Source organism: Pleurodeles waltl, chromosome 4_2, assembly GCF_031143425.1.
Source record: "Pleurodeles waltl isolate 20211129_DDA chromosome 4_2, aPleWal1.hap1.20221129, whole genome shotgun sequence".
Classification (NCBI taxonomy): domain Eukaryota; kingdom Metazoa; phylum Chordata; class Amphibia; order Caudata; family Salamandridae; genus Pleurodeles; species Pleurodeles waltl.
This window is the reverse complement of record NC_090443.1, coordinates 633,859,113-633,931,201: the sequence shown is the minus strand read 5'-3', so window position 1 is coordinate 633,931,201 and position 72,089 is coordinate 633,859,113.

Genomic DNA, 72,089 nt, shown 5'->3' with positions numbered 1-72,089 from the left:
GGTGAATCTGGGAAGAAATTGATGACATCAGGAGATGCTGTCCGAGGTGCTGATATTGGGTTCATGCTCTGTGAGCCTGATCCATAGCTGACTAATTGATAACCTGAAGACGAAGACTGACTTGTTGCTGATCCATCCTGGATAGGTAGCTATGAAAATGTGACTGATGGTTTTGTGCCTTTTCTCCTAGGTACCAACTGCGCTGTTTTATAGATAATCTCACTTAGGTAGAATTTTTCTAAATTGATGTTTTCTCTAAATTGTTTTCGCATAACGATCCACATGCTAAGGCTAATCTTGGTTAGGTAGGCTGTCAGGGGTGACGTTGACGGTGACAAATGACTGACAAACTAAATTGCTGAATTACATTCTTAGTGATGATATTCATAGCTTATGGTATTGCATTGTCGCATATGTTTTCTTTGAGAATAATGTTCTTCTATTAACGGATTAATAAAGATTGATTAATAAAGATGAATTAACAGATGATTAGAATTGTAATCAATAGGAAATAAAAAATTGTTAACTCTTTCCTGAGTGGTGGTATTCTTGAGCATTATGGTTTAAAGTTGTTTTCTACAGAATGTTTCTTGATTATTGATGTCAGCTACCAATAGGGTAGTCGCTGCATGGCTAGGACACGCCCTGCGATTCAAAAGGTTCACCGGCCTATACTCGCCCCCTTGTAAGTATACTTACTAAGGACCAGGCGCGCTAACAATTTCAAAGGGTGCGTCCTTTTAACACCTGCTTTGAGCAGGCATTAAAAATTATGCCTAAAATGCTGCAATTAAATCTTGTAAATTTAGTTGCACCATTTTTGAGGACCTCCTAATGCTGGAACGCCCCCCTTGCATACATTATGTCTGGCGCAGGCATAATGTGGTGCAAGGGGTTCGGAAAGTGGCGCAATCAATGCATTGTGCCGTTTTGTAAATGTGGCACAGCAATGTTTGCCTCTTTGAGCCACATTAGTATAAATCTGACCCTTAGTGCCTCCCTTCCAAATAGCAATTATTTATGGTATGTATTTCTGTTTTAGGACCAAAGTGTTTTTTTCCAAAACTTTAATGTTTTACCAACACCTCTGAGGAGGTGGTAACCCATTCGCAAAGGGGAAAAAAGGGAAGATGTCTGGGAGGACACTTTCCATTTGTAAATGGTCCAAAAACAATTTTCTAGAAGTAGACAGGGTCCATGGGACCACTGGCTACTTTTAAAAACACAGTTTTATAAACTTCTCTCCTTTTATTTTTAAATACATCCTGTTTTTATTTAAACCAAATGGTCTGCACTTTAAAAAAATGTTTTATTTTAAAATATTCACAGACATGATAGTCTGCTTTGTGATGCAAAAACAACAATGTGATGGATGGAATTCTTAAATTAATCACAGCCACTGGGCCTAATTCCAATCCATCATTTTTTTTGCCCACCATGTCACCCCAGTTTGAATCTAGTCATCTGCAAATCAGTCTTGACCCTGTTCCTCATGGGAACAGTCCAGCCCGAACTTCCAGGCCAGGCCTTACCTGGACCAGAAACAAGCATCCTGAGACCGATTTTTGGGTATCAACCAGGCTAGCTTCAATTCAGTGGCACAGTAAGCCCAGGACCCATGACTGGGCATACCTGGTGCACTTAGAGTGGCAAATACAAAAACAAGATGATGGGTAAAATGCACTAATTAATCTCAGTCACCCCCAATTGCTCGGCCGCATCCCAATTCATCATCTTTTGCCCACCATGCCACCGAAGATTGGACCCACCCATATGCAAATAAATCTCGAACCTGCTCCCCATGAGGGCAGTACAGCCCTAACTGCCATGCCAGGTCCTCCTTGTTCTAGGAACAAGCATCCTGGGAGCTGTTTCAGAGTATCACCCCTCAGCCAGGCTAGCTTGATCAAGGGGTACAGTGAGCCTGTGACCCGCGTCTAGGCATACCAAATGCACATGCAGCAGCAAATGCAAAAACAACAAGGTGATGGATGGAAAGCTTGAATTAATCTCAGCCACTGGCAAATGCTCAGGGCCTCATTCCATTCCATCTTTTTTTGCCCACCATGCCACCTCAGTTTGGACATCGCCAAAAGCAAATCAGTCTTGACCCTGCTCCCCATGGGATCAGTCCAGCCTGTACTGCCAGGCCAGGGCCTCCCTAGGCTGGAAAGAAGAATCCTGGAACCGGTTTTAGGGTGTCATCCATCATCAGCCAGTCTAGCTTGAATCCAGAGGCGCAGTGAGCCCAGGACCAACATCTGGGCATACCTGGTGCACTTAGGGTGGCAAATGCAGAAACAGCAAGGTGATAGATGGAATGTTTGAATTAATCTCAGCCACTGGCAATCGCTCGGGCCGCATCCCACACCATAGTTTTTTTGCCCTTAATGCTGCCCCAGTTTCAGCCCAGCCATATGCACATCGGCCTCGAACTCCACACATCCCTGTGATGGCAGCAAAACTTTGCGGGTCTTAATTTGCAACCTACCTCATTAATATTTATGAGGTGGGTCGAAGGTGATACCCACTACAATTCGGTATTTTGTGAACCAGACTGTTGGACCTGCCTTTTTTTCAGTCTCCCCCAGAAGTTTGCCTTCTGTTGCTTAACCCGTTTTTGTTACCATTAGGACTCTGTGAACTTTTTTCCTGCTAACCAGTGGTATACTGCGTGTGCTCTCTCTCTAAAACATTGAGGTAAGATTGGCATACACCTAATTGTCACATTTAATTTATGGATGTTAGAACTGGCATCCTTGGTGTGGTCTCTCCTGTCTTTTTTGCCTCTGCTTCCCATGTTTTGACAGTGTGCTGGACTCTCCTTTTGCTGTTTTTGGTACTGCTGACCAGTGCTAAAGTGCAAGTGCTCTGGTGTAAATTGTAAGTGTAATTGACTTGTCCAGGATTGGCATATTTTATTTAGTAGACAGTCCCTAGTAAAGTGTACTAGAGGTGCCCAGGGCCTGCAAATCAAATGCTACCAGTGGGCCTGCAGCACTGGTTGTGTCACCCACATTAGAAGCCCTGTAAAATTGACTCAGATCTGCCACTGCAGTATCTGTGTGTGCATTTTTAAACTGCCAATTTGACTTGGCAATTGTACCTACTTGCCAGGCCTAAACCTTCCCTTTTTCGATAAGGTAGGCTATTGATAGCCCTATGGGCAGGATGCAGTGTATGTTAAAGTTAGGACATGTACCAGTGTGTTTTACATGTCCTGACACTGAAATGCTGCCAAATTTGTTTTTCACTATTGCAAGGCCTATCCCTCCCATAGGTTAACATGGGGACTGCCTTTAAATCATATTTAAGTGCAGATTCAATTTGGGTGCAGATGGAAATTTGGAGTTTGGTGTCTCTGAACTCACAATTTAAAAATACATATTTTGGTAAAGTTGGTTTTTAAATTGTCAGTTTGAAAATGTCACTTTTAGAAATTGGGCATTTTCTTGCCAAAACCATTCTGTGACTCAGCCTGTTTGTGGATTCCATGTCAGGGTCAGACTGACAGTTGGGCTGTTTGTGAATCTCGTCTAGACAGTGAGACAAAGGGAGCTGAGATATAGCCTTCATAACCTGATGAGCCATCTGAGCTAGAGTCGACGGAGGAGTGGTCACTTGCAACTAAATGGGCTGTGCCTACCCTAACACAATGCAGTCTCCAACCCCCTGGTGTGAGCATGGAGCATGGCCTGGACAAGGCAGGATCTTGTGACTAACAGATACTTTCCTTTGAAGTTTGCCAACTTCAAAGGCAGAAAGGGGTATTAGTAGTGGACCCAAAACCACACATTTTCAGATTACTTCTGGGATAAAGAGGAACCTTTGCCAAGGAGAAGAGCTGAAGAGCTGAGGAGAAATGCTGCCCCTACCGGTGACTGTGCATTTTTGGGCTATCCTGCAGTTGCTGCTTCTGCCTGTGAAAGGGGACAAAGACTGCACTTTGTTGTACATTCCTGCTTGAGAAGAATCACCAAGGGCTTGAACTGAGCTTGCGTCCTGTTCTGAAGTCTCAGGGCCATCAAAAACTTGCTCTGCCAGCACCTGGACTCTGCACTGAGACTCCTGCCCTGCCAAGTGGTGTACTATCTAGTCCCTGGTCCCTTGAGAGGTGAAGTTGGCAGAAGAAGGGCTGAAATCCATGCACAGAATGCTGTGCAGGGAAATGTTCCAACACACCACCTGCAATGGGGATTAAAAAAGACGCACCACCTGCTTTGAGGCAAAAATCAACGCTTCATCTGTATCACTGCTGGGAGATTAATGCATCACGGCAGGATAAATGAATTAACACCCACTTGCGGCTGCTGATAACGATGCAAACCCAATGCAGCACAGTTTTCTAACAATGTGCAGCTGGATTTCTTACACATCGTCCCTGGGCATCAAAGTCATCCCGACCCTGCACAGATCTAAGCTGCCCCTTCTGGAAATTGATGCACCGCTCTCTTGCAAGGGAGAAAAACAACGCATCGCCGATCTGACCGGAGAAGAAACGACTCAGGGCCTCACTTACGAGTAAGGAATCAACCCATCTTTGACTTTTCCGATGCATGTGCGGCTTTATTTTTGACGCAAACCAGGTACTTTCTGTAAAATCAACATTTCCATTGGTTTCTATGGAGCAAGACTCTTAGGCCCATATTTATTTTCTGTTTGCACCAGACTTGCATCATTTTCTTTGATACAATTTCAGCGCAAAGCTATCTCCATATTTACAGTTTTACGCTAGACCCATCTAACGTCAAAATATCAAAGTGTGTGTCATTTTCTAGATGCGTGAAACCGCCTAGCGTTAATGAGATGCCGAGTAGGCATTCCTGTCCAAAAATTGACTCAAACACCCGTGCGCCATATTTATCTAACCGCTCAAAAATGGCTCACAGCTGGGAGGCGGAGTCGGAAAACGACGCAAATCATGATCTGCGCCAAAATTTGATGCCTGGGTCAGGGCAGGTGTTCAAATGGGGCAAACACACCAGTACTTAAGGAAAACCCACAGAAGCTACATGAGAGCTCAAAAAGGAAGACATGGGGGTGCTATTCATCTAGCATACACGAAGACGCAGAGCACAGGAGCAACAGCAGCAGCTTCCACCACACCAACAGGGACCCCAAAGGTAATGTCGAAGACAGGCGAGGATATTCAGGACCAGAACAACCCTTCAGGGCCTCAGGGAACATGACATCTTCAAGCGGTACAGACTAAACTGGCAAGCCATTCAGCAGCTGCTGCGCCACATTGAGCCACAGTTGGCACACAGCTTGCAGACACCCCACATAATTTCACCAGAGACCAAGCTGCTAGCTGTCCTGCACATGTTGGCAAGTGGCTCTTTTCAAACCACTGGTGCCCTGGTTGCCGGGATCTCACAGCCCTCATTCTCTGCCTTCCTTCCCAAGGTACTTGATGCTATCATCTCCCTCACACCCCGCCACTTCAGCTTCCCCAACACACAGCAGAAGCAGCAGAAGAACAAACAGGGCTTCTATCAAATCAATGGCTTCCCGCACGTGCTTGGTGCCATTGAATGCACACATGTATGGATTGTGCCACCTGCTGCGATGGAGCATCTATACCGCAACAGGAAGCACACACAGACTCCATCAATGTGCAGGCCATTGTGGATCACAGTGGATTGATCACCAACATCGTGGCAAAGTATTCTGTGAGTGTAAACGATTCATTCAGAACTGGGTTCTAGCCAGGAGTCCACTTGGCTCCATCAGCCTGCCCCTTGCCCCTGATCCTGCCAACTGCCTCCTGGACAGCACTTCTAGGCCCTGCTCCACCCGCGGGCACCCACCTACACCTCATCCCTGGTGCATAGTGGTAGGCATTCCTTGGTTTTGTCGCATAAGTAATCCTTCTGTGTTTTTTACTTTTTGTAATTTGTATTGCCGTTGTATTGCAGTTTTTTGCATCCTTATTGTCATAGCCGTACTTTCCTGACCCATTGTGTTTTTCTGCACTGGTTCGCATAGCGCGTTCTACCCCCGTGCCCCCCCTTGTATTTCTTTTTTGCCTGTTTTTCACCACCCGTTTCTTCCGGCTCCGGCCGGTCACTGTTTCCCCTGCCGCTGCCTCCCCTGCGGCTCACCCCCCTCCCACACCCATTGGCCCTCCCTCCCCCCTCCCAGCTGCTCCACCCTCCCACCCCACCCTTTTAATGGTGCCTGCTGCACCCATCTGCACCTGGACCGCGCCCAGCACCAGTCCCCGTGGTCCTCCTAACCCAGACCCCCCCAGACAACACAACTCAACTACCACACTCCACTCCCTCAACCCAGGACCACTCCCCACCTGTACCCAAGCCAACCCCAAACACACAGGGACCTTTTTCTGCCACGCTTGCCGGTTCTCATGCTCCCCCACAAGCACCAGAAACACCCACACAACCCACACCAACCCCAACGCTCCCCACAACAAACACCACTACATCCTCACCCACCCCAACAGACCCTACCCCAAAACCAACAAGCCCCACAACCCTAACACACTCCACAACAACACCACCACAAACCACAGCAACACCAAAACCCCCACACCAACACACCCCACAACGCTACTAACACCCCCCACACCAACACTATTACACACCACAACAACAGCCACCACAACCACCTGAACTGCATACTCCTAAACACCCGCTCCAAACACAAACATGCCATTGAACTCTGGGACCTTGTCACATCAAACTCACCAGACATTGCCTTCCTCACCGAAACTTGGATGAACCCCTCATCTGAGCCTGACATAGCCACTGCCATCCTCATAAGGAAAAAAGAGTGTCTCATACATGAGGCAGTGGATGTGCTGTTGCATTGGTAACAGGAATGTATGACCAGACCCTTGACAGCAGTAAGTGTGACATCAGCCATCTCTGCAAGGAGCATGTGTGACAAGAAGTCCATCTAAGGTGAAAATGGATAGCATGAGTGCCCCAAGTATGACAAGCATTGCTCACAAAACATGACCTGCGCAGTCCATCCCAGGTAATACGTCCTGCCACTTCCATGTTTTAATTCTCTCCCCACACTTCTCTAGGGGGCCCTGTAAATTTACTATCTGTACCCTGAGATTCCTCAGCTACACACACCCAGACTCCCATTCTGACTCCTGTGTGCTTCCTACTTCAGGATGGCATGCCATAGTCATAGTTCATCAGTCTGCATGGGCTTCAGGTCAAATAGTAAACTGCCTGGTAGTCGGTAAGACCTGTAATTAGCTGTCCATTGCTTCCCATGTGAAATGTCCACTTGGCCCTTTGAACTTGATTCTCAACTCCACGACTTGTGAGATACTGAAGCTGCACTCACCTGTGAGCACTACCATGCAGACCAGCCATTTGAACCTGCCCTGCCCTTGCTGCTGCCTGGAGCTGCTTAGAAGCTGCCAGTTTCAGAAATTCCTTGTTGTGCATTGGCATACAAATCACTTGTGTACCAGAGCCCTTGGGGGATTGTGTTACATTGCAGACCACAGCACAAACTGATTTTAGTTCCCACAGTGTTCCTGCTTTTCCCAGTCAGAGTCGGTTCACTGTTTATTTGCCTTGTTCATGTTTGTTCCTGGCAGAGCCTGCATCCTGTTAGCCAGACTGGTTTCAGTCTTTGCGTTAACCATAGAGGTTCGCTGTGGCTACATTTGTGTCAAAGTTACTTTCCATGCCCCCTTTTGCCTCATGGGTTATTGTGTGTGGTCGGTCTACAATGAGTCCTCAAATAGATAGTATATTTTAATCCTATTATTCATTGTAATCAGTTCTAGGACATGTATTCAAATAGCCTAATCCAGCCCCCATCCCTTGTCTGTTATTGCCTGTAATTATGTTTGCTAAACAGTGACAGTGTGCTATGGCTGTATGCATGGATTCGGTGCGGTTCCTCCAGCACAACAAACAAGGCTTGCCAATGTGTATTTGAGGACAAAACATGTTTATTCCCTGACGGTCCACACACAGAATCACTTCTGCCGCCACCTTTTGATGGTGCTTGCGTGGTGACTAGCTGTGAGATTAATTAGCACAGAGGGACTGATGTTCTCTGTTGCAGTGGGAATTTTCAAGACCGCCCTGTGTACACATGTTGTGATGAAAGCTGCCTGTTACCTATTACTCATCCATTAAGTTTTTGAGCACACCAAGTTTTCCCTGTCGTCAGCCTTATTAAAGTCTGCAGTGCCATAGCTGGGCTATCACCATGTGTGTCATTATTTGATCTTTGGCTCTAGGGCAAATCTGCTTTGAATGATACTCTGATAATTTAGGGAAGTGCTCCACAGACTCTTGACTAGACCTGTACGTAACTATGACAACATGGAGGGCAATACTGACACAGGGTACACATGGACACACACTTGAACTGGACACCTTTGTGCAATGAACTACTGGAAATATGTGAACAAATGTAGCATGGCCTGCTGGTCCTCCACAGCCACAGGAGAAACATAGGTCATTTACACTAGTCCAACTGTGGTGTACCAAAACATTTTTGGATTGAATTTGGGACTCTGTGTCACAAACACTCTACTTACCTAGCATTTTCAAATGCCTGACTCATGGTTAGTATACACACAAGTGACCATGAAGTAGTATCCAACATTTCATTACATATGATGGGTTACATTTCTGACATTGCCATCATAAACCGTCCTCTATCTATCCTGTGTATAGTTTGTCATGGGAGATGTTTTGTCCCCAAAGTAAGGGAAGTTCACACAGCATAAGACGCAACAGACATAACAAACACATATCATGACTGATGTACCTCAATGATTGGCATCTGATGGTTATCCACAATTACACCACATTCATACAAGCACATTATGCAAAACAGTTCTTGTGACGTTCACTCAGAGGCACCACAACAATTGAAATAGCCAATTCACAGACATAAACTCACAGGCCATGAGTAAATCTTTTTAAGTTCCATAGCCTTGCTATCCTCTATTGATGCAACACCTGTTCAAACTAGGAAATACCAATTTTATTTCAAACGTTTGTGCTGCTGTTGTGTCAGTTAAGAGAGCTAATCCTGCACAGAAATTATGGTACGCAGTAGTGTGGTCTGCCACATGTGCCCAAACACTAGGACACACACTGCAGGTCATAACATCTTATCTTTGTATAGTTATAGCCTTCATACATGTTAAAAAAAGAAAAATGACACAAACCCAGTTATGGACAGATATTTTGACGCAAAAGTATCAAAAAAGATGACACATATGCGTTAAAAAAAAAAGACGCTCACACCCATTATACATCGATTGTTCCCAAGCGTTAATTCCAAAATTGCACCCCATGAAATCGGTTATCCATGAAAAAAATATTGATTCTTGAATGCGAGGGAATTTTTAAGGATATGTGTAAAAAAATATTGACGCAAATCCCGTAAGAGTCATAAAATTTCACGCATCATGAGACAGGAAGTGATGTAATAGGATATCCTGTTTACAGAAATGGTACAGTGTGTGTACTTTCACTTTCACTTTGCAGTCTGTGATTCTTCTAGACTGTGTGGCTGTGTATAGAGTTGTGTCTGTCAATATTGTGCTTTTGTCACCTGTGTGTCATTTTCATTGTCATCTGTTGTTTTTGTAAGTGTCTGTGTAATCAGTGTAAGTGTGTTTTTGTCATTTTTTGAGATTAGATTTGTCTTTGTACTGTAGGGAGTGTGTTAGTGGGTAGTGTTAGTTGGGGTATTGTTGGGTTGTTTGTCGGTTCTTTAAGGTTCCTTTCCATACCTCCTTTCCCTACATTTCCCTCTTTACCCTTTCCTATCCCTATTATTTTTGAGATGTTGGGAATACCACGTCTGAGGAGAATGGGTGAGGAAGAGCTGGGGGCTTTTATTTGGCTGGTGTGTCGCTTCCTCCCCCTGATGTTGGAGGCTGGTGGCAGGGTGATACAGGGGTATCACACCAAGGCTAGGAGGGTCAGGTCAAAGGTGCTGTTCCACCTAAAAAGACTGTTCAACAACCAGAGCAATGACCACCAACTGAAACATCGCTGGGCTGACCTTGTGGCCAGAGACCAAGACCTGCTGAACCACCTGGGTGTGGTGATTGGTTGCCCTGTTGGTGAGTACAAATTAGAGTAATGTGTACAGTTAAATGCTCTGTAGTGACAGTAGCAGATTTTGTGACATGCTGCATGCAATGTTTGTTGACATGTGGAATGCAAGTTGAACAAACTGTGGCCCTGAGGAATACTATTTTTGCTACGTATTACCCTCATTTGTTGATGCAAAAGCTGCACAGACTTACATAAGACAACTTTATCTTGTTAATAAGTGCTGCATTGACATCAATAGATGATAGTAATGCGGAACAAACACAAGTATTATTCAGGGCCTGTGAGTGTACCAGGAATGAGATGTATTTCACATGCTAATGCAAGTAACCAAAGTAGTCCCCAAGTTTTTTAATACATATCTGCACAGCATTCATGGCCCTACGTACAAATATCTTTCTAACCTCTGTTAATGTCTTAGGCTGATATCTCGACTTGGTTTGTGCAGCATTTAAATTAAATATGGATGCCAATGTAATGCACACTTGATAATATCTACATTTTTTGTGCTAGTTTCCATAGCTGCAGTATAAACAAATAAAGCAAATGCTACACATAAAAAAAATAACATCTGGCCCTAAGTTCATTGTTTCTGTGTGTTTACGTCTGGACAGATAATCTTTCAAATGGCCAAATGTAATTGTGCCTGGATTCTACCAGATTGTAGTAGCAGAACACAGGTTCCTCTTCTAGCTTTTCGGAGTAGGCATAGAATTCCTATCATTGAGTAGCATGGCCCAACAACATTTTTGCCTTGGGTAGAATTGCTGGTACAGAGCTGGTGCATATGCCATTTGTGTCACTTTATAGCCAGACAATTTTCTAAAGTTAATGGGTCATCCTGAGTTCCCTGAACTTTGTGAATGCATGGTCAGAAAATATTTATTTGCATGATATGTGGCAAAGGACGACTGACTGCTTCCATTCAAGTGACAAAATAGTTTGCTAGTTTACATTTGGTACACCCCTGCTGATCTAGTGCAGCATATTTACAATTGTTAACTTCTCAGTATGAAGGCTATCACAGACATGGTTGTATGCTAAGATCAGCAGACCAGCATTCCTGTGAGTGCCGCCATTCCCAAGGTGCTTACAAATAGAGACCTACGTCATCCAGATTGCAGAAGTAGGACATTTGCTAAACCATGTTTCAATTAGGGGACAGTGTCAGTTTGGCTGTATAACCACAGATCACCCAACCTGGCAAATGTAAGCTAATGAATGTGGCAAACTGTGATCTACAATACCTGATATAGGTACACAGGGCCGAGAGTAACACTTTTCAGGAGCAATGAATACACCTGTGCCCATGAATTCTGTCGCAGGTTATCAAATTAGACACTGTCAGCATATATTTCTTTGTTGTTTTGATTTAGATAAATGGTCAACCCATGTTTAGCGTAACATTGTCATCAAGTAACACACAGGATCCCTGCCATCATGGTGTCATGGGGGCATATACGGCTCTGGGTACACTGCCAATGTGGCATATGTAACTTACATACAACACAGGCACACATAATGGACCACTGAAAGAACAATAATTCCAGAACTAAACTCAACTCACATGAGCATCACACAGTAACTCATTGTCCCTTGATGCACAAGCCACAATACCTGAGTCACTGGTATAGCAGTGCACTAGGAGTGTGGCTTTGCATGTCTCTCATAATAACAAATTATGAAATGGAGTACCATTTAGAAATAATTCTGCACAAAATTGAGTAATCATGATTGGCACCACATGATTGTTAGGGTCAATGCATGTGTGCATATGTGTGTCTATCACTTACCGGAGTGACAGTGTCAATGCATGCTTGCAGTAGTAAGTCTGTTGGGGTGTCTACGTGCTGTAAAATAAAATGTCACACATAGTAATTTGTTGATCCACGTTCAGTACAGTGAGCAGACATTGAGCACATTTCACCCTTTTACAGGTGGACCAGCCCCCTACACAATTGGTGAAGTGGCTCACTTTGCAGACCCAGACATATTCAGTAAGTGTTGATATGTTTGTCCTGTGTTGTGTTTGCAGCTGTTTTATTGGACTCATTGCAAGGTATGATGTGCTGGCACATGATCTGATATGTGACTTGACTGGAGGTTGATATTTTGTTCCATGTTTGAGTTGGACATTCTGTGGTGGAATGTCATATATTGGGAGTCGAGTGTTGCGCTATAGGCATGGGCAGGTGAACAGCGTGATTTTTTGCTACATGTATACCAATGATTAATTTGGAGGTGGCCAGTTTCATGATTTAGTCAGCAAGTCATACCCTGATTCACACAGACCAGTGATGCCGAAGTATTACAGACAGACTTGAGCCTCCCTGTTAACTAATGAACATGTAGGACTGTATGTTTGACTTCCTAGCAGCATGTAGCACACATATTGTGCTCTGTTAATGTGGCACTTGAGTGAAATGTCATAGGTGTGCATGCAGCTCAAGCCCAAATGGGTGCTTGCATCTATGTGCTTGTTTTTGGAAAGGTATCAGTGAGATCCAATGATGTTGACAATTGTCCGCAATTAGAAACATAAATGTGGATGTGATTGTCCAATGTTTGAGTCAATCCTAGTTGGCAGCCCTCCTTACCTGTGGTAGACTGACTAAACCCGTGGACAGCTGTCCCAAGCTTCCTAGCTGTCCTTGATGTTTGAAAGTATGTGTTGCATGTCCATCCCCCCCCCGAGGCACAGGGTTAGGGTTAGGAAATATGTGTGCCTACGTGTGAGGATCCTAGTGCAGAATACTGACATGTAGATCAATCATTCATTTGTTCAAACCTAGGATGCCCCCTTATAATTAGCAACTGCATACTGTCCAGGCGATTCTATTTAAAAATCGCAGGTCTTGTAGGCCTTGATTTTCATCCAGAAGATAGTCATTAGTTGGCCTGACACATGTGGAGTACTTGAAGCATTTGTTTAGTGACTAATACCAGTACAATGATGCACAGATCATTTAATTAGGTACACACCTTTGTGTGCATTGCTGTGCTGTTAGATAGTAGATGTGTAGGATGCGTTGACCTGTCATTCCTCAGGGACATTCTGTGATCTGTAATGTGATTTAGACTGTATCAGCTATTTTTGAGGAAGTGTTACAATATCATCTCTAGATGTATCACATAATGATGTCACTAAAGTTTGGCTTTCTCTATTTTTACAGCTGCCAACATGAATGCCCATGAGATCAGGGAATTCCAGAGGCGGGCAATGCGTTACCGCCACATACTAGATGTGGAGTCTGGGTTCCGCAATATGGCATGCCGGTATTGCCATGAGAGAGCCACAGGGGTCTGGAGGACATTTGCCCAAGGGGGGCCAGCCTTTTCCACAACAGCCCCCACCACAAATACAGCTCAGACCACAGTCGCCCAAAGTATGACAGCAACTGTTGCAGATCCCTCAACCTCATCTGCTCCAGCCCCAGAGGCAGCAGCTCCTGCACCTCCCCCTCCAAGCACGGCACCGGCAACAGCAGTGGCATCAACAAGTGGAACACAGACAACCCCAGCTGCTGTGATAGATAATGTTGAATTTCAGACAATGAGACATGACATGCAGTGGATGTTGCGCAGGACGGACAGGCTGCAGCAGGAGGTGTCCCGCAATAGCAGGAGACTGCGGGGTATTAAGAAGATCCTGCGGAGGGTCAATTTGTGACTTTTGGATCCTCAGTCATGATTCCCTCCCCTCCCTCCTTTTTCCTGGTTCTTATCTTTAGTGGGTTTAGGGAGTTTAGTGTTAGGTTAGAGTAGGCTGTTAGTTTAGTTGGTATAAGTGGGTTGGGGGTCGAGGGGGTTATATTATTATCTTGTTTTTGTTTGTGGGTGGGTGGGTTTGGTAGATCATGTTGGGGTTTATATGTCTAAAAATATATATATATCTTTAAAAAAAAATTGTTTAGGTTAGTACATGTTGTCCTACATGTGTCCCGTCATATAAGGTGGTGTTGATGTTTAGAGTGTTTAGTTAAATGTGATAGGTAAGTTTTGTTTAGGGTCGTTAGGGCCAGTTGTGGGTAATGTGTGGTTAGGATAGGTTAGGTTAGTTAAGGTGTTTCCTCTAGTTTTAGTATCCTTTATAACTGTGAAATAAAGTTTGAGGTACTCCTTTAAAGTATGTGTCATATGCTTGAGGATCAGGGCCTTGGCATGGGTGAACAGTGTCAATTTAGTATTTGCATTTGTGTTCCATCCTGCATCAGAATCCTATTATTGACATGGTTATTCCCAATTCCTAATGTGCTGTCACTTTGGCAGCTACACCAAAACTACTTCTCTATGCATCTGACATCCATTGCACACACCACTTAAGGTTACTATGGTTCCCAATGTGTTGTGAAGTTTGGATGTGTTTTTAAATCTGTCATCGTTTAAGTCCTGAATTTGAATCTTGGGCACTGTGGTATATCTGTCTGCAGCCTGATGTTCATGTGAACCCTGATAAGCGGAGTGATGTTATAATCTTATGTAGTATTGTATACATAAATCACACCTATAATTTCTTACAATGTACTCCCAGGTTACATATTTGTCCATACACTCGTACACATCCATTCCTGCTGTATGTTGTGTGTGTGATAAAAGTTTATAGTCAGATGTCACATACATAAAGATTGGTGAATGTTGGCACATTGAATTTCAGCTTATACATACCTTGAAGCAGACTTTTTTTGTCCTACACAGCATTATACTTTTTGTTTTAATTTAACTTCAGAAATAAGCCTCAGGAGGCGCAGATGATGATACGATCCAGACCCCAGTCATAGTTATCAGCCCACATTTTTTCAACACAGTTGTACTGACATTCTATGGCCCATAACATGTGTCACATTGCACAGAGACAATGTGCTTACGTAAGTGCTATTTATTTTAAAGTCCTATAGTGCAATAATTACATAGTCCATTAGTTTGAAGCCTTCTATTGTGATGCAACACAAGTTCAATGGGACATGTCATTGGACATGCTGGGGTGAAGTGCCATACAGTGCAGAGGAACATGATTTGCCAATGAGGTAGTGAGAGACAATCGCAGAATAGGGTCAAGATAAACAGTGTGCTGGAGACCAGTGCATGTGACCAACTGTAGCAAGACTGGCATGTTAATAAGCACAGGACCTAGGAAATCAGTGCCCATGTGGCATGGACTGGTGCTACCGGCTACACCTACGGGTGAAGGTGATCTGTTCCACGTCTTCATCTTCTGAGGTGAGTGTCATCTCCTCTGGCCTTGGTGGTGGTGGGTTTGAAGAGGCAAAACACTCTTCAGTGTTTGAAGACGTGGAGTCAGACTTCCCAGTAGCTTCCAACTGTGGGGATATTAAGGGCATTACTGCAGCAAGGAGGAGCTGCTGGTTCTTGAGTATAGCAGCTACATCACTGTGGTAGGCAGCCAGGTCGGCTCTGAGGGGGTCATGATTGCATTTGTGCATGCAGTGAAAGGTTTGGGATGCCAGGTGTTGTGGCAACTCCTTTACTGCTGTGGTGAATTCCCTTACACATTGTTTTAGTCCTTGCAGGATGGATGGTAGCAGTTGCATGGCTGCTGCCTGTTCTGCAGATGACATCATGCATGAGCGCATCCCCTCAAGGCTGGCTTCCATAGTCTGCATCCCCACCTGGACCTCCTTGGCCAGCTCCCGCTGTACTCCCACTACTGTCCTCTCAAAGGTTGTACCAGTGTGCTCAGAGTCGTCAGCTGGGTTGGAGCTGGAAGGTAGTACTATTGGGGTGGTGGGTGGGTCCTCTGTGATAGCTGCTTCTTCTGTGCTCCTCCTTGCAACTGTAGGGGGGTCTGGAGGGTTCCAAGGATATCTTGGAGGGTCTGCTGCCTAATGTTTATCAGCTCGTCATCCATGTCATCACGGAAGTCCATGACAGGCATATCCCCAGGAGAGCCATCGTCCTCTGCAATGAGATATTGTACAATTAGTGTGTCTGTGTTGTGGCAGTTGTAATGTGATGTTACTGACTTCCTATTAGTGTAACATTGTAATCTTGGTTCCTGTTCATTGTTCCTGTCAGTAAGATTAGCATTCTCCCAGGCCTATGCCCCACTTGAATGTCACATGTAGTGTGGGAAGTTTGGGGACTTGTCTGCATCACATCCTCTAGGTGTAGGTTCTGTCCAAATTGTATGTTGCCCCCTTATTGTCCTATTCAACCCTCCGTCTACTTCCATTGTCATGGTGAGGCCTTGCAATGGCTGTGGGTGTCCTGATGCCACTTGCACCACACTTAACAATCTGGAACTGACTGAGTCTCAGATATTTCACATCCACCTATATGTTGCTGAGACCTAGCGTATACTATGCATAGCATTGGCATGGCACGATACAGGTGTCAGCATTGGTAGTGTGTAATGTTGGTGTTGGGGAATGTGTTGGGGAGGACCTGGCCGGGCAGTTCGGGCTGGACTGTTCCCATGAGGAACAGGGTCAAGACTGATTTGCATATGGCTGGGTCCAAACTGGTATGGCATGGTGAGCAAAAAAACGAAGGATTAATCCCAGATCTGTGACTGGGGATGAATGTTTGCATTGTCAGCTCTCCGTCCATCATCCTTTTGTGTTGCTAAAGTTGCCCTAAGTGGGAAGGGTATGCCCAGACGTGGGTCCCTTGCACACTGTGCCACTGGAATCAAGCTAGCCTGGCTGAAGAAGGGTGATACCCTGAAACTGGTCCCAGGATGCTTGTTTCTGGTCCAGGGAGGACCTGGCCTGGCAGTTCGGGCTGGACTGTTCCCATGAGGAACAGGGTCAAGACTGATTTGCATATGGCTGGGTCCAAACTGGGGTGGCATGGTAAGCAAAAGAACGATGGATTAAACCCAGATCTGTGACTTGGGGTGAGTGTTTGCATTTTCAGCACTCCGTCCATCATCCTTTTGTGTTGCTAAAGTTGCCCTAAGTGGGAAGGGTATGCCCAGACGTGGGTCCCTTGCTCACTGTGCCACTGGAATCAAGCTAGCCTGGCTGAAGAAGAGTGATACCCTTAAACCGGTCCCAGGATGCTTGTTTCCGGTCCAGGGAGGACCTGGCCTGGCAGTTTGGGCTGGACTGTTCCCATGAGGAACAGGGTCAAGACTGATTTGCATATGGCTGGGTCCAAACTGGGGTGGCATGGTGAGCAAAAGAACGATGGATTAACCCAGATCTGTGACTGGGGGTGAGTGTTTGCATTGTCAGCACTCCGTCCATCATCCTTTTGTGTTGCTAAAGTTGGGGAATGTGTGCTACATTGGATTGCAGTGATGGTCCTGGCAGTGTTCCATTTCCTCTTATAACTGTGCGGGTGTGTTTAACTAGCTAGACACATATGTCCACCCCCTCAATGCTGTTGTCTTAGCAGTATGACAGTTGGGATGTTGCAAGGTGGCATTGAAGCTATTGTAACACAAGCAAGCGGTAGACCCTGGAATGTGCAGCGTGGGTATGACATTATTGCTGTGTCCTTCATAATGTAATTAACAATACCTGTTGTTTATTGTGCCTATAGACATGAGCATTTGACAGCATTTGTACTTTGTTAGAAATTACAGGGGATTGATAACGACGTCATCCTGAACCCTCTATTTTAGGTGTGTTTGATCCATGGGCACGTAACTGCCATTAGCTACTTGACCTGCACACACAGCACAGGTGGTAGTGGCAACTGTTGTCAATGGTAAATACCACTTACGGATACGGCCTGAGACTGTAAATTGAGCCCTTGTTCATGTAGTGACAATACCAGCTGTTGTGTGACAGCAGGCCAGTTTTACGTTGTACCCTACACTCCTGGACTGCCTTTGCCTTTCCAACTGCCTTGGCATGGCAGAGTAACCCCATGCTAAGGTTGTTGGTGTAGTGTTGTGCTGTGCACCTGGTTTCTCCTGCACAGCACATGCACCCGTTCCAGGCCCCTTTGCCCTTTCCACTACCTGATTTTCATGGCTGACATGAATTGTGTAGTAGGTATGCTCCCCACTTAAAGTTAACACTTACTCATTTTTGTCCTCCATGCAACTTACCCTGCATCTGTGTTGTTTCCTGGTAGTCTGCACTGTCCTGTCCTTGAATCCCTGTGACGATCTCTTCTGAGATGACGGCTGCCACTATCTCCTTCATGTGGTCCAGGGCCTCCTGCGGTGCTGGACTCCCACCTCTAGTCTGCAGTGCTGCCTTCCTGTTCCTTGCCATTTTTTCCTTGTTCATGGGCTTGCAGTCATGCCAACATTTCTTGCACTCAGTGACTGTACGCCACACTTTTGCCACACTGTTTATCTTGTTGACAATTTGTTGCCAAATTGCCTCTCTCCTCCCAATTGGCAATTTTGAGTTGACAAAAAGTTGATGCTGGTGTTCTGTCACTTCTTTCACCAGTATTTCATGCACCTCTGCACTGAACCGACACTTCCTTTTCTTCTTCTCCCTCTCCTGGGTCTTGTCTGGGTCCTCCTGGCTGGTTCCTGGTCGGTTGGAGTCTTCCTAGGGTCTCCCATGGCTTCTGGGATCCATTTTAGGGCTCCTTTGCACATTTTGCTGTGTTTGTGCTGTTTTTTTACGCTATTGTGGGGAAAAAAGGCGCGTAGCCGCTTTGCAACGTCGTAAACCGGAATAAAGTAGTTTTTGCCACGTTAACATCGTTTTTCTTTACGACGTGGTGCAATGGTTTGAGTAAAAACAAAAAAAAGACTCTTAACCCGTGGTTTGAACCACGGAGCGCCAAAGTATAAATTTGACACCCTGGTGGCGCAAAGAAATGGCATTTACTGCGTTAAACTTTTTGACGCAAAACTGTGTCAGCGCAGTTTTGCATCAAAAAGTATAAATATGGCCCTTATTCTTTTGAAAATTCATATCTTGACTTTTGTATATGTTGGATTTTTGTTGTTTTGGTCTTGTTTGATTTAGATAAATATTGCCTATTTTTCTGAACTGATGAGGTGTTCATTTTGTAGTGTTTTTACTGTATTACTGTGTGTGCTGGTACAAATACTTTACACATTGTGTCTGAGTTAAGCCTGCCTGCTCATGCCAAGCTGCCAAGCTACCAAGTGGGTGAGTGGGGGTTAACTTGGTCTGTTTCTCCTTTGCCCTGATTAGAGTGAGGGTCCTTGCTTGGACAGGGGGTAACCTGACTGCCAACCAAAGGCCTCATTTACAACAACAGTAAAGATCCTAGTGAATGATACTAAATGGATCCAGGGCCTATCAATTAAACACTACTAAAGTCCTGCAGCACTCATTGTTTCACTACCCTAGAATAGCATTTTAAAACATGTCATTGAAGCCTCTAGTGCAGTTTTAAACTGCCATTTTGACCTGGAAAAAAATGCTCTGCTAGGCCTAAACCTTCCTTTTTAATATATATGGGTCACCCCTAAGGTAGGCCTTAAAGACCCATAAGGGAGGATGCTTTGTATGTAAAAAGTAGGACATTGGTACTTAAGTGGCAGTGAAAATCATTTCTCACTTCTGTAAGGCCTGTCTCTCCCTTTGTTTAATACTGGGTCACCTTCTTACATTTAACAGGTGAAAATGTTTTATTGAGAGTAGATAGAGCTATGATGTTCACACTCAAATTTTTTAATTTCAAGTCCTCTTTACAGGTAAAGTCAAAGTCTGAAAAAACACTTTTAGAAACTTGGGGGCATATTTATACTCCCTTTTGCCCCGGATTTGCGTCATTTTTTTTTACGCAAATCCGACGCAAAACTAACTCCATATTTATACTTTGGCGTTAGACCCGTCTAACGCCAAAGATCTTGGAGTTTGTGTAATTTTTTTGCGTGGACACCTTCCTTGCGTTAATGATATGCAAGGTAGGCGTTCCCGTCTAAAAAATGACTCTGAGGCATGTGCGCCATATTTACACTCCTGGGCAAAAATGACGCCCGGGAGTGGGCGGGTCAAAAAAAATGACGTCCAGCCGCTTTAGCGTCATTTTTTAACGCCTGGTCAGGGCAGGCGTTAAGGGACCTGTGGGCTCGGAAGGAGCCCAGAGGTGCCCTCCCATGCCCCCAGGGACACCCCCTGCCACCCTTGCCCACCCCAGGAGGACGCCCAAGGATGGAGGGACCCATCCCAGGGAACTTAAGGTAAGTTCAGGTAAGTATTTTTTTTTTTTTTTTTGTGGCATAGGGGGGCCTGATTTGTGCCCCCCTACATGCCACTATGCCCAATGACCATGCCCAGGGGACATAAGTCATTCAATGGGGGTTGGGAGTAAAAAAAAATGGCGCTAATCGGTTTGAGGCGAAAATTTTGCCTCAGCCTGACTTGCCCCATTTTTTGGCGCCCAAGCTCCATTTTCCCCTACGCCGGCGCTGCCTGGTGTAAGTCATTTTTTTTGACGCACACCAGGCAGCTCCGCCGGCTAACGTCATTCCATAAATAAGGCGCCCGCATGGCGCTTTGGAATGGCGTTAGCCGGTGTTAAATTTTTTGACGCACAACTGCGTTGGCGCAGTTGTGCGCCAAAAAGTATAAATACGGCCCTTGGCATTTTCTTGTCCTAACCTTTTGTGCCTTCTGCCAATGTCCTGGTTCACATTACTGTGACTGACTCGGCTGCTGTGGTATTTCTATTCATCTTAGACAGTGAGATAAAAGGGGATTAGATGTGGGCAGTATGTGCTATCCTGTCAGAGTCACTTGGGCCGGAGCTGTGTTCTGCCCCACTTACCCGTCAAGGTTTTGTCTCTAGCATGCACATAGGAACCTGACACTAGTCTTTTGTCACCCCAGAGTTTGTGGAGCCCTGAAAGGGCAAGATTAGTACTTCCCTGTCACAGCTGTAACGATTATCTAGTTCAATTTCCTCAGGAGCAGATGATTTGTCCTCAGTCCCCACCTAGGCTACCCACAACGGATATAGCCCTACATTTCGAGCACCCACAGGGGGGGAAAGGGGAATGGGTAAAAGAGAGACTGCCTCAGATGTATGGTTCTTCTTCGGCTTGAAACTGTCAGGCCCTTTCAAGTTTCCTTTGGAGTGGAACCTAAAAGGATTACAACAATAATTACCAGGAACAAACAACTTTCTTATTCCAACCCATATCCAACTAAATGATTACTATATTTACTTTTATTTATACCTGGAATCCTTTACCAGAGATTTAACTGAGGAATTGCCTCTCTCTTATTAGCTGCACTTCACTTATAGTATTAGGTAGTATAGATTCTCAGTAGCTTAACCTTGGGCATTTATGGATAAGTAGTTTGATTTTGGTTAGCTTCTTTTGACTCACTTCTTAATAGGGATTGCTGACATATTCAGCTGTGTGTTCATATTTAAATATCGGTGTTGCTCAATCCCTTGGCTTTTTCAGAAATAACAATTTAATTACAGTCTTTTTCTCTTTAGAAATCTCTTTTGATTTATATTGCTATTCTCCATTTCTTTGAGTATTTGGACTGCACTGAGGCTAAACACTATTCTCTGAGTCTATGAATATTTTCCCGGTGCTGAGGAAAGACACTATTCTCAGTTTTTCTAAATATTTGTTCTGTGCTGAAACAAGACACTATTCTCCGAGTCTCTGGGTTTTTCAGTGTGTGGAGGAAAGACACTGTTCTCCGGTTCTCTGAATAGTTGCCTTGAGTTGAAGCAGAACGCTGTTCTCTGAGTATCTTTTGCCTTCCAAACAATTGAAATTATTTTGTCTTACTTGAATTCTCCACTTGTGGTTCTCACATAGTTATGTTCTAATTAGACTTTCTGTTCAACAATCATGCACACCCTCAAAACACTACCCGTTTCTCGTCAGGACACAGTTTAAGTGCACAGCACATAATTTGTGCGTGCGCAACGTCAATTGACTTGGTTCTTGAAGATGCAAAACCAGACCAGGTGTCTAGCGTCTGCACATTCCGGCAGCCATCCTGGATCTCTCTCATAGTTTCTTCCTTGTAATCTCTGTAGTAAAACTTGAAGTACAATTTTCCAAGAAGGACACGGTTTTCTCTATTGTGGATACTTCTTGACCTTCAAGTACTTTGTCTTTCTTTTATGCTCTAACGAAGTCAGGACATTGAAACTCAGAGGGTTCTTAACATTTCCAGAACCAAATGTGTGGGTAATATAGAGTTTCCCCCTACTTCAAAGGCTGGCACCAGGTATTAACTTTGGACATACAGAGCCAGTCTTCATTGCAATCCTAGATCTGTGGACTTTATAGAATAAGGGCTACATTCCTCCCTAGAGGCCTGCCCTGCTGCTTGAGGATTACCCTACTATATTATAAGGAAGATTGGACCTGCTACCTTCATCCCAGGCTAAACGGAGTAATCAGTTGGCTGACCTTCTGTCTGAGCTACAGGACACATCATGCTCCAGAGGCCTTCCTGTAAATGCCCAGCTGGATTGTTAAACTGGGCCTTACTAGACCTGTAACTGGACCTTCTTGAACACTGCTGTACTCTGCTGGAGTGAGTTCCTGATCCCCAAGAGGTTCCTCCCCGGATCTTGGACCCTTGGCTGGCATCATTTGAGCCCCTGCTGAGAAATCTTGAAGTTTTGGGCTCTTTGCAACCAGATCCATTTACACCGAGACTGCTGCCCATGAAAACCACCAATAGGAAGCTCTGGTGAACCTGGCTCTTCAGGCTTCAGCAACCACCATTGATGACCAGCAACATAAGAATTGTAATTCATGCTACACAACAGCATGCAGAGACCACCAACGGTAAACTCCAGCAATGACTATCTACGATGGTCGACCAGACCTATGCACTACAGCAATGATCTTCAGTAACGCCAGTCCTTCTCTTCGTGATACAGTGAAGATCAGCAGCAACACTCTCCCTGCTCCTCACGCCCTCCTCCACTGCTAATGGAGCTCTTTCTACCTGACTTTAATAAGGTAACTTTTTCAACAGGGACTAACCTGGTCTCTACATCCAGCCTGCAGTCCATAGTGGTGCTGTGAACTTGTGTCTTTCCCTTAGTCTAGCATGTACAGATGACTGTGATTGACACTTTGTGCGGTTGGACTCTATGTTTAGTAAACATTTTCAAACTGCATATCTCTGGTTCTAATGCTTGATTTTTTTCATACTGGTATCATTTTGTTTATCGAAATGTGCATGGTTTTTATTCTAAATTGGTGTGGGATTTTCTGTGTGTTGTGTTTTCACTTTGTTTCTGTTTGTACACTGCATAAATATTTTAACTTTGCCTCTAAGTTATGCCCAAATTATTGGTGCCAAGCTACTAGCGAGTAAAGCACAGATTAATAGTCACTTTTGTGGGTCACTCCCGATCCTAATTATCATGGTGGACTAAGTGCCTGATTGCGATCTTGCAGTCGGGGTTACTCAGTCATAGGCATGACATATATCCCGCCCTCAGTATTACAATTCCATTATATGCTACGGAGATCGCAATACAGGGGACGGAATATCTGTCTCATTTGTGACAGAGTATTCCACCCGCTGGGATTGTAATCAAGCCCTAAGTGTCCCATTCTCACTGGCACCAAATAGAATGTGGCATACTCAATATTTCTTCTGAGGGAGAAATAGCAACACTATTTTCTATATGCTACCTAAATTCCTCTTATATGTGCGGCATTCAGGAGCAGTCCATATCCACTTATCACGTGCTCCCAGTGCAGGTTATGCAACGTTCAGCAGACGTCCATTATCTAGAGCATAACTTGCTCCACCTGCTTGCAAATGAGGTGTCCACAAAAGGTAAGCGTGTTTGAAAATAATAGAAAATACAGGGCCAAATGTATCAAAGGGTTTTACCCATTCTGTGTCTATGGGAAAATGCGTTGGTACATATGGCCCATAATGTAATATAATATAATATAATATATAATATTTTTAAATTTCATGTCATTATTCTTCTTTGGGTTACGCTTTCTATTTGTGAGGTAACATCTTACCTCCATGATGCCGAAAAGAAATGCAAATTCCAGTAGTTTCAATGCTCATTGTATATATATATATATATATATATATTTATATATACATATATATATGTGTGTGTGAATGTGGCCCTTCCTTTTCCTTTATTGTATCCCTAAAGTGGTCAACAGTAATACAATATACAGTGAAGAAAGACTAAGGGCTCGATTAGGGCTGTTGATCCACCACAACTCCAATACAGCGGTGGTGAGGTGGGTGTCAAGCAGGCAGCCTCACCATCGCCATATTGCAATGTTTCCACTGGGCTGACCAGTGGAAACCATCATATTAGCATAGCAGAAAGTGACATTCTGAGGTTGCTGACAGGGAGGCCCCTACACTGCCTCCAACATGGACGTGGGCAAGCAGGGGCCCACCTGTGGCCCCCAGCACTGCCTTTCCGCCAGCCTTTTGATGGTGGGGATCCTGCTATGAAAAGAAAATCGCTGGCAGAAAGGGAAGTCGTGATCAGCACGGTGGTGCCAAAATCAGCACAGGCTGGGGCTGACCATGACTTTGACCGCTGGCAACATGTCAGGGTCCCTGATCCTGGCAGAGGCAACGGTCTCTGCTAGGATCATAATCTGGCAGTCGGACCACCAGGAGTGCGGCAGTCTGACCATCACCGCGAGTTTGGCAGCATCAAGACCGCCAAACTCCTAACTAGGCCCTAAGTCAAATCTCTTACTGTCTTTTTACCTCCTCTCTTTTCTGTGACCACATTACAATAGCCTATAGCATTTAAACTTAAACCTCATAATGTTGTTCACAGTTTCAATTTCATGTTGGGCTGAATCAGTTTCAATCATTTCACCCGATAGTGAATTAACCATTCCTCAACTTCTCCTTTGCACTGTTATACTTTTCGTCATACTAGGGCACAGTGTCTGTTTCATTCTTCTTATTTATAGCAATCCACTATTATGGTAAAATGGCAAGACACTTAAAAAAAGGATTATATTTTTTGAGTTTTCAGTTTTTTTTTTTTAAATAGCAAAATTGGAACTGCAACAATACAAAAGGAACTTTGATAAAAAAATTGAAAAGTTATTTGCACATCTGCTGGTGTTACAGGATTTGATATTCCTATACCCATGCACTACACAATCCAAAAGCAGGGTAGTGCAAGACAAAAATGAGTCATTTATCATCCTTCATAAGGACAGCATGCTGTAAAGCAGGGGCAAATGTAGACAGTACCTCTGGAGCCCCTCTTTCTTTTCTCATCATTAAAATGAAATTGATGGCAAACATAAAAATGCCTGCACACTGGCGAAGTTCTAAACAAAATGTTTCCACATCTTTCCAAACTGAGATGTTTGTCATATAATATGTGCAACATAGTTAAATGCCCGCTTTTTCTCTCCAGCAGGGATTGAAAATCATTTACACACAACAGACCTCCTTGGAGAGACAGATCATTGTGCCTGATCTAGAGAGCTCTCCTGAGCAGATTCCTCTTAATTTCCTCCATGCTTGTCATCCTGCCCTGAAGTCATGCCTGCAGTTGAGAAAAGTTCATCCCTGTAAAAAGGGTGAACACTAAAAAACAAACGTTCGCCTCCTTTGCAGTTATTCTCTGGTATAGCCAGTACTGCACTGATTTGTGCAAACGTATGAGAACCACTTGAATGTGCAATGATACAGAACCAAAATATCCAATAAAGTATTTTCAATGGTGTGCAAGGATTTGAGTCCAATATTGTACTAAAAACACACCTTGAAGTTGTGGCACCTGTGCCCTATAGTAAAGTTTCAAAAAAGATTAAACATGAACATTCAGAAATCTATCAATACATACTTGAGTTTCAAGTTGTTTTTAGAAAATCCCTGGTTTCAAACAGTAAAAATTAATAGTTTTCTTACCTAAATCAATTTTATACAAAGATATTCGCACTTCAGTTTGTGTGACTCAGTTCCAGGAAAGAAGTTCCACCCTCATGTGATTACAATAACATCATAGCATTGTTTCTATCAGAGCCTCCAATAATGAGTGGATAAAAGAAAAAATGAAAGGAGCCCTCTAATTGGTTAACCAATCCCCATTAACTAAAAGTAAACAATCACACATCCTCAGCCTTAGAAGGACACCGATTTACGTTTGTTTCATCAAAGTGAGAGAGAGACAGACAGACAGAAAGAGAGAGATAGATATAAAGGCCCGCATTTATACTTTTTTTGCGCCGCATTTGCGCCACTTTTTGACGCAAAACGGCGCAAACATACAAAATACAATGGTATTTTGCACGTTTGCGCCGTTTTTGCGTCAAAAAACGACGCAAATGCGGCGCAAAAAATGTATAAATACGGGCCAAAGTCTATTTCTTTTCATCAGTTCACTAAGGACAGTAAAGGAAGCCAGGCAGCTTCTAGGGCATAAATAGGACAACCTTCTGCACACCAGATGAAAAATGAGGTTGTGGTGATATCTAAAACAGCAAAGACTCATCAGGAAAGAGAAAGTTTGGTGCAGCATTTTTTCACACGTTTAGCTGACAATAAAAAAGTTAACGTCTGCAGATTCACATTCAATGGATATGACTAGGTTCTACATTGTGGGCATCACTGGATAGAAAAATAAAATAAAAGGAGCAATCTAATTAGATAAACAATCCACAGTATCTGAAAAATAAGCTCACAGCCTCTAGAGACAAACAGCCAACCTTTTTGAAGGACACCATTTTTCCTGCATGTCATCATAGAAAGAGAGAGAGGGAGAAGGAGAGAACGATAGAGAGAGAGAGGAAGAAAGTTAATCTGTCGACATTGCTGCATTGCTCACCCTGGTGGAAGCCAGGAAGCACCCAAGGCACTGGAAGAACAGTCTTCTGAATACTAGGATGAAGATGATGTTTTGCTGGTGCATACAAGATCAATGGCTCTTGTTGCACTTCATTTGAAAAGAAAGAGTTTGGTGTGGAAGATTTTCATATACGGACAGCCGGTGAAAAAGGTACGTCTGCAGATTGACCTGTACTCTATGTAACCAAGTGCTACAACATGGACATCCAGTAATGTACTCATTCGGAATCGGAGGCAGTGGCATGAAAAGCACATCGGAGCTGTGCATCTGAGTGAGTAATTTCAAGAGGAAATCTATCCACTTGAGAGGGGAGAAGAAGGAACTCTGCTCCAGAAGTATAGCAACAAGTGGAAGATGAAAAAGTTCACCAGTTGACCTATTTCTCTACCTACTGCAATTAGTTAGGGACGGTGACCCGATTCCAAGAGTTGCACGTCTGTTAGCTCAAGGCAATCTTTAAAAAAATACAGGAACATTTCTTTTCGAGTTAAAGTGTATATACAACATTGGTTCACCAAACAATACCAAAATATGAAAAGAGTTTATTAAAATAAAAAAGATTCCTTAATAACCACCTTTAAAAACAGCAATCAAAAACTAAAAGTAAAATAATTGTCTGCTGTTAGACTTGGCATCTTTAGCATGTTTTCCCCATAAGTTTTTCAATTTAGACCTCTCGTTTTCACTTCATAGGTTGTATGACCCTAGGAATCTGCATACTTTACCACTACTAACCAGTGTTAAAGTGCTTCTGCCCTCTCCCTAAAACATGGTAACATTGGCATATACCAAATTGGCATAATACATTTACTTGTAAGTCCCTGGTAAAGTGCACTGCCTGTGCCCAGTACCTGCAAATTAAAAGCTAATAGTGGACCTGAATCCCTAATTATTCTGCCCACCTAAGTAGCCCTTTAAACATATCTCATGCCTGCCATTGCAGAGCCTGTTTGAGCAGTTTTGAACTTCCATTTCGGCTTGGCAAAATAAACCTTTTGCCAGGCCCAAACCTTCCTTTTCAATAAAATAAGTCATCTTTAGGTGGGCCCGGAAACAGGCCCAGAGAGCTTTAGGTAGGCCCGGAAACAGGCCCAGAGAGCTGGGTGCAATGTATTTGAAAAGTAGGGCATATATGTTTTAGTTTTACATGTCCATGAAAAACTCTTAAATTAGTTGTTACCACTGCAAGGGCTATCCCTCCCATAAGTTAACATTAGAATCGCCGTATTATACTTAATACTCATAATTTCCAAATGGGAAGATATAACCCCTTCAAGTTCAGTGACTCTGGAATCAAAATTGAAAATTCTAACTTATGGTGAAGTAAAATTTTCAATTGTAATTCTAAAAATGACACTTTAAGAAATTTGGTATTTTGCTACCTTAGCCATTTGGTGCCTGTAGTCTGTTGCTAGTCCCATGACTGGGTGTCGTTGTCATTTGTGATGTGTGTATTCCTCCTAGACAGCCACACACCCTGAGAGCGTAGGTGTGACTTGATAGACCATCCTGAGCAGGAAGGGAGGGAAGAGCTGGGCACAGCCTAACGTACAACTGAACAGGCTGTGTCCTATCTCCACACAAGGGGCTGCACACCCCCTGTGGTTAGTCAGGAGCAGGGCGAGCAGGACAACTGTGCACTTCAAAGGTATGTCTTTGAAGTCTCAACCACATCAAAGACCCTACTGGGTATAAGAACTGGACATCATAAACCACCACCTCTGTACACTTCTGGACCTGTGGATACTCTAACACGAAGAAGGACTGCTGTGCTGCGGAAAGACTACCACTATAATCGACTGCACTTTGCTGGACTCCTGCTATGCTGACCTGTGGCCTGTTGCCTTCTTGCCTGGACTGGATCTGCATCTGTCCAACCCAAAACCCAGAGTGACTCCAAGGGCTCATTGGCTGGTCTCCTGATCTGAAGTCTTAGGGACATTAAGGTCGCCCAACCACCCTGCTTCTGCATATGGATTCTGCCATCCAGGAATATTCGAAGCCAAGTGGGGCCATCAGAGTCCTGGCCTCTTGTAAGTGGGCCTAAAGTGCTTCTCAGAAAAACTGAAACCTCTCCATGGATGAGTGACGCATCCTCGAGCAGATCCAATGCATCACCTCTGTGCCATGGACTGAACTCAGGGCACAAGACGCATCACTGTTGAATCCCACATCTGAGATTCAACGCATTGTCTTTGGAACTGCCATTGAGTGATGCTTCCCTGGAACAGATCCTCATATCCCTTGTTGACACCAGCCTCGACGACAACCCCAAAGCTCAGCATCACAGCTTTACTTCTCATCAGAACCAACGCATTGCCTCTGCTATGGAATGCATTCCTGACACTGCCCTTCTCATCACAAGCCCAGACAACAGGATCCTCTACATTGATGTAACAGGACCTCGCACCACAGTTTTGCCACATCTCAAAACCCATGGATCACATGCATGATATATCTTTGCTTCGGATCCAAGTGACGCTTCACAACCAGTATTAAGGTACTTTGTTCAGCAGGCCTAACTGGGACCCTGTAGCTTGCCCACACTACATCATAGTTGGCCTGGAATTGTGACTTTGTCCTAGTGCTGCATGATGAGATATTCCAGATTGGTGCTGTTTGCCTTCAGTTTAAGCCTGATTGCTCTGTACCAAGCTACCAAAGGGTGAGCAAAGGTGGATTTGGGGTTTGCTTGTGTTTTACCCTGAAAACAATGGTGTTTGCTGCCTAACCAGGGTTAACGCCCCACTCAACCAATAACCCAGTTTCTCACAGCTGCCTATAGTGGGATTTCTGCAGGAAAAAAGTAAAACAAATGTCTGCTCATAATGCTTTGTGTGCAGGACCTAGTTGCAGGGTCACTCTTGTAGCATTACTCCACTGTGCCAAGGCCAGTGTCTGTGGTGTGCAGCAATGGGTTTCCTGTCTGGAGAGGAAGAGTTGTAGATTTATTCCAGGTTCTTAGATTTGTGCCCCACCCTCCGCTTTGAATGCTTGAAGGCCATGTGTTGCAGGGGTCAGCCACCACTGGATAGTGAGTTGAAGTGCTTGGTCAAACATCAGGCTCTGTTGTTGATCCCTGATGCATCCTGACATAGGCCATGTGCAACTGAAGTCAGACACCTGCAGATGGTGAGGCAGATGGCCTGGTCATTTAAGAGGTCATCAGTGATGTCATCAATTAATTTTTTCACAGGCTGTGAATAACGTAACATCTGAAGCATTAAGGGCTGCATGCCAGGATGCAAGTTACAATCAGTTCACAAAACTATAACTGAGAACTTTCAGTGTTTTTTTATTATTTACATGTTAGTTCTTATCTTATTTCAAATGTTAGTTCCTATATCATCTCAATCAATATCACTTTAATCTTTGTTTTTCCCGTTGAATTTTCATTTTGTTTCAAATAAACTAATATCGTATTCTAACGCCCTAATTATAAAATTACTTTGACCTGTGTTTTTTTCAGTGAATGTCTGTTTCCAAGATACGAATGCACCCAACCACCTTCGAGCAGGCAACAACCACGGAGTCCCTGAGTGCTTCAGTGGTGGATACAACATTTCTGATTTTGCAGTCAGCCTTTCAGATTGTTTCGGTACTGTGGGACAGGCACTGCAGTACCAATGTGACAGATTAAATAAAATATCTCAGTTGACCAATAAGAAGCAGCTACCTTTCAAATTTTGGGGTACCACAGGAGTACTGCAGAAATACTGCAGAAACAACTGTCAAGCTATCTCTAGCCTTTTCTGTGTGTATAGCACGTCATAGCCTACTGACCTCCTTTTTACAAGTTCAAAAACACCTGAATGGATTTACACCAAAATCATGCTTTTTTAGCTCTACTTTTGTGCCAAATGCAGTGCAATTTTGTGGTGAATGAAACAAGGATTCAAACTTTATATGACAGAGTCAAATTTGAAGAACTTTTGTGGGAAGTTTTGTGCAGATTTTTCAAGAAGTGCCAAAGATATTAGCCAAACAGAACAAAATAACCCCTGTCTAAATATGAATACATACATATTTATGTGAATACATTTGTACACTTTGATTATATATCAGATATATCTTTATATATAATCACCAAAAAACAAAACAAAAGTAAAATGACATGAATTTCACCATTATACTTTAAGGAGCTAACTAGGACTTGTGTCCCCACCATGCCCAGTGCTGTCATCAGTTATGTCATTTGAGATGTTCTCAGTGGTGTCATCAATTATGTCATTGATGCCATATGTGAGGTCATAAGGGGAGCATGGAGAACACCTATCAACATCCTTTGTATGGTAATGTTGTAGGTTCATTTCAGTACCTTGTACGGGCACATATATATTAGCGTAGCAAAGGAATGCAGCCTGTGCCCTCTTATCCAGATAATATGATCTGTTATCATTTATTCATTTTGTCCATTTTAGAATAGCTTGTTTTTCAGTGGGAATGTTGATATTCTGTGAGAGCATTGTTATTATTATTATGCACAACATTTCTCATCATGTTCCTGACCCAAGGTTAACAAGGAACAGTATCAGACCAACACAGGATAATGATTGGCATTTCCGCCGCAAGAGCATTGACACATCAGGCCTGTTTCTCAGAATGAAAACATGGTTTTATAAAACACCATGAGGCCAAAAGGGGGTTTAGAGGGGTGATTCCAACCAAGATTTCCATCCAAGCTGCATGCCATTTTTATCAAGACCTCAGCCTTGTGTTTGCAAGCCAGCTAAGGAGATGAAGAGCAGACCTTCATTATAAGGTAATGGGGCTTGGTGCTCCTGTCATGTACAGTGTTTGGACAGATTGGGTATCACTGCTGGTCTCTCGCTAGAAGCTATACTCTAGGCATTAGGTAGCTGCTAAATGGTGCTGGAATGACTCAACCACCCCACAAGCGGTGGTGCTGATGCCCCGAATCTAGCAGTCTAATTTGAAGAACAAGAACCTATGACAGTAGAACCCTGCCAAGCCTGCACTTGTTACACTGGTGCCAGTTACAGGTACAGCCCCGCATTTACTTAAAAAACTTATATCACCTTTCAGGCAACACACCAGTGCTCCAGACACTTAATTCCAACAATTCATTGGGTTAAGAGTCTTGGTGTCAGCCTTTCTCGAACAATGCATAACCCAAAAAATTGCTGGAACTAAGATCCTGACATTTGTAGTGAAATATGTGTTTTTGACCACTGACTTTGCGTTGCACCACTTTTCACCTGGATTAGTTATTCAGTGTTCACCAGTTGCAGATTACATTTTGCATTTAGTTTAGCTGCCTATTGACTTTATCATAGCGTTAGACATTGCTATGTTAAAGCCGTCAGTGTTTTTCCACATTGTAAACTGTGCTTATTTTCATATTCTTTCTCACTGAAGAGCTAGAACATATTATCACGGAACAGTTAGTCAGTCAGCATGAAAAGAATGTACCAGACTGATTTTTTTTAGTGCAAGCAGGGAACGGTTTGGCCTTGAGAGAGACAATTTGGGAGACTGGCCAGTTCCAAACTGTTTCTTTCGACTCTGACCAACATGAGCCAGCATGTTTGAATATTTCTGTTTTATGGGAGGGTTTTTTCCAGAAAGCCCTTCTCCAGTTCTTTACGATATAGAAAGGTGGCCCTGCTCATTAGCGGTGGAATTTCCGAGACCTCGGTCCGGATAAGACATTGAATGCCTGACATATCAGTCCCATGAGGATGGAGATCTCTTTCTCACATTTGAACGGGGTCATCTTCTTGCTGGCAAGAGAAAGATGAAGAGCTTGGCAGGCCCTCCGGTGATGAATTTTTACTTCATTCTTTGCTTTGCATAATCATAACTACATATATTTGCTGTGTACATTGCAGTTGAGAATAATTTTGGTATTTTTTCCTTTCATTGCTGTGACTATTTTTAAACATGTGCTTTCAATCTACTAAACTCCTTTTTTAGAAACCTTGTGGTGAAATAATAATAAATGTCTTCTTTGAACTGAGAAATGCATTCCAGAGATTTTTGTTAGCTCGGTCATTAGTGAAAGCAAAACAGCATGCCAGTGAATTTCCTGGATAGGAATACACTTTTTATATATCTTTATATGTGTATATATCTATGTATTTTTATCTATGTTTCGGTTGCTGCTGTATAGAAATAATCAGTTCAGTGTTTGTCAAAAGATTGCTTATTCTGTGTATTAGGCCTGGGCAGAATTTCGATTACATCGGATTAATCAGAGTAATTTCAGCAATTCTGTGTTACTATTTGATAATTGTGTGATTACTCCTGTTAACATAAATAAGAGAAATTTAGAGGACAAATCATGCTGCAAGAGCACATTTGGGGTGTCATTATGAGTTTGGCAGACGCAAAAGGCGTTCTACAATGCTCCCTGTGTCAGGTTACCACCAGTATGGTCACCTTCCCATGCGCCCCGATAAAAGAATGGGAAACAGCAGACAACATTAATGCCAGCTCATAATAGAGCCAGCGGCAATACTGGTGTGTATAGGGGGCACCAGCACCCGTCACAATTTTTACTGTCCGCAAAAGCAGACACTGAAAATCGCAATGAGGCTGTCCAGGAGGGCCCCTGCACTGTCCAGTCATGGGCAGTGCAGGTGCCCCCCTGGAGTACCTTGCACCCCATCTATGCCAGCCTTTACATGGCGGGGCTACGGTCATATAATCGCCAGTGGAAAAGGAACCGTAATCCCAAGTGCAGCGCTTCTTGCAGTTCTGCCCTGACGGATTAGGACCGACAGCATCGACAGCCCCTCCAGTGGAGGGAAACTGGTGGTGCTGGTGGTCCAAACATTGCGCAACTGCCACAGTTGTAATGTAGCTGACGGACAGCCATATTTCCAATGGTCCGGCTGCCACTGTGGTCCTGGCAGTCTTACAACCGCCAGGGTCATTATGAGGCCCTTAGTGATCCCAAGCTGGCGCTCTATTCACTTAACATTATTTCTCTTTTGGACATGAGGGTGCATTTTACAGTTAAGAATGTAGCACTAAATGCCAGAGCTGAGTTGGGGGAAAATCTTTCCACAACATCACATTTAGCACGCATGAGTGGATGCTCGTACTGACTATTCATGTTCTGCTGCATGTAGCATAATTTGTTAGCACAAAATGCATCCGTGCGTCAATTTTGGATGTGTTGAACTATTTTTACATTAAGATATTGATCTAAAAGTAATTGCGTAATCCAAATGCAATCTTGCAGGAATTGCTATGTAATTCTGCTTGATAATGCTACACGTATGTACATGAGTTACAACTACCCCTAGTGGAAATCCATTCAGTCATATTAAGAAATGTGCATTTATATAGGTGTATAAGGTGAAGGATTTAAAAAATAGGTGTATCTAGATGGTTGGTTTAGAGGCAGTCCTATGGTACCTTCATTTTTAAAAAGGGGCCATCTGATTAGCTCGGCAAGCTTTTTATCCCTCCGATCTTTTTAGTCAACAGTATCTATACTGGAATGGCAATACTTAGGGATTGGATTGTATGGCCACAGCATGAAACAAAATGTTGTAGCAATATAAGGCTGAGGGACTCAGTCCTGTGCCCTTAAAAAGAATTGTAAATAGCCTATAATGGGGAAGGGTGGGTACTAGTGCTATGGGGGGGGGGGGTCTAATGGGACCCCACATAGTTAAAAACAAAATCTGAGTACAGTTCCACAATACCAGCTCCTGGTACTCCTGTGGATCTTTGATGAGCTCTTTAGTACCACAGGACCAATAAAATCAATAAAAAAGAAAATTATGATTTCTTTGACCAGACAAGGAAATGTGGTGGAGTAAATGGACAATGTAGGGAGGTGTTTGCTGAGTGCCCATACAACAGTGGGCAGGTAGGTGAGGCTGCAACCTGACAATTGATGGTAGATGGGAGGGCAGCAATCTACCACAGAGGGCAGGTGAGACAGACGTTGGCAGCACCACGGACAACGGATAGTAGGCCAAAGAGGGTGTGGTAACAATCTGACAATGGAGGGCAAGCAGAAGGGTCATGGGCAGCAAGCTGACCATGGAATAAGGAGTGAAGGGTAGGGTCATCACGCTGACTACTGGAGGGAAGACAGGAAGGTAAAGGGGCAGCAAGATGATGACAGAGGTCATGAAGGAGGGACAGGTGATGCATAACAGATCATTGAGGGCAGGAGAGAAGGAAAAGGGGCAACAAGCTGACCATAGATGGCAGGTCAGAGGGGCAGGAGCAGAACAATGGACTTTTAAGGTTAGGCAGGAAGATCAGTGGCAGCAAGCTGTACAAGGAGGGCAGGATGAGGGGCAGCACAACTTAATATGGAGGGCAGAAGGCACGGGCAGCAAACTGACCACAAAGGTTAGGTGCGGATGGTAGAGGCAACACAACTGACCAAGGAGTACGGGAAGAAAGGGCTGTAACACCAAGATGACCATTAAGGGCCGGCGTGAGGGGCAGGGACAGTACAGCATACCAAAAAGGCCTTTAGGAAAGGGACAGCTAGCTGACCATGGATGGACCCAGTAGGGCCAGGGGTAGACAGTTGAGAATGGGGGGCAGGCAAAAAGTGGCAGGGGAAATACATGGACAACAGAAGCATGAGTGAGGGACAGGGACAGCAAGCTACCACCATCAACAGTAGAGAATGGCAGGGACAGCAAGCTGATCATGGAGGCCAGGAGTCATAGGGGCAGGCCAGTGGTCCAAGCAGTGCAAGAAGGAAAACAGGGGTAGCAAGTTAGACATGGAAGGTAGGTAGTATGGACCAGAGGCAGCTATCTTAGCATAGAAGGTTGGTGAGTGGGCCAGTGGCAGCCCAACATACCACAGAATGAAGGAAAGAGGGACACGGGTGGGAGCAGCAAACTAACAATGGAAGGTATGAGCAAAGGACATGAACAGTACCATGGACTACAGAGGGCAGGTGAGAGGGGCGGGGCAAGAACAGTACAAAATACCAAGGAGGAGGGACAGCAGGCTTACCATGGAGGGCAGGTGGTAGGGGCCGGAGAGCAAGCTAAAAACCAAGGACTAGCCGGAGGGGCAGTATCAGCACAATGGACCAATGACGGCAGGAAGAAGAGGCAAGAACAGCAAGCTGATCCTGGAAGGCAGGACAGAGAGTCAGGGGAAGCAAGTTGATTACTGAGGGCAGCTGGCAGTGCAGCAGATGGTGTACAGAAGATGGTGGAGGGCAGGAGGGAGGGACAGAAGCAACGAGCTAAACTTGGAGGACATAAGGGGGATAGGGGCAGCACAATGGTCCCCATAAGACAGGAGGTATGGGGCACCAAGCTGACCACAAAGGGCAGGCATGATGGGGCAGTCACAGCTAGCTGTACATTGAGGGCAGGTGTGTGGGGCAAGGATGCACCAAAAAGGGAAAGAGAGAGGGGTAGGGTATGGACATCAAGCTTACCCTGGGGAGTAGGAATTAGCGGCAGCTAGCCAATCCTGGAGGGCATGATGGAGGGATGGGGACAGCACAGTGGACCACAAGGGAAAGGTGGGAGGGGCAAGAGCAGCACGACATACCAAGAAGGGCAGGACATACGGGCAGAGACAGCAATCCAACCACAGAGATCAGGCAGGAGGGGCAGGGTCACAACAGCCAACTACAGAGAGCCAAAGGTAAGGCCACAAGCGTGGGTGGGTGGGTCCAGCATATGATGGGCCTAAGAGGGCTAGAGGAAAAAGCCAGAGCTGTAAAATGACCATGGAGAGAGACAGGGAGGAGCTGGGCAGTGGAAGCTAGCAGAACATGGAGGGCAAGCAGATGGGGCAGGGTGAGCAAAACTGACCATGGAGAGCTGCATGAGGGGCAGGCAGCAAGCTGATCATGGAGGACAAGAGGGAGGGGCATGGGCAATAAGCTGACCACATAGAGCACGAGGGAGGGACAGAAGCAGCACAATGAACCACAGATAATGTGGGAAGGGGCAGTGACAGCACAACAGACCATGGGGACACGGAAAGGGGCAGTAACAGTATGCTGACTATGAAGGGTGAGTGGTGGGGCAAGGGCAGAAAGCAGACCATGGAGAGCTGACAGGATGGGCAGCACACACCATGAAGGGCAAAAAGGAGGAGCAGGGATAACAAGCAGGAGATGGAAAGAAGGACAGAGTGGCATGGAGAACAAGCTGACCACTGAGGTCACATGAGAATGACAGGGACAGGTCACACTAGACCATGGTGAGCTGGAGGGAAGGGCAGAGTCAGCAAAATGACAATGGAGGGTAGGCATTGAATGGCAGCTAGCTGAGCATGGAGGGAAGGTAGGTGGGGAACAGGCAATACAACAGACCACAGAGTACAGGAGGGAGGGGCAGCATGACAAACCGTACAGGACAGAAGGTTGGCTTGGGTAGCAAGTGGACCACACATGGCAGGAAGAAGGGATAGGAGCAGCAAGCTGACCATGGAGCTCCGGCAGGCGAGGCAGTATCATCACACTGGACCAGTTTGGACAGGAGGGAGAAACCAAGACAGTAGGCTGAACATGGATAGCAGGTGGCACAGGCAGGGGCAACATGCTGACCACAGAGAGCTGCTGGGAGGGACAGGGGCACACAGCTAGCACCAGAAGGCAGGATGGTTAAAGGCAGCAATTGGACCACAGAGGGAAGGGCAGGGACTGGAGCAGAAAGTTGTACAGAGGGCAGACAGGAGGGTCAGGGTCACCACAACAGACTATAGAAGGAAGGAGAGAGGAACAGGGAGAGCAAGCTGAACATGGAGGACAGGGCAGTGTGGCACAGGGAGCAAGCTGACCAATGAGGGCTGCGGGTAGGGGCAAGGGCAGCACATGGACAACATAGGTCTGAAGGAAGTCAGGGTCAGCAAGTTGACCATGGAGGATAGCCTGCAGCTATCTGAGCATTAAGAGCAAGTTAGGATGGTAATAGAAGCTAGCTGACCACAAATGGATGCAGGGAGGGGCAAGGGCAGCAAGCTGATTATGGAGTGCATGACTGAGGGACAAAGGCAGGACTGGAGAGATGGGCAGGGACAGCAAGCTGACAGTGGAGGGCATGTAGGATTGGGTAGTGGCAGATAGTTGAGCATGGAAGGAAGGAGTGTGGGATAGGAACAGCACAACAGACCATAGAGGGAAGTATGGAGGGGCAGGGGCAGTAAGTTGAGTGTAGAGCGAATGATGGAGGGACAGGGGCAGCCAGCGGATAATGGAGGGCATAAGGGAGGCCCATGTGCATCACAACGGACCACAAAATTTAAACCAGAAGGAATAGAAGAAGCAAAACAGACCAAGAAGGGGCACGGACAGCGAGCTGACTATGGAACGAAGACAGGAGGTGCAGCACTACTCATACTGAAGAGCAGAAAGGATTGGCAGGGGTAGGAAGTGAACTGAAGAGTGCACAAGGCTGGAACTATAAGCTGATTTAAAAAAAAGCCTTGATGGAGAGGCAGCACAACACAGCATGAAGAACAGAAGGGACAGCCAGGTGCAGCAAGCTGGCTATTGATAGTATACACATGTGTGAACTAAGACAGTAGTTAGAAAAAAAGAATGAAAAGCTGATATTACATCAATTTAAAAAAAATATTTTTTAGTACTAACAAAGCCTCGATGATTCTAACATTTAATACAATATTTCTGAGTCAAAAACCACTGCAATAAAACTCAGAAGAGCCTATGTTAAAGAGAAAGAGATAATATATGGTGTCTCAGTAGGGCCCACAGGACCCAAATCAGAGCTAGAAGATAGCTTGGAAAATATTTTAGAATAATTTCCTATTTATTAAGCATAGCCCAGTGGGCCAGTCACCATGCAGAAAAATCTAACACATTTCTAAACAATGAGAAATAACATATGGTGTCCTTCCAGGACTGATGAAGCCCTTTGGAAGCCAGAGACATGCTAGGAAAATAATTTAAATAAATAATATAATAAACAGGGAATACAGTGGGCCGAATAAACAAAGAATGAAGTGTCTAAAACATGAGAATAATGATATGTAGTGCCCCAAAGGGCCCACATAACACCTATAAATGCCACAGGTAGAGTGGGAATGTAATTAAAGTAATTAAAAACAAAAACATGGATTACACAGACTACAAGGCCCACAAGCAAAGTACCAGGAAATATATAGAAAAAAATAAAGAATGATCAGAAATATCTGGAGAGGCTCCTAATTATGCTGTAACAAATAACGATCCCAGCAGACACTAATTACATTTGTGATAAAATGCTTTCTTATCCACCATCAGACACTGGATTTAAAAAAAATGGCTGAGCACACTGCTGGACAAAGTAGAAATCATAGAGAACACAGATTAAATTCCATCCTATAAAACATGCTTTGCTTACACAATGATAAGTACAAGTAGAGAGGAGGCATAGATGGCATAGAAAAAAATCTGTTTGCCCTGGATCCCTACTCCATCCTCCTCCACCCATTAACAACTAACAAATACAGCATTGAAGGGCACAAATATATAGTCAGTATGTTCCATAACCCACCCATAGCCAATGCAACCTCTAGAACAGCCTAGAGAATGTAAAAAATAAATATAAAATGTGATATCAGCACAGAAGCATGGAAAAGGCTCTATATAATGATTCCAGGAGAAGATATTTAAAATTTTCAAAAAATGCTTGCTTATTCACCATCATACACATGCACACTGGAATTGGAAATTGGTTGAGCACATTGCTTGACACAGTGGATATAATGGAGAACAAAGATATGGGCGAATTAGTTTTCGGCAGACAGGATATACGTCACTGTTGTAGCAGAATAGCTCATATACCAATATCTAAACCAGGCCCTAAATGTTCAGAGATATAAAATCACAAATAAGTGGACAATCATTCATGTAGCACTGTGTCATATGTTTTATCTAATTTTAGCTAGTTTCAAGAGAAATTAATCTCACCCCCTAACTGCCCTTCCTCTTCATTGGTTTACTTCTACCTAGTGCGTTGCTCAAGCCAGAGTTATCTCTGTGCTGCATTTTCATTCTTTTAGGATATTGACAGCTTTTGTTTAGTCTATTTCAGGGTTAGGTCAGTAAGAAGATATCCAGTTTTATTTTGTTTTTTGGTCTCTTTAGCAGTCCCAGCAGTCGCCTACTTTGATTTTGGTCAATTGTGATGTTTGTGAACTGTTTTGTATTTGATAGTATACATGTATACTATGTGTATAAAGCAGGTGCAGAAAGTCACCATCTCCAGCTCGGCACCAGGGGTAAACATAAGAACATGTGTTGGAAGCACCACTCATGATTATCTGGTCATACAAGGGTGGGTGAAACTCACAAGTTTAAGCTGACCGCGATGGAACGAAGGCTGGATATGTGGACTAGGTTAGTTCCACTGAAAAAGTGGAGAAGAAAGCGAGGAACAGGGATATTCATGGATGGTCATCGCTGTGGTGCAAACAGCAGACTGGGCATCTCAGGAATCTCAGACAGTAATTGCCGGAGCTTCGCAATGGCAGTTAACATAGGCTGTTGAAGCTGTTGCGTGAAATGGAGATCTTGCATTGCTGTTCATCGCTGGTGGCCGTGTCAGGGCAAAGAGTCAGGTTCATTGAAGCCTCACATTGGCAGTAGGCCCTGGTGGAAAACTCTGCTCTGCTCATGGAGATTTCAGAATTTTGATTTTTTTTTCCATTTGCCAGTGCCAGAATAGTTTTTGGAACTCACTCGCACATTACTCTTAGGCCACAAGTGAGCTTACTCGGGACTTCATGTACCCTCACACTGCTTCCAACCATGATGGTGCCGATATAGAGCTGCTCGTGAGCGTGAGTGTACCTCAAAAAGATTTTCAAATCGAGAAGCAGCTATATCTACTCACAAATAGGTTTCAAAGTGGGATTTCTACTCCAACAGACCGTTCAAGCTGTTTTGTAGTGTGAGAAGCATGCACCAGTATTTCTTTGTACTTTTAAAAAATATTTAAATGTCATTGTTGTGGGTGGCCCGGAGTTTAAGTAGGGTGCTAGTTATTTTTTTTTTCATTCTATTGATTTTTCATCTTTTGTAAAGGATAATGGTTGCACAGATCAATACTTTTTCTCCATGGTTTCTACATTTGAAATGTTCATTTATTTTATTATGTGGCCTAAACATCAAGTGGGCCATCTAGCCAGTAGGCCCAGTAATAGTCATCTGTGCATGAAAGAAATGTTCCAATGGGACATGGTTTTGAAACTTCATTTATGGCAAGGATGGAATTGAATAAAATACAAAATGTTGGCTATTTTTTTCATATCATTTTTTTCCTGCAAAAATTGTATATGTGGGGTTATGCTTTTTAGCATAGGAGGATGAGTGTTGTGGTAAAATGTTTATAGCTCTGTTACTTTTCATGTTTTGCATTGCTGAATTAATGTTAGTGTTTTCTTCAGTGTTACTACCATGCCATCTTGTTCTGGCCAGTGTGCACATGCACAGCCACCATTTGTCTTTGTTCCCCATGCCATGTGGCCAGGGGCCATTTTGTGTAGTCTATTTCCATAGGCCTGCGTGAGTTTTTTGTTCTCCATATCTCCTTGCTCGCTGTTGTTGTTTGATCCTGTGGCTGCCAGCCATTTCGTACATCCAGACAGTGTGTTTTTCCTATAGGCTTGCACGTGTTCTTTGTTCCCCATTCCTCATTGCTTGCTGTTGTTATTTGACCATGTGGCCAGCAGCCATTTTGTGCATCCAGCCAGGGTGTTTATCCCACGGGCTTGAATGTGTTCTTTGTTCCTCATGCCCCCTTGCTTGCTGTTCTAGTTTGACCATGTTTCTGGCAACCATTTTGTGTATCCAGCCAGTGTGCTTTTGTCAAAGGCTTGAATGTGTTCTTTGTTCTCTATGCCTCCTTGCTTGCTGTTGTTGTTTGACCACAAGGCTGGCAGCCATTCTGTGTATCCTGCCAGTGTGTGTTTTGCCTTCAGGCTTGAATGCGTTATTTGTTCCCCATACCTCCTTTCTCACTGTTGCTGTTTGACGATGAGGCTGGTGGCCATTTTTGTGCACCCCGCCAGTTTCCTTTTGTCGTAGACTTGTATGGATGGAAGTGATGCCGGTTTAAATAATATGCCTGGGGATCGCTGTAGTATATGTATACTAAGAATATGATTTTGATTAACAGTGATTCTATTATTGCATACTTTTTTTTGCATTTTTTTATTTTGCACCTCCTTGCCTTTCAATAGGTGTCTTTCCTCTGCTCCTTCAATACAAACATCCGCAATCATTGATCAACATTTTAATTATTTTTTTATTTTAGATGTATTATTTTAATTTATTTTAATTGTATTTCAATTTTTTATAATTTTAATTTCATATTTATATTTCATTTCTTTACTTATTTTAGATTTATTATTTTGTTTAACAAAATAATTTAATTTTATGTTTTTGCTTTTTATATTGCCTCCGTCTGTACTAATTCAAACGGCAACATTGCCATATTTCACCAAAGTTTTTCTTACTTGTTTGGTTTTAGGCGCACAACAGAAGAAGAGACATCACCCTCAGTGCTGCCAAACAGAAGTCCAGTACAATGACATCATTCCTCCAATCTCTTCAACTTCTGGTTGTTTAGTGCCACTGCCAAATGAGATCTTTAAGACAGCCCCAAAGAAAGTTGCTCCCAAGAAAGTGCCCACTGAGAAGGAGCAGCTTTCCACCAGTGGTGTACCGATCACAACCTTTTTTGGGAGATGTGTGCATGCTGCACCGGCCTCCAGAGAGAAACCTTGGAGCATCACTCACGCACCATCAACAGCACCACCCCAACCTAAGCTCAAGACCATGTTTGTTAGTAAAGCAGCCATTGCAATCATAGTGACATTGACAAGCAGTGACAGTGCATTTGATGTGTCCCTTTTGCAAAGTATTACCCAATTGTTTCAGGAAACAAGGCAAAGTGGACGGCAGCTAGCAATAGTAGATCTTCCTGAAGTTGGTGCAGAACATGAGGTTCAGCCTCCTGACGAGCTTCCTCTTTTTGAATCATTGGCTCCTAGATCTCCAGCAAGGAAAAGAAGGATACTATTCCACCATCTTCTCCAAGTACCACTTCTGAGGTCAAGGATAGATACATGAAGTAGACCCCAGCTGAGTCAGGGAGATGCCAGGAGAGACAAGGGAAAGCAAAAGTTCCTGAAAGCCTTAAAATCATGGAAGGGTATGATAAGGAGGGTGATAATGATGAGCCAGTCATTGTTGGTGCTGGCACAGAGGAGTACAATATTACTATTCAAACTGCTCCAAGGGATATGGCACAGGCAACACTACCAGCTCCCATATTTGTAAGGCCCCAGCTGAGACCTTCACCAACCCCTACATAAGTAGAAGTATGCACCGCAGAGAGGCAACCAACTACAGACCCACCTACCTTCAGTTCTTCTTCGAGCATTGGCAGTGGCCCACTAAGAAAGTACTTCTCCCAGTTTGTGACTTCTTTACAAATAGCAAACAGGAGGAGAACATTGTAATATGCTCTGTTTGCCACACAAGTGTTTGTCAAGGTAAGCCTGGTTCACATTATAGCACTGGAGGCCAAACGACCTATATGAAGAAAAAAAATCATGCAATCTAATGAGAGGAGCATCTTTAAAAAATGCTGAATGTGGTCATGGTGGTGAAGGTGAGGAGAGCCAGGAAGCATCAGCTACATGTCCAATCACGGTGGGAGTTGCTGGAGAAGAGGATGACATCCTCACACCAAAGTAGTCCTGTCTCTAGCAGTGCACCAGAATCACCTGCCTCAGCCACTTCTCAATGGCACAAGAAGACTCAGATTCAGATGGAACCAGCATGGAATACAGTGACTGTCCCATGACACACATTAATTCTACCACCACATACTGCTCGTAAGTTACCTACATCAGTGGCTCCAGAAAAGAAGAATATTGAGGCTTCCATTTTGGGCATGTTTAAGCAAGAAGGGCCCTATGACAGCACCCACTCAATGGCATGTTTGTAAATGGGAATTTGGGAAAGATATTAGTGCTGGACCTCCTACCTTTTTCTTTTGTGGAAGGAGTGGAATTCTTAGAATTTGTGGCAGCTATCTGCTTGAAATAGGAGGTTTCAAGTCAGACCTATTTTGCCAGAGTTGCAGTTCCAGCACTGCATCGATCTAGTGGGTTGTGCGTCGAAGTTCTGGTCACAAAGTTGGCGCTGTGTGGCTCTCCACTCAGGAAGCTGGGGTGCGTTGTTCCGGTTCAGCGTGCTGTGATTTTCTCACCAAGATGCAGGCTGTGCGTTGTTTCTGGCAGGCTGTGCATCAAATTTTCATCACACAAGAAGTTTCATGCAGGAGGAACTCTTTTTGGCTCTGAGACTTCAAGGAACATGAGGCAAGCTCTATCCAAGCCCTTAGAGAGCACCTCTCAGCAGGACCAGAGGGCAGCAAGGCAGCAGGGCAGCAGTCCTTTGCAGAAAAGACGTCAGGTTAGTCCTTTGGGCAGCCAGACAGGTCCTCTTGGCAGGTTGCAGGTTCTGGTTCAGAGTTTCTTCACCAGGGGTATTTTGTCCAGAAGTGTCTGAGTTGGTAGGGTCAGAGGCCCTGTTTAAATACCAAAATGTGGCTTTGAAATGGTGGAGACTTCAAAGAGTGGCTTAGAAGTGCACCAGGTCCCCTTTCAGTTCCATCCTGTCTGCCAGGGTCCCAGTAGGGGGTTTGGCAGTCCTTTGTGTGAGGTCAGGATACTGTCCTTTCAAATGTTAGTGTCAGACCCACCACCCTGCCAGCCCAGGAAGACCCATTCAGTATGCAGATGTGTGCAGGTGTGACTGAGCATCCTGTGTCTGGGGTTGTCTGAGTAAAATGCACAAGGGAGCTGTCAAGTAACCTAGCCAGACGTGGATTGTAAGGCACAAAGGGATTAAAGTGCAGAGAAATGTGCACTCTCTAAAAGGGGCTTTTCTAAAATAATAATAATAAATCTAACGGCACCAGTATTTTGTATTACCATTCTGGCCATACTAAATATGACCTTGATACTCCTTTCAGATCAGAATCTACCACTCAAACAGCGTATGAGGGTACCCCTAATGTTAGCCTATGAAAGGAGCAGGCCTCACACCAGTGTAAAACAAATTTAGGAGTTCTACACAACCAGGACATATAAAATACACAGGTATATGCCCTGCCTTTTATCTACATAGCACCCTGCCCTATGGTTTACCTAGGGCCTACCTTAGATGTGGCTTACATGCAGAAAAAGGGAAGTTTAAGGATTTGAAAGTACTTTTAAATGCCATGTCAAATTGGCAGTGAAACTGTACACACAGGCCTTGCAATGGCAGGCCTGAGTCATGGTTAAGGGGCTACTTATGTGGGTGGCACAATCAGTGCTTCAGGCCCACTAGTAGCATTTAATATACAGGCCCTGAGCATGTGTAGTGCACTTTACTGGGGACTTACAAGTAGATTGAATAAGCCAATTGGGTATGAACCAATGCCACCATGTTTTAAGGGAGAGAGAATATGCACTTTAGCACTGGTTAGCAGTGGTAAAGTGCACAGAGTCCTAAAACCAGCAAAAACAGTGTCCAAAAAATGGAGGGAGGCAGGCAAAAAGTTAGGGGTGACTACCCTAAAGCTATCAGGTCTAACAGTGTCTGAATGGCTGTGACCCAGAGGTCTCCAAATTAGATTTGTTGCCGCAGACAATGGCACTGGCATAGTCAAGGCCATGGCCGTCGGTGGCTATTTCAGGGTAAAAAAGAAGACATAGGCCCTAATTATAGCGTTGGCGTTAAAGCGCCGCCTACCGCCGCGGTGATAGCCGCAAAAATGCCTTCGCGGCGGCTAACATCTGTCCACCATAATATGACCACAGAAGGATTTCTGCCACAAAAAGAGCAGACATCTGGCTGTGGCCATGCTGGCGGACGGTGTTAAGGTTGCACTGCTACCACCAGCAGTGCCACGCCAGTAGACCGCCACCAGCTGTATTATGAAAAATTATATGGACTGGTGGTGTTCTGCTGGGGGCGGTGTTCTGCTGGCGGGTGCTGCTGGCAGTAGCAGCACTTCGTCCCATCCCCTGCTGGAAGACCCCTGGATGAAGGTAAGTCAGGTGTCTCACAGGGGAGGGATGTGGGAGATGTTGTGATTGTGTGTGGGAGGGGTGTGCATGAAAATGTGAGTGTGTGTGTGAACGCAAATGTGTGTGTAGTGTTGTTTGCGTGTGTGTGCATGAGTGAGAATGCATGTATGAATGGAAATGTGAATCTGTGTCTACGTGTCAGTATGAATGGGTGTACGGATGCGTGTTTGAATGAAGTAAACTACTTTATTTAGTAAATAACTAACGTACTATAGATAAGTTAAATGCTCTATGTTTCAGTAGGCAATATAGGGGATGGCAGCATACCCTCCTAACTGACTTACACTTAGAGAACTAGATTAAAAAGACAGTCTGCATGAAAAGACATCAGTGCAAACTTAAAGTAACACAAAAAAGTCAGACGTAGAGTGGATTATAACATTTTCCCCTTTACTAACATATAAAATACAAATAATAACATATAAAACCCACCTTCTCCACCCACAATAGAACCACCCTCTCCCACATCTTTCCCATCGCCAACCAATGTCCAAAACAACATCTCTAAGTACAAAGTATGTGTCCAATGTCCATAACAAAAATTCCCTTCCCACATTCCTACCCTCTCCACCCACAACAGCTCCTTCCCACCAAAAATAAAATAAAAAAAGGGCAAAAAGGATCTCCAGATGTTCAATATAGGCCTCGAGGTGTGCCTTCCAATGGCCCAATTGTACCCTCTTGCTCAGCATACAGATATGGTAGAGCCCGTCTGAAAGGGGGGACTGCATGGTAACAGGCAGCACCAAGCTGTTGATTGCACTGATATGGCCTGGAGACTGGAGGTGAAGCTGGTTGTCTGGTGGAACTGGGCTCAGGCCGAGGAGCAGGAGCATGTGCCAGGCCCCCCTCATCCACCAGCCACAGGAAATGTCCCCTGGTGGACTCCAGGCTCTGCTGATGGCCACAATCTCTTGCTACGTCAGTGGTAGACCAGCTGCAGTAGTTTTATTAAGGAATAAACAAAAAATATATTTAAATTGTAAAGATTGTTTTGTGCAAACACATTTTGTGTTTTTTATTACATAGTGGCACAGTATACGTGCATTGCTGCTGGTCCCATAGGGTCATTGGAATTTTTGATGTGATGATTAGGAAAGTCATTCTGAGGGAGGAATATGATTACAACACATGCCTCAGAAAACGACTGACCTGTAAATGATTTCCTAAAAATTCAACCACTCGGACACTTTGGGGGTCATTACAATTTTGGTGGTATTAGGACCTCCTTGTTGGTGGGTGCCGCCGCACCACCGCACCGCTGACGTTCCGGTGGCAAAGACCGCAAATTTTGACCATGGCTGTCATGCTGCCACGGGTGATGGTAGCCACCTTCAGGCCGGCAGACACTATGGCCCATATTTATACTTTTTGACGCACAACTGCGCCAATGCAGTTGTGCGTCAAAAATTTTACCGCCGGCTAACGCCATTCCAACGCGCCATGCGGGCGCCTTATTAATGGAATGACGTTAGCCGGCGCTGCGGACTGGTGTGCGTAAAAAAAAATGACTCACACCAGGCAGTGCCGGCGTACGGGAAAATGGGGGTTGTGCGTCAAGAAATGGTGCAAGTCAGGTCTGAGGCAAAATTCAGGCATCAAACCAGATTTGCGCCATTTTTTTTGACGCCCAACCTCCATTGACATAGACTTAGCAAAGACAGGAGTCATGCCCCCTTGCCCAATGGCCATACCCAGGGGACTTCTGTGGGCATGATGGCATGTAGGGGGGCCCAAATCAGGTCCCCCTATGCCACAAAAAAAATCGGAAAAAAATACTTACCCGAACTTACCTTTACTTCCCTGGGATGGGTCCCTCCATCCTTGGGTGTCCTCCTGGGGTGGGCAAGGGTGGCAGGGGGTGTCCCTGGGGGCAGGGGAGGGCACCTCTGGGCTCCTTCCGAGCCCACAGGTCCCTTAACGCCTGCCCTGACCCAGGCGTTAAAAAACGGCGCACATCAGGCTGTGCGCCGTTTTTTAAGGCCCACCCCCTCCCTCCTGTGCGTCAAAATGACGCCAGAGTATAAATAAGGGGCACAGGCCTTAAAGTCATTTTTTTGGAAGGGAACGCCTACCTTGCATATAATTAACGCAAGGCTGGTTCCCCCTTCCAAAAAATGACGCACATGGTGGAATTTTGACGCCCGCACATATGTGAGACTACGTATCCTGGCTAGGCTATCTCAGGTGCCAATACACATTTCCTACATCATGTCACAACATGTTACTACTACCTACCCCTGTATGCCAACCCTCACACCTACATCTATATCCAAGTAGGTCAACACGACTGGAGACACCACAAAAGCCATGTTGCATGCACATAATGCCCTGTATGAAGTACAGATGACTCCCTGGTTTCATATCATACATCTCCATACCCCTATCACCCATTGGAAGTATTGCCTGATCAGTCCATGTCCTCTGGTAAATATCCATGACAGTGTAGACTACTTCACTCACACACCACATAGCTTCTGCCTGTCACATTACATGCCAGACCTAACACTCTGGACGGTAATGCCAACATAGATCTAATAACTGATTTAGCATGTACAAGTTAGACACCCATACAGGTGACATCTAATGTGTACAATACAAGTCTGGGGTATAGCTATGTGAACAGTCTGAGCCAATCACAGAGGGAGATCTGCACACACCAAACACATATATCACAACTAATCCTACAGCTAAGTGCATCTACAATGGGACATAATGCACATATAACACATCAATGCTCAATCACTGAGTGCAGTGTCACAACTAATGTACTTCAGGAACACACATATTACAACATGGTCCACATACTGCACCACCACACATGCCATTTCACCAGTAGGACGTCACAACATGATAACACCACCCTCACACACACCATTCCAAATTTGTGAATACCTGTATCTGAGTCCATACAACGTACATCTCAGATGGTGAATACATGTAAGCATTATGTACACGCGGACCAACACAACTGCCTTTGCATTGATAACACATCCCACTACTCCATAGGGCAGCCTCAGGAGAGGAAATACCACATTTGAATCACATCAACATCCCATAATTCTAGCAATACCCAATCCTACCCTATTTGTTCACTTGAGGTAGGCCAATGGTAGCAGACATTGTCCCACTCCATCAGATGTGCCCCCAAGTAATGATTGAGACATGATGTAGGCAGAAAGTAAGCTATGTTGCACTGTAATTGCTAGGGCATTGGCATTCATGGCATATACATAATATATTGACAATGGCAAGGTCTGGCTAGGAACTTACCACCTCTTGGACCATCCCATTGGGTTTAAGGTTTCATCCTCACAAGTCTAGCACTTAGCCATGCATGATGCATGCAATCAGACATAATCAAATGTACATGTATCAGTATCCTCCTTTAGCAACCTTCACCACCCTATAGTCAGCAGATGACCAATATATGGTTATACAACTATCAAGCAATTAGTACAGTCCTATACAGGCCATATCTGTGGTGGAAATGTAATAGCTACCTCACATTCAGTGAATACTATTGCCAGTACTTGATGTATATAGTCTGTGTGATAATTCGAGAGTCACACCGTTGCATATACAGGTATGCTACACAATGAGGTTGGACTGACACCTTAGAGCCACAAATGCAGATGGATGGAGCAGCTCATACTCAGTGGTTACGGTGATCCACAATCTCACATCCATTGAATAGGCAGGATGGAGTCACACGTGTGCCAATGTCATTGGACCATCTCCACAATCCAGACATGGACATGTCTTGATATGGGAGATTGACATCCACTGACAGTAAACCATGAAAACACATCTACAACTTATACTTATCCTGGGTGGTTACTACCCATTCCAAATAGTCTACATACGTGTTACGTAGACTACATGTCACAAAAGCTACAGTGAGGAAACCTATAGTGAGGAATCTAATCCCATACAACCTGAACCAAGTGTCAGGATACAGTCAATACTCACCCCCTTGTGGTTGCTGTGCTGCCCTCAAATGCCCATCCACCTCAGGGAAGGCTGCTGCCAAAATGCCGGGCATTAGTAGGGTCAGAGTCCGACGGGAAGCCCTCCCTCGTTGGGAGAACATCCCCAGCTGGGACTCCACTGTCTTCTGATCCAGCGTCTCAAGTCCTCCTACCGCTTGCGACAATGGGTGCTCCGCCAGCTATGAATCCCCAGGGTCCGGACTTGCTTGCCAATGGCACGCCAGACCCCTTTCTTCTGATGATTGTTTACCTGCATAGATGACACAGACAAAAGGAGAAAGTCACGTACACTGGCACCATGCCAACAGCAGTGGACTATACACATCTGACTCGCAAGTACCCACACATACACATCCTCTCCACTCACATGTCTTCACTTCATGCCGTCTGCATACATGTACTCCCTAATTAATAAACTTACCCCATTCACTGTCACAGGCATTCCTATCACACATGGATATGGCATTGGGCTCACCTGTTCCTTTGGTGCCCCATACAGCTGTTCATGCAGGAGTAGGACCCCGTCCACAAGCTTCTGCAGGTCTCCTGGGCTGAAGGTTGGGGCCTTATCATCATCAGGACGTGGCATGATGGCTCCCAGAGACAGAACACAGCAGCTCAGGTAGTGGAGATCTTGCTAGTATCAGGAGTCAAGTGAGCAAGTCTGCAGAAAATGGTGGTCACAGCCACAACATACAGGACCGTCACTTCCTGCAGTCATTGCCATTGGCCCCAGTCCAGCAGAGACAGCAATGTTAACCCAGACAAAGTTGCACTGTGGTTGCGATAGCCTACCACCATGATGACATACGGCGGTGGACTTAGGTCACTTCCAACTGTCCAGTGCGGCAGGACAGGTGGCTGCCATTTTATGCACATATCATGCCTTGATATGTCTAAATAAGTGCACATACACATAGTCAGCAAAATGGCGGAGTAAGCATATGTTGTGCCATCATGGTAGTGCAAAGACATGTGACATGCATGACACAGTGACATGATGTGGCAGTATGTCTGATGATGGGCATGTTTAGATTCTTGGAGGCACATAGGCAGTGGCCCTATATTGGTGTATCCTTTTACTATTCTATTGACAGCTCAGTGTGCCATATATGGTAGATTATACATGTGATATGTGTCCCACACAACTTAAAGGTTCTGCAATGTGCTGCAAGAATGGTGTCCAAGCTGTTTCAGCAGTCCCATATTAGTATTTATCCAAGTGCCAACGAAAAGGTTTATAGGAACAGGAAGAACTACCACGCCATAGTTGTTCAAGTGGTGTGTTTGGCAGACCAATAAATCACACACGTCACAGCCAAGTTTCCTGGATCTGTGCATGGCTCTCACATTTTGAGGAACAGCAATGTCCCATACATGATGGAATGGCTACACACAGAGTGGGTCTTGCTCCTTGGTATATAAACGTATGATGGTGTTTCACTGTTATGGCACCTGTCTTCACATTTTTCCCTGTCGCTGTACCTGCATATTCAGTAGTCCTGCATTTTGAAACATAGGTGACTCTAGCTATCCTAACCTTCCCTGGCTGTTGAAACCAGTGAGGTACCCTGCCATGGATGGGGAACTCCATTTCAGTGAGGCCTACGGGAGGATGAGGCGTATGATTAAAGGGCATTTGGCCTCCTGAAGACCAGATTCAGGTCCCCGGACCCATCTGGACGTGCCCTCATCTATTCGCCCCAAAAGGTATGCCAGATATTTGTAGCCTGCTCCACAATCTAGCCCTGAGACATCAGATACAATTGCTAGCTGATGAGGATGAGGCCGCTGTACCAGTGGCTGGTAATGCTGACATGGCAAGTGATGAGGAGGCTGAAGAGGAAAGTGCAGCTGACTCTAGTACTGAGCCCATCAATCAGTACTTCTAGTGACGTACAGGTATGGTGATTGTGGGTGTTCCGGTCTTGTATATCCACATCAATTGCAATGAGTACTCCTGAGTTGACTCATCAGTTGGGGTGGAATCTGATCCTGTCATTAGGTGTATTGGGGAAGCTGACTGATTATATGTAAGTTGCACAGTAAAAGTGTTTCAACTCTTTCAAGTGAACTTAACTGCAGTTTCCTACATTCACATCTTCACTGTACATACGACTATTGAGTTATGTTTGCTGCAATGTCCTGTTCTCATTTCATTCTACCCACTGACTGTGGTATTGAAATATCTGCTACCTATGGCTTGAGGCATTCATAGTCATTAGTCATTTCTACATGACTTCAGGATTGAGGGTTGTACAAGACAGATGGCAGCGAAAGTGATGATTGATGATCATCCTGTGACTCAGTATATACAGGTAATCCCTGGGAGTCCCTGCTTAGGAGGTATTCTACACTGGGCACAACATCTGTGAGCTGCATATATGCTTTGTGCACTAACTATCATTGTCATTTTGCACGTTGGAATACTGACTTTACTCTAGTGTGGCCCTGTATTTTTGACTCTGTGACATCTATACTGGAACATTTATGTTGTACTGTGTCTCCTGCTAAGGGTGCCTCCCTCTGCTGTCCTTTACACTGCCTGTTGGATGTAGTGGGCCATGACCACATCACAATTTGCAATCATCACATTTGTTGATGTTTTAATGAAGACACATATACAGTTGCTGTGTTCCAGTGGTGTTTATTGTGCATATAATGAATTTGTGACTACAAAACGCATGATGCATGCATTGTCCATCAGGTGATGAGTGAGGTCATGGTAGATGGAATTTTCAGAGTTGGTGGTGCAGAAGTTGGTTGCACAAGTCCTGTGTCCATGTGCCAATGGGAAGATGGAGTTATGCCACTGAACAGCCAACAGGGTGTCTCAGTGACCCACAAGGGAAACAAATCAGGTCAGGTTCACTTCCTAGCAGTGGGTTTGGTTTTGGCATCTTCTCCAGCCGGATGTCTGGCTGGACGACCATGTTGCAGTGGGGGGGGCTCTTCTACAGAGGGAGCGGTTTCTATGGGCTGTGGTTCTCCTGGCAGGGCCTCCATTCCATGAATTGACCCTGATATGGATGGCTCTGATGTCATGTTGCTAGAGGAAGGGGCCAGCTGCTGGGTGGTGGAAACATGCAGGGTGGTGTTGATATCCCTTAGCACCCCTGCAATGGAGTCTATGGTGGCATTGTGTGCCTGCCACTTCTGCATGACCTCCTGGTGTTATTCCCTCTGCAGCCTTTGGTTTTCCCCCAACATGGTGATGATCTTGTCTATCTTGTCCTGGGATTGTTGGTATGATCCCAAGACTTGGGAGATGGATTACTGATCTGTAGGGTTCCTTGGGGGCCCCATCCTCTGGCCCACACCTTCCCTCCCATGTCCGTTGCCCCTATGTGCCTGTGCCCCTTGTACAGTGTGCCCACTCTTAGTGTTTGCAGGACCTTCATTGTCTGGGGTGTGAGTGGTCGACTCAGGTCCCTGTACTGTGGGGCACACAACAGTTGGAACAGTCCTTGGGACACAGGTTTGGAGATGGAGGTTTGGCTGTGATGTAGGTGCTGCAGGGTCGGGGGGGATAGATGTTGGCAGGGTGCGGCAGAGAGATGTAGACTGACCAGGTGTCCCAGATGGGCCAGGTAGGTTGTCAGTGTCCTGAAATCCAAGCATGTTGTCCTCAATTGGGCCTTCATCTTGAGGAGGGTTGGCAGTCTCTGGCATGCTCTTCATGGTGGCACTGGCAGCGGTAGATGTAGTGAGAGAGGGAGTTGGATATTGAACCTGTGTTTAATTCTCTCTCAATCACATGCATATAGTTACTAGACATGATTCCCAGCAATGACATTTACAGATACTACTCAGCACACCATTGGTGGTAGTTAGTGGTCTGAGGCATATGTACCATACTCCATTTTGGTTGGTGTCATTCAGGTTTAGTAACTTTGGCTCTGTGGATGGGTTCTTGTACAGGCTGATAGTTCCCATGACTATTCTGCACTGTTAACTAGTGATTATTCAGGCTTGCTAGTTTGAGAGGTAATGGCTGTACATTGCAGCATGGTGTCCCAGTGAGAGGAAGGTATGTGTGTGTGCATGATTAATTGTCCTGTCCGTGCATGTTGTGCATGGGCATGGAGTCTGCCATCTTACATTCCATACCATGGTGGGTCCATTTCTGAGTTGTGGATCCTGATTGGTGGCCAAATAGTTTAGTCACAGAGCTTTAGCTGTGTTTAGACTTGTTTGGTATAGTGCTGTGTCATTGCACTGCTGGCATTGCCTTGTAGTGCTCCTCAATCATTTAGTTGGTATAGATTATCCAATAGTCATACATACAAGGAATATGATATGATGTGCACATTTCAGGTATTCCAGTAGATGGGCAAGTGCATTGTGGTAGTTGTAGTGATAATATTAGCCAATGCAATCCGTGCATTTGCCAAGGGCTGTGTGGGCATTTGGGCTGGGTGTAGGTGTGGCATGCAGGAGAGGGGCATTAGATGTATAGGTGGGAAGTGTAGTGAGATATACAGTAAATTGGGGAGTATTTGGGTGGTGAGGAAACATGCAAGACATGATAATTGTGTGACATGGAAGTTATGGGTAGTTACCAGAGTCCAATCCCCCAGGTATTCCAGTCAAGCCCTCAGGATGCAGAATGTCGAAGACCTTCTCCTCCCATGATGTGAAGTGTGGTGGAGGAGGTGGGGGCTCACCATAAGTTTTGTGCACAGTGATCTGGTGTTGTGATGCCATGGAACTCACCTACCCCCTAAAGTAATTCCACGACTTCCCTGGTCCTCTCTTGTGTGTGGATGGTTACCTACTGAGTTGAGCCTGTTGACTATTCTTTGCCACAACTTCATTTTCCTGGCAATAGAGGTTTGGACCTGTGCTCCAAACAGTTGTGGCTCCACCCTGATGATTTCATCCACCATGACCCACAACTCATCGTCTGTGATCTGTGGGTGCTTTTGTGGGGACATGGTAGTGGTTGTGTGTGGGGGGTTCTTGTTTTTGTAAGGGTTCAGTGTAGGGCGATGGATGGCGTGGGGATGGTGTGTGGTGAGTGATGGACACTTGTGGTGTGTGTGTGTGTGTGGTCAATATGTGTGTTTCATGTTGGTTGTGCAGTTGGGTGTTGTGTGCTGAGTGAGATGTGTATATGTGCCTATGTTGTAATGGTGCTATATAAGTGTATTTTCCTGCTGTCAGTGTATGTGTACATCGATTTTGTACCAAAGGATTGTGGGTTGTGGGGTGGTGTTATATAATGCAGTGAGTAGGTGTGTCTGGTCTGTGTATGTGTGTCAGGTTTGGGACTTTTCAAACTGTCCAATGTGGTGTTGTGTTCTGACAGTAATGGACATGGTAGTGGTTGTGTGTGGGGGGTTGTTTTTGTAAGGGTTCAGTGTAGGGTGATGGATGGCGTGGGGATGGTGTGTGGTGAGTGATGGACACTTGTGGTGTGTGTGTGTGTGTGTGTGTGGTCGTTATGTGTGTTTCATGTTGGTTGTGCAGTTGTGTGGTGTGTGCTGAGTGAGATGTGTATATGTGCCTATGTTGTAATGGTGCTATATAAGTGTATTTGCCTGCTGTCGGTGTATGTGTACATCGATTTTGTACCAAAGGATTGTGGGTTGTGGGGTAGTGTTATATAGTGCAGTGAGTAGGTGTGTCTGGTCTGTGTATGTGTGTCAGGTTTGGGACTTTTCAAACTGTCCAATGTGGTGTTGTGTTCTGACAGTAATGGACATGGTAGTGGTTGTGTGTGGGGGGTTGTTGTTTTTGTAAGGGTTCAGTGTAGGGCAATGGATGGCGTGGGGATGGTGTGTGGTGAGTGATGGACACTTGTGGTGTGTGTGTGTGTGTGTGTGGTCGTTATGTGTGTTTCATGTTGGTTGTGCAGTTGTGTGGTGTGTGCTGAGTGAGATGTGTATATGTGCCTATGTTGTAATGGTGCTATAGAAGTGTATTTGCCTGCTGTCGGTGTATGTGTACTTCGATTTTGTACCAAAGGATTGTGGGTTGTGGGGTGGTGTTATATAGCGCAGTGTGTAGGTGTGTCTGGTCTGTGTATGTGTGTCAGGTTTGGGACTTTTTAAACTGTCCAATGTGGTGTTGTGTTCTGACAGTAATGGTTTCTGAGCACGGTGGTTCGCACTGCCAATGGTTTTTGGCCATGAAAGAACCACTGCGGTGATATGTGGTTTGCAATCTGGTGGGTGAAATTGTGTCAAACTGGCAGTGCTAGTGGTGGTACTGCCCATATTCTTCCCTCCTGTCTCATGGGGGTGTCAGATTTGTTGTTGTTTTTTGGTGGTCTTAACGATGTAAGTCGTAATACGACTGTTGGATTACTGCCAACATGGTGGCCTTTTGTTGGCTGTCACTGCTGTGGTCTTCCGAAAAGATTGCCAAAGTCGTAATAAGGCCCTTTGTGTGGACAAAATAACAAGTACTCTTTTTAATGAGTGAGGCATCATTGACTATGGAATACAAGTGCTCTGTTCTTGTGCTAAATGACTGAAAGTGTGCTAGATAGCGCATCGGATACACTACACATTTGTTACTATCTGCAGTCTGCAATGAACAAATATATATCTTTGATTCCAATGGCCCTAACTACAAAGAGGCAGATGATCACTATATGTCACACATGTCATGTATAACATGCAGATAATACACATCATGGCTGGCTTAAGTAGAGGGTGGGAACAATTATGCCCCTCAGTACAGGGAAAGGAATGGGATATATATATGTTTCTGGGCATTTTCATCACAGAGTATCTGATCTGCAAAACAAGAAATCACAGACACTCAATCCCAATTTACTTCCTGTGCTCACCCTCAAATACAAATGTATTTTCTTGTCAGTAAGGGATGGAAAAGGAAAGGAAACTTGACTTTGGGACTAATTTAGACTAGAGTATGGTGGAGGGGCTACTGTATCACGAACATGACAAATATTGTGTCTGATGCATAATATTCATAATACGGAAGATGGGATATCTGTCACGTTTGTGATGAGGTATTCCACTGCCAAGATCTAAACCAAGCCCTCAGTCTGCTGCAGCATCATAAGGTCCTGGGAAAAGTCTGGGTAGGCACAGTAGATGTTTTACTATAGATAGTTGGGGGGATCACTGATGATGTAGCTTAGCTTTGTCAGTCACTGTAGCTGAAACTGAAAGTTGATGAATGTCATATTTGAACAGGCGTAAACCCATTATGGAAGCCACATGAAGTATGAACCACTTGTCCAGGCCATAACAGTTGGCACATGCCAAAAATATTTTTTTCAATGTGGACAGACGTTAGGAATGAATAAAGAAGTGCAGTACTAGGGGAGGAGACTGAGTGGGCACTGGGATGGAAGAGAAAGACACCTTGTATTTGTTTCAGTTTCCAATCCATTGAAAGCTTTGTAAACATTATATTAACAGAAGCAGGTGCACATTGCACAGCCAACACTGCAGTGCCAGAGTGAACCATGCTGCATTTGGATGGGGTCATCATTATAATGACCCATGGGTCACGACTTGCATCTCACGAGGTGCAATGTGCGGGGAGATCCATGATGGTGGATGGGTGTGATCTGCCTGTCTTAACAAATACAATGGGTATACCTGTAATTGTCAATAACCAAGCAATGTGACTTACCATTGCCTGTCTCAGCCACAGCAGGTTCTCCCCCTTCAGGTGCTGCATCTGGTGCACTGTTGCTGGCCCCTGCACTATTGGTCTGTGCAGCTAGAAAAAAACAACATTACACTTTTGTGTTCCAAAGGCAAGGGTTAAATGCCCTGGAGTTGCCACACTGATGTAATGGGATAATATGAATGGAGCAGTTTGTCCTTCAGAATGAGAGACCCCTAAACCATTTATAGATGTAAGCTTGGGAACTGATTTATGTGGTAAATAAATTCAGGGATGATCCCAATCCAATTTGGAAGTATGACACATTCTCAATGAGATGCATGAAATTAGTTTAGATTTATTTCAGTGCAGATATGTTCTCAGAAGTAACACATCAACTCCCAGTGAAGAACAGCCAACACATATTTCGTCCCTTCCTAGCATGGACGCCTGGGGCTTTTTCAAGTCCGACAGTACATAGCATATTTTGAAACATGGTGCACAAAAAAGAGACCCAAAGACAAGTGAAAATACCAATTTGAATCATAAAACAAAAAGCAAATCCAGAAAAAGTGAAATGCTAAACAAGAAGAAAAGAAAGAAATATTCAACCCAAGAAGTATACAATCCATTGTCAAGGACATGTCGAGAAACAAATAACAGTATATAAAGTTGCCAGGTAAGTACAGTTCACTGTATTACATGCATGCAACATCAAGGTCACTTACAACATTGTTGGGGGCAGAAGACACCCATTACCATAGACCAACGATATTCCATCCATTTACATATCATATATAGTAATTATTAATGCGGGTAAAGCTCAAATTTTCAAAAAGAAATGACATAGTCCAAAGTCCAGTATGATTATCATTCTGAGATAAAAAAAAAAGTAACAAAATTATATGAAAACTATATAAGTAAAGTAAAATAGAGCATCCTGTTATACATATGGTTTGATGTAGAGCGCAACATCAAACAAATGGTAGTACACAAATATAATTAGGTGATGGCAAGCAGGCAAAGGTGTCACAAAAATAAGAAAATCAAGGGTTGAGCATGTGGATATATTTTAATCCTGAAAAATCCCTTGGGGGGAAAGGAGGAGGAAAAAAAGGTAACAAGAATGAAAGGAAACTAAGAGAGGTGAAAAACATGAAGGATTTGTCACCAAGACGTGCTTGCCCCGTGACACCACTGTGAAGAACATCAGTCTCAGCGTATGTCCTGTGATCACAAAAAAAGTATTGGAAAAAAGTTTTCAATATTATATCAAAGTGGATGGTAATAATGAATTAGGCTCACAGGATAGAGAATCATGAAGCTTACTGTAGTTTGTAATGCGCTGAGGGCGAAGCGACCTAGGTCAACCAGGACAAGTGAGAAAGCCCAAGTACTACAATATGGAGTGCAAAACAATCGTAAGCACTCAAGAAGGTCACATCGGCAAAGCATCACTAGTATCACGTACTGTGTAAGGCAAAAGGCATAACTTGTGACTCCTCAGGATGCTAATTGTGGTCTGAAGCAAACTGCTGGAATTTATAGGTTTCCTTGTCATGGAGAAGAAAAGTACAAGGGGGGGAAACGTTTTCTCACTGTCAAAAGCCAGACCCCACTGAACAACAATGAGGAGAGAAGGTAATAGAAAAGTAATGAAAATCAATCAGGGGTCATGGCGTAGGGTCCGAACAGTTACCCCAAAAAAGTCCTAAAATCACTGCTGTTTAATAGGACAAAAATGTTGTTGCAGTTCTGAGCATTTTAAGGGAGACGGACATACTGATGTCATGAAATGTAGGACTACCAATGGCAGAATACTGCACTAATCAATCAATCAATCAATAAATCAATTTATTTGTAAAGCATGCTACATACCTGTGAGGGTTTCAAGGCGCTAAGGGGGGGGGGGGGGTGCTGCTACTGCTCCAAGAGCCAGGTCTTAAGGAGTTTTCTGAAGGAAAGCAGGTCCTGGGTCTGTCTTAGGTCAGACGGGAGGGTGTTCCAGGTCTTGGCGATGAGGTAAGAGAACGATCTGCTGCCGGGGGATCTGCGCCGGGTGCGGGGGATGTAGGCGAGGGCGAGGTTGTCGGAGCGGAGTTGCCGGGTGGGGTGTAGAAGCTGAGTCTGCTGTTCAGGTAGGTCGGTTCAGTGTTGTGGAGTGCTTTGTGTGCGTGGGTGAGGAGCTTGAAGGGGATCCTCTTGTTGACGGGGAGCCAGTGAAGGTCTCTTAGGTGGGGGGTGATGTGGTTGTGGCGAGGGATGTTGAGGATGAGTCGGGCGGAGGTGTTTTGGATGCGTTGGAGGCGTTGTAGGTATTTGGATGGGATACCGGCGTAGAGAATGTTGCTGTAGTCGAGTCTGCTGCTGACGAGGGCCTGGGTTACTGTTTTTCTTGTTTCTGTTGGGATCCATTTGTAGACTCTGCAAAGCATGCAGAGGGTGTTGTAGCAGGAGGAGGAGACGGCATTGACCTGCTTTGACATGGAGAGGGATGAGTCGAGGGTGAAGTCGAGGTTTCGTGCGGTGTCGGTAGGTGTCTGTGGGGGACCCAGCGAAGCCGGCCACCATGAGTCGTCCCAGGGGAGGGGGTGGGCCCAAGGATGAGAACCTCTGTTTTGTCCAAGTTCAGTTTTAGCCGGCTGTCTCTCATCCAGTCGGCGATGGCTTTCAGTCCCTCGTGGAGGTTGGTTTTGGCGGTGTGTGGGTCCTTGGTGAGGGAAAGGATGAGTTGGGTGTCGTCGCCGTAGGAGATGATGTTGAGGTTGTGCTGACGGGCCACTTGTGCGAGGGGGGCCATGTAGATGTTGAACAGCGTCGGGCTGAGTGACGAGCCCTGGGGTACGCCGCAGATGATGTTGTAAGCCTTGGATTGGAACGGGGGGAGGCGGACTCTTTGGGTTCTGCCGGCAAGGAAGGATGCGGTCCATTCGATGGCCAGGTCTTGGATTCCTGCTTCGAGGAGGCGGATTTTCAGAGTGTGGTGACAGACAGTGTCAAAGGCGGCCGATAGGTCTAGGAGGATGAGGGCTGATGTTTCTCAGTTGTCGAGGTGGCTTCCGATCTCGTCTGTGGCGCGAGGTGTGCGGTTTCGGTGCTGTGGTTTCGTCTGAAGCCGGACTGGGAGGGATCCTAGGAGGTTTGTGGGCTCTGGTGCAGGTGAAGCTGCAGTTGTGGCAGGAGAAGGGTCCGTGCGTGCTCTTTGGAGAGGCCTGGAAACAGGTGGTGTCTCGGCGTTGAGTGTGCGGAGGGTGTCGGCGTCGTAGCGGATGCTGACGAGGTGGCTGTTGCAGGGCCCAGGGGTCTTGGCGCTGGGCGCGGTCCAGGCGTGGATGGGCGCAGACGGGCTTGTCTGTGGCACGCCTCCGGCGCACCAGCAGCGCGATCGCCATTAAGAAGGGAGGGGGAGGGAGGAGCAGCTGGGAGGTGGGAGGTGGGAGGTGCAGGCGAATGGGGGTGTGGGGGCGGGGGGAGTGGGAAAAAAGGAGCGGGAAAATGGTGCAAAAGCTAGGGAATGGAAAAAGGCAGAATGAGTGGAAAAACAGGAAAAAAAGGCAGAAAGGCAGAGAGGACTCAAAAGCTTGAACAGAGGCACAAAAAAGAGTCAAAGGCTTGAAAGGAAAAAGAGAATCAAGGTTAACAGAAGGCAGAAGAGTGAAGGCTGAAGGGGCAGAGAGACACTCTAGCGGATCGGGTCCTGAAGGGCCTTGAACCCTAGACGCATGGAGGGGGAGACACGGGCACGGCTTGGTAGTGCTGTGCGCGCGGGGAGTGTGCTATCTGGCCAAATAGGTCAGTAGACACTCGCCTTAGCGCGCAGCAACCGCCATTAAGAAGGGAGGGGAGGGAAGAGCAGCTGGGAGGTGGGAGGAGCGGGCGAATGGGGGTGCGGGGGCAGGGGGAGCGGGAAAAAAGGAGCAGGAAAACGGTGCAAAAGCAAGGGAATGGAAAAAGGCAAAAAGAGTGGAAAAACAGGAAAAAAGGCAGAAAGGCAGAGGGGACTCAAAAGCGTGAAAAGAGGCACAAAAAGAAGTCAAAGGCTTGAAAGGAAAAAGAGAATCAAGGTTGACTGAAGGCAGAAGAGTGAAGGCTGAAGGGGCAGAGAGACACTCTAGCGGATTGGATCCCGAAGGGCCTCAAACCCTAGACGCAGCGAGGCCAGGGAGGGGGAGACACGGGCAGGGCTTGGTGGTGCTGTTCGCGCGGGGAGTGTGCTATCTGGCCAAATAGATAGGCACCTGTCCTCAATGACTAAAGAGAGAAAGTACTAGTATGAACGGAGAAGAAAGGGACAAAATACTGTCATGTTAGGTAACCTAACAAGGAATTGCAATGTTGAACATGGTACCAAAACAGTATTATAGCCCCACACATTGTACAGAAAATAAACCGCCATGAGAGTCCCTGGTATATATCACAAGGATCCATTATTCTCATGTGCCAAAATTATGAAACCATTTATACTACAGCATACAAACCTACCTTAATCCAGAAACACAAGAGGCAAAGGCACGATGAGTAAGAGGTCACTTTCTGATGAATGGTATTGGGTGATGTGAAATGGTGAGGGCCATCATCAAAGGTTTAATGAAAGAATATAATTATTTACACAAAACTAAATCAGGGAAGAATTACCCATTGTCCAAGGTAGTTAGTTATGTACTCATGAAAGTAAGAACAACTATGGTATAGGGTGCATGATCCAGACATTCAACAAAACTGAGAACTTACACAACATATGTTAATGGCAAAAAGGTAGCTGGGGAAAAAGAGGAAAGACATTACAGTAAAGAAGAAACTCAAGGACATAGGTGGTCAATACAACTCTGGCGATCGGTGTTAAAGCGGCGGTAAAACCGCCAACAGGCCTGCGGTAATTTTTTTTAAATTACGACCGTGGTGAAAACCGCCAACATAGACAGCCACTTTAACACTCTGACCGCCACGGCGGTACAAACAAACACTGCGGCGGTAACCGCCAACAGACAGGCGGAAGACAAGGTTCCGCCCACTGTATTGCAACAGTCCAATCTGACACCTTCTCCGGGGCAGATTCACCGGGAACAAAAAGACGGCGGAAACAGGATTTGGAAGGGAAAACGCTCACCTCTACACAACCCACGAGGAATCAGGACGCCATAGAACCCGAGCTCCAGATACTCCCAGCCTTTGTCTTCCTGCTCCTCTACCAGGAACATCAAAGACGGTGGCGAAGCCCACAGTGAGTACTGCACCTACGACACAGGGGGGGGAAGAGTGACACACACACGCAACACGCAACACTCCCACCCTCACCCACTACAACACACACACAAGTACATGTTGATACATCACATTTACAACCCCCAACCCCCCCTGGAAGAATGCAAGTACAAAAGGAAATTAGTTGAATGTTTGTAATCTATTAAAATACAGTAATCAAAAATATATATATATATTTACACTATGAACAAATATATACACCAAGAATACAAGTCCAAGGTATTCCACCATTAAAGTCTGTGGACCACTGGGCCCAAAATGCATGGGCGAGGCCCACACTCAATACCCGATCAAAATGGAGAGAACACTGCAGGGGCATCAGATAGAAATATAACAGGCACCTCAGGGGGAAGGGAATGGGGAGCACCTCAGCCGGATGAGTGCACGACGCCAGATCCACGAGGGGACTCCATGCCCATTGATGTATCCTAGGGAGTGCAAAGCCACAGTCTCACAAGTCTTTCCAGTGGGTGGGTTGCCCACTGCTGCATCCTGGGGAGTGCAAAGCCACAGTCTCACAAGTGATTACAGTGGGTGGTTTGACCACTGCTGCATCCTGGATAGTACAAAGCCACAGTCTCACAAGTCTTTACAGTGGGTGGTTTGCCCACTGCTGCATCCTGGGGAGTGCAAAGCCACAGTCTCACAAGTGGATAACATTCTCCACTGGTTCTGGAGGGGGCTTGGTGTCCAGAGTGCTTCATCCTGCCAAGGACTGAGGTAGTGGATGCCAATCTCCACTGGTTCTGGAGGGGGCTTGGTGCCCAGAGTGCTTCATCCTGCCAAGGACTGAGGTAGTGGATGTATCTCTCCACTGGTTCTGGAGGGGGCTTGGTGCCCAGAGTGCTTCATCCTGCTCGTGGCAGCCTCTGTAGCGTCGGAGATTTTGGAGCTCATTGGCCTGCGGTGCTGGTGGCGGTGGTGTCCTGTTCAGCGGTGCTGGTGGCGACGGTGTCCTGTGTCCTTGGCAGCGGTGCTAGTGGCGGTGGTGTCCTGTTCATCGGTGCTGGTGGCGGCTGTGTCCTTTTCAGCGGTGCTGGTGGCAGCAGTGTCCTTGGCAGCGGTGCTGGTGGCAGCGGTGTCCTTGACAGCGGTGCTTGTGGCGGCGGTGTCCTGTTCTGTGGGGCTGGTGGCGGCGGTGTCCTGTTCAGCGGTGCTGTTGGCGGCGGTGTCCTTGGCAGCGGTGCTGGTGGCAGCGGTGTCCTTGGCAGTGGTGCTTGTGGCGGCGGTGTCCTGTTCAGCAGTGCTGGTGGCGGTGGTGTCCTTGCCAGCGGTGCTTGTGGCGGAGGTGTCCTGTTCAGCGGTGCTGGTGGCGGTCTTGTCCGCCGTGCAGGTTTTCGGCGACTTGCCTGTTTTTCTGTGCTCCTTCCCCACCTTGGATAGTGGCGCAGCTGTCTTCCCACTCCCAAATGTACTCCTGGGAGAGGCTTTGGTGGTAGATGTTTTGCCTCTCTCCTGCAGGGTAGTGGCCAGCTTTTTGTGCTTTTGAGGTGGGGGACTGTCCGTGGTCTGGCTCCTTGGCACACTGGCTGCCCTGCTGCCTGGTGCACTCCAAAAGCTGGTTACTACTGGCACCACTGTTCCCGCAGATGTTGTGGCTGAGGTGCTGGGTTGGGACCTGGAAAGGCGGGCCCTAGGGGACTGAAGGGGTGGGGGAGGTGAGGGGAAGAGGTCAAGGTTGGATAGGAAAAGTTTTTGGGACACACTGGGACGGGTAGATGAAGGGGGTTTGGGAGTGGAGGAAGAGGTAGGGGTTGTAGGAGGTGTACGTTTGATGACTTTGGGTGAAGGTGCATGGGCTGGAGGCTGTCGTGAGGGAGATGGCTGTTGGTTGGGTGTGTGGCTGCGTTTGTGTACATTGGGGGTGGGCTCAATCACACTGGGAGAGAACACAGGGGATGTGTGAATGGTAGTGGGGGTGGTGAGTGCAAGTGAGCGGGGTGTGGTGGTGGGTGTGCTGGTGATGGAGGTACTGGCTGAAGATGTAGTGCATGCAAGTGTGAGTCGAGACGAGACTGGGAGGGAGGAGGGAGACAAGGAGGAGGGGGACACAGTGGAGGCAGTGGACGCTGGTATGTCTGCATGGGTATTATGCTTTCGTGAGTGCCTGTGGGATGTGTGGTACTTATGTTTGCCTGAGCTTCCCTTGTGTGTTGAGGTGTGTGCATGCTGGTCTGATGGTGTGCTTGGGATAGGCTGAGGTACAGGTGTTTGGGACTGGTTGGAAGAAGTTGGAGGGGGAGGCTGGACACATGGACAATGGCTGCCATCAGTGCTGAGGCCAGAGTCTGAAAAGCTTGATTTTGGGCTGCCTGACAGAATGAATGCCCTCCAGGTATGCAACTGCCTCTCTACACCCTGGATGGCATTCAAAATGGTAGACTGGTCAACAGTGAGGGACCTGAGGAGGTCAATGGCCTCCTCACTGAGGGCAGCAGGGCTGACAGGGGCAGGGGATGAAGTGCCTGGGGCGAAGGAGATACCCACCCTCCTGGGTGAGCGGCCACGGGGCACACATTGAGGGGCTGCTGGGAGGGCGGTGCTGGTAGGGGGGTGGCAGCTGTACCTGTAGATGCGAGGGAACCCACAGCCCACCTCCCCCACCCAGACACCTACAATGCGTGCTGAATCAGCAGAATGAGAGTGTACTCACCGCCTTGTGGCTGCTGTGATGCCCTCAAGCGCCCATCCCCAGCTGGGCCTCCGCCGTCTTCTTGCTCCAGCGGCGAATGTCCTCCCATCTTTTACGGCAGTGGGTGCTCCATCTGTGATGGACCCCCAGGGTCCGGACTTCCTTGGCGATGGCACGCCAAATATCCTTCTTCTGGTGGGCGCTGACCTACATGAAAAGTACAGGGGAAAAGGAGATATAACCATCTGCACCGTCACAGTCATTGGCCCGCATCCCTACCCTTGCCATGACGCACATGCACTCATTGTCATTTCATGCACGCCTCATTCTCCCCCCCTATCTTTCATCCACACCACTCCACACAGGCATTGCCCATTCGGCATGCTCACAATGTACTTACCTGTTTGTCTGGAGGACCTTAGAGAAGGGTGTACTGGGGAGGACCCCATCCACTAGTTTGTCCAACTCCTCCGTGCTGAAGGCAGAGGCCCTTTCCCCAGACACATGAGCCATTGTCTCTTCCAGACTGATGTCACAGCAGCACTTGCAGTGTAGTTCCTCTCCTGTCGAAAATCAGGTATCAAGTGAGTGAACAGACAGAAAATGGCAGTGACGTCCGCGGCAGTGCGTACCGTCACCACCAGCGTACATCGTCATTGGCTCCTGGAATCCATAGGGTCCAATGTTAACCAATGCAGGATTACGCTGCGGTCTTCGACCGCCTACTGCGGCAGTGTACAACGCCAGCGCAGTTACATCATATCCCATTGACCCACCTTACAGGTCAGGCAGCCGCCATTTCAGGGGGCCAGATGGCATTAATTTTCACTGCGTCACACATATCTAGGCCTTGCATAAACACTAATACAGGCATATATTGATTTACAAAATTATGGAATAAAGTTGTGTTTACGTACCTCAGTGTTGGTTGACTCTCTGCTCGCTGTTCACCTCCATAGAGCATGTCCGCTTGGGCAGGTGAGAAGATGGCGGCATCCTCCGGTGTACAGACCGATGGTGGACCTGTCAACAATGGAGCAGCGACATGTAATTGTCACATACAGTCTTGATCGTACCGCAATCCTGGAACTGTGTGCCCAGTTGGAGCCAGACCTGATGTCAGCTATCCGCCATCCCACAGGAATCCCCCCTCTAGTGCAGGTCCTGTCAGTACTCCATTTCCTAGCAAGTGGGTCTTTTCAAACAACAGTGGCCATTGCATCAGGGATGTCCCATACTATGTTCTCCAACGTGTTGTCCAGAGTGTTGTCTGCCCTGCTGAAACACATGCACAGCTACATCGTGTGAGGATCGAGGTTCCCCCCTCTGGTGGAGCATTTGCCAACAGTGAAAGGTGACTTCTATGCCCTGGGACATATCCCCAACATCATAGGTGCCATTGATGGGACACATGTGGCACTGGTCCCCCCGCAGGAGTGAACAGGTGTACAGAAACCGGAAGAGTTACCATTCTATGAATGTGCAGATGGTGTGTTTGGCTGACCAGTACATCTCCCATGTGAACACCAAGTTTCCTGGCTCAGTGCATGACGCTTACATTCTGCGGAATAGCAGCATCCCTTTTGTGATGGGGCAACTCCAGAGGCACCGTGTGTGGCTATTAGGTGAGGACATGGACCCAATACAGTGTGACTAGGTGTCTGGGTATGTCCCTAAGAGTTAGTGTGTGTCTAACAGTTGTCCCTCGACATTTTCAGTTGACTCTGGCTACCCCAACCTGTCATGGCTACTGACCCCAGTGAGGAATCCCAGGGCAAGGGCAGAGGAATGTTACAATGAGGCCCATGGGCGAACTAGGAGGATTATAGAAAGGACCTTCAGCCTCCAGAAGGCGAGGTGCAGGTGCCTCCATATGACAGGTGGTTCCCTATTCTACTCACCAAAGAAGGTGTGCCAGATCACCGTGGCTTGCTGTATGCTTGACAACTTGGCTTTGCGATGACAGGTGCTTTTTCTGCAGGAGGATGGTCCAGATGGAGGTGTTGTGGCAGCTGTGGAGCCTTTGGACAGTGAAGACGAGGAAGCAGAAGAAGATGACATAGACAACAGGAACACAGTGATTCATCAATACTGCCTGCTACATCTGATTTAATTTTTCTACCTCTCATCTGTCTGTCACTTTCACCCAGTGTATGGACCCTGATTTGTCACTTTCCCTTTCAATTTCACAGATCTGGGTCCCGCTGTGTGACATCTGCTTTGTTTCTGCATGGACTAGAGATGTGTGACATTGGTATGTTGACAATACATTGGATATGGCATTTTTCCACAGTTATTGCAAATACGCATTTTCAAAAGCACAGACTGACTCCAGATTGTTTTGTGATTTAAGGGTGTTTATTTAAGTGCAAAATAGTGGAGGGGATTGTAAATTGGTCAGGGGTGATGGTGGAGGAATGTCCATGGCAGAGTCCAGTCTATTAGTCTCACAGGTGCATTGTCCAAAGGGGCATAGGAAGTGGAGCTAGGGTAGTTTGAGTATGGACAGGGTGACAGGGTGGTCTCATTTCTTGGCGGGGGACTTGGCATTGTTCTCTGTCTTTGTCCTGGATCTCAGGGACCGTTTGCGGGGTTATTCTCCATCTGCAGGGGTTTGGGTGCTGTGTCGTGGTCCTGTGGCGGTGCCTCCTGTCCACTAGCGCCGGCGGAGGTGGTGGGCAGTTCATCGTACAGGCTAGTGTCAGGGGCCCCTTGTTGTGCCACAGTGTCCCTTCTGGTGTTGACGTGTTCCTTCAGCACCCCTACAATAGTGCCCAGGGTGGTATTGATGGATTTGAGTTCCTCCCTGAACCCCAAATACTGTTCCTCCTGCAGCCGCTGGGTCTCCTGAAACTTGGCCAGTACTGTTGCCATTGTCTCCTGGGAATGGTGGTAGGCTCCCATGATGTTGGAGAGGGCCTCGTGGAGAGTGGGATCCCTGGGCCTGTCCTCCCCCTGTCACACAGCAGCCCTCCCAGTTCCCCTGTGTTCCTGGGCCTCTGTCCCCTGAACCGTGTGCCCACTACCACTGCCCCCAGGTCCCTGGTGTTGTTGGGGTGGTGGGTTAGCCTGGGTTTCCTGTAGTGGTGGACACACTGCTGCTTGACATGTCCTGGGGACAGAGGTATGGGCCCGCTGGGTGGGTGCTGTGCTGGTGTTTCCAGAGGGGGGAAGCTCTGTAGTGGCCTGTGCCAGTGTGAGGGGAACCGACTGTCCCGAGGTCCCAGATGGGCCGGGCTGGTCATCTAGATCCAGTTGGACAGAGCTGTTGTCATCACTGTGGGCCTCTTCTGTGGGTGGAGTGGATATGTCTGGACACTCCTGTCCGGTGACGTTGGGTAGGGGTCCTGCAGGGGTGTAAAGGCATGATTATTGCATCTGTATGTGCCATGGTGTGCAATGGGTGGGTGACCCTGTACCCCAGTGCTTGCATTCTTGTGTGGGACCTTGTGTGATAATGGTTTAGGGGGGTGTATAGGTATGTGCAGTGGCCATGCCTTGGTGATGGGTGTCCATGCTTTGGTGTTGCATGCAGGGCTTGGTGTTGGGATGTGTGGTTTGTGATAGTGGGACATGTGTGAGGAGTTTGAGTGATGGGGTGAGGGTGAGGGTGGGGGTATGTGACAGCATGCAGGTAGGGTGGGGGATGGAGTAGTTAAGATTTGACTTACCAGAGTCCATTCCTCCAGCTACTCCTGCGAGGCCCTCAGGATGCAGTATAGCCAAGACCTGCTCCTCCCATGTTGTTAGTTCTGGGGGAGGAGGTGGGGGTCCGCCGCCAGTCCTCTGAACTGCATGGTGGTCTTGAGACCACGGAACGAACCTTCCCCCGTAGGTCGTTCCACCTCTTCCTGATGTCATCCCATGTTCTTGGGTGCTGTCCCACTGCGTTGACACTGTCCACGATTCTTCGCCATAGCTCCATCTTCCTAGCTATGGTGGTGTGCTGCACCTGTGATCCGAATAGCTGTGGCTCTACCCGGATTATTTCCTCCACCATGACCCTGAGCTCCTCCCCAGAAAACCTGGGGTGTCTTTGCGGTGCCATGGGGTAGTGTGGGTGATGTGTGGGGTGGTGTGTGTTGTGATGTGTGGGGTGATATTTAGGGGTGTGTTGTGTGAGGTGTGTGGATGTTGTGTGAGTGATGGTCTTGAGTGCCTGTGGATGCTAGTGTTGTTTCTGGCGGTGTCTCTCTCTGGCCTTCTTTCTCAATTTTTGTCATAGGGGTTTGTGGGTGATATGGGTGTGCGTTTTATATTGTATTGAGTGTGTGGGAGTGGTGTGTATTTGTATAGGTGTGTGTATTTCGATTTGTCCAATGTGGATGTGTTTTGTAAGAGTGTGTGTAGTTTGAGCGCGGTGGTGTGTACCGCCAATGGAATACCGGGGTTAAAAGACCGCCGAGTGGATTCGTGAGTCATGATAGTGTGGGCGTATTCCTGTTGGCGTGACGGTGGAGGTTTTGTTATCGCCAGTTTATCACTGACCTTTGGTGTGGCGGACTAGTGTGGGTGTCAAAATTTTGGCGGATTCTGAGCTGTGGGTCATAATAGCTGTGGCGGAATTCCGCGGCCGCGGTGGTGTGTTGGCGGTCTTGTGCACGACGGCAAGCAGCATTTACCGCCAATGTTGTAATGACCCCCATAATGTACTAAAAAACACATTAGGACAAAATAATTGTCTATTAAGTAACTCTGAACTTGTTCCATGATAGTATCCCCCATCATTGAAGTCTGAGACTTGAGTGTGGTAGGGATGACATACATTATAAAGCCAATAATGTAAACGTACATCTTTATTGTGTCTTTTTACACAGTTTTGTATTTTAAGATCATTTTGCTTTCCTTTTGTCTTAGCCGTAGTTCACAGTTACCACCTAGTGTGTTCTTGCATAATAATTCAATAACAGCAATGGATGGACTCTAGTTCCTTCCTCTCATCCACCTCATCCTCCTCATCATCATCCTTCTACTCATGTGTCACAGCTTGCATGGTGAGGCCCTCCTCCCAGGCTCTGAGGGCTATTTCATGCCTAAAGTTTGGAGACCCCTTGGCTTGTTTCAGTCCCCTGTCCCTGCACAACTTCAGCAGCTCACCTATACTATAGCTTTCGATGTTGTCAATATCCAACTCTATCTTTGCGGGCAAGAGTCACAGGTGCACAAAATGTGACACTGAAATTAAATTTAGAAAAAAACAAAAATATGGTTAATTAAGCAGAATGTAAAATTGAGACTGAATCTGGTAGAAGATCATTTATATGGGTGTTAAGTATTACACAAAATCAAGGAATGGCACTGCACAAGCAAATATATTGGCATCCTACCAATGAACGACAATGTAAAAAATTGGGCTGTGAAAACCTCCTCCAGCAGCAGCCACAATCCTTGTCAGATTAAAGCACAAAATTCACAAAATTATCCTGTGCTTCTTATGTTATGTTATGGTATGTTAGGTTATCTTATTTCATAATATGTTATGTTATGTTAATTTATTTTATGTTATGTTATGTTATGTTATGTTATGTTATGTTATGTTAGCATCATTATCTATAGTGCAGCGAATCATCCCCGAAGAAATATCTTGGCACTTTGGCTGATAGGGTGGCAGATAGGAGAATGACCTTCTGCCGTATCTGGACATATGAATCTGTGGAATTAGAAGTAGGGCTTTGCCTGTGAAGTTCGCGCAAACTGGTCAGGAGATAGTATCTGAGTCTCTGTTGTAAGTAGGATGGAGCCTTGCAGTTTAAGGATTTGTAAATAAGGAAACACATCTTTAAAAAATGAGCCTTTTCTTAATGGATAGCCAATGCAGAGAGTGTAATATAGGAGCAGAGGGCGAACTAGACAGGAGATTGCACACAAGTCTGGCCGCAGTATTCTGTACCACCTGCAATATAGAGAGCAATGTCTCATTTGCACCTAAAAGTAGAGAACTTCCATAGTAAAGATGACTGGTAATTAAGGCTTGAAGTAGGGTTTCCCTAGAGGTAAAGGGGAGCCAAGGGAATGCTTTTTCAATAAATGCATGGTGGCAAAACAAATTTCACATTGGTTTGAAACCTGTTCTTTAGTGGACAGAGAGGTATCTAGCTTAACACTGAGGTTTTTAACTACTTGTTTTGGGAATGTGCCAGGTCCCAGGTAGGAGGACCAACAATTAACCTTTCACTGGTGTTGGGCTTTCCCGAACAGAAGTATCTAAGGGCCGGATGTATCAAAAAAACAAATTGCATTTCTTAAATAGCAAATTTTAAGAAATCGCTATATAAGAAATACAAAATGGTATGTATGAATTTTGCGATTCGGTAATACCGATTTCCTAAAATTCGCAAATGCTATTACCGAATTGCAAATAGAGAATCGAACCCCATTCACACCAATGGGCCTGTCGGCTCATGGGTGCAAATGATTTTGCATTTCCCAAATTGCGAATTCCAGTTAGGAATTTGCAAATTAGGAAATGCAAATCCCAGGGTGCTGGGGGCCTAAGGCCCCCTCTGCTGCACCCCAAAATAATTTCTACGGACATGTGAAACATTTCTAATGCATTTTTAAAATTTGCACATGGTTACCACCAAACTTTAATTTTCGGTAATTGCATTTCCTAAATGCACAATTCGCATTTAGGAAATGCTTGATACATGTGCTTTGGAAATTGCAAATAGGAATTCCATAGTTGCAATTTCCTATCTAGAGAATCGTAATTTGCGATTCTCTAAATGGGGTCGCAATTTTAAGGAATCGCTATTTTAG